Consider the following 72,089-nt stretch of genomic DNA (forward strand, 5'->3'; position numbering starts at 1 on the left):
CACTGACTTAAGATTATGAAAACATTTTACCTGCTACCTTTAAGTGCATGTGAACATAAGTGAAGTTATTAGAGACATAAATCTGTATTTTCTCCAATTTATTAAAAGGATAAATCATTCACAAGTTTTTGCACCTTATTTATAAAAGGCATCTCTTGTTGACACATCTCATAACTAATCTTTCCAATATATTGTGCTGCAAACAAAGGCCACCCTTATGACCTGGGGTGATGGACAGGCTGTTTTATCTGTTCGGGACATGGTTTCAGGGTTTAGAGCCTGTACTTTTCAAAGAACCTAAGAGTGGTATGGGGCACCTGAGTGGTGCAGTTGGTTAAACATCTGACTTTTGATTTTGGCTCATGTCACGATCTCATGGTTTTGTGAGTTCGAACCCTACACTGGGCTCTGTACTGACTGTGTGGGGCCTGGTTGGAATTCTCTCTCTGTCCTTGTCTCTGTTCCTCTCCTGCTTGTACATGCTCTCTTTCTCTCTCTCTCCCCCCCAAAATAAATAAATAAACTTAAAAAGAATAATAAAAGAACCTAAGAGTAGTGAAAAACACTTGAGATCTGAAGCACAAAGAAAATGGCAAAATAAAATTACTACTTGTTTTAATAAATATCTACATAGTATAACTAGGCCAAAAAGTAACTGACTCACTCCTATATGGTTATCTAACAATTATACCTGATGTGGTTTGTGAGTGTATTTTAATATGTTGTTCTGATGTTAGGAGATTCTTCCAACGTTAAGACTGCATGAAGACATACTAAGCTTTTATATAACTCCATAAAGAGACAATGGGGATTACCAAAAAAATAGAGTTGGTTGGGACTTTCAGGAAGAAAAGGACACTAGCAGGAAAAAGAGACAGTAAAGTCTGCTCAGGGGGATGTGAGAAAGAAGTGGCTCCATTTCTCTGTAGCCTGGACTGAATCTTCCCCCTGATGCTCACTCCTGGCTCTCTTTGATTTTAGAGCTGAAGCTCTGACTCCTATCATTCCACCCTGGGATTCTATAAATGTTGGAGACAGTCTCTGTTCCTGCTGAGACGGATGGGTGTTTTTCAAAGCCTGCCAGAGAAGCCTGCCAGGTAGTTGTGACCTAAGCTAAGTTCATCAGTGATGGGCCTGCCTGGTGCGTCACCCAGCCCTCAGGTCTTGATTCTGAGACACCAGGTCCATTTGAAAGATCTATTCTCAGGCTGTTTTTCTCTCTTTTGGCACTTTTCTCATCCCATTGTACTCTTCCTTGGGAAAGGAATTTACTTTGGTCATATTTGGATGAAGAATAAGACTTCAATGTTGCTGAATATTCGTTAAGGTGTTTTGCCACTTGAGAAAAACAATGGGACCCTGGCCAGAGAGGCTTATAACTAATAATAACAAGAATAATAACCTAAGATTACCACCTTAGTAGAGGTGGTAGGTAGGGTTCATCTGTGAACCTGTGAACCCTTAGTGCCCTCACCTAATGCACCTGTTCCCTTCCACTTAGTATGGGTCCTTGTGCCTTCTCCACTGTTCTGGATCTTCTCTCTCATCTAGATATTCTCATAGGGTTCAGGGAGGTACTTTCTGTGAGATTTTGGATGTCCCTCTTTGTGCCTGTGACTTTCCTCTCTTCTTATCCCTCTTCCTAAATGAGCCTAGAACCCTCCTGCTGAGAATACTCAGCAGGGTTGAGATGAGGCCCTCAGAAGCCTTTGAATGAAATGAAAGTCTTTCATCACACAGACAATAACCTTCTTTCTGGAACCTCAATAACAGCCATCCAGGCCTCTCTGCCTTTCTCCCCCCTTGCCTTTGCTGGCTCACTATTGGGTTTTAAAGAATCATTAGAATTATAGCAGAGAGCTGGAGTTGTTTTTATAAGGACTTATATCAGGTATCTTTTATTGAGAAGGGATGCATTAATAACTAATGGGGTTCAGAAAAGTGAGGAAGAATTTCAGTAAGTTTTCTTCTAAAGAAAATGAATTTGTTTTCTGGTGGGGCTTTTGTTTATGTAATTTGGGGCCAATGCTTTAGAATAGAGGCAGAGCAATGCTACCAGTGGCTCTTCTTCTCTGTGCTTATCGCCAGCAAAGGTCAGTTTTTCATCTAAATAGAAGTTGAATGAATATTTAAAATATCCTGGCTTGAAAGATGTCATTGTTACTAGCTCACCTGGGGACAACACTTCCCTAAATCTGACCCTGTTCCCATTTCTGTCCCCACCTATATAGTCCCATTAATTCCTCCCCACAGCTCATCATGCACTGAAGAAGTGCATCTGCACAGAGGTAGGGGGATAACCTCATAAACTGGGCCTTTCATTCCTTTCGATGCCTTACTCCCTGGGGCCCTTTGAACCATTGTCAGTAGATCCATCTAGTATTTATTTGGAAACTTTATACTTCTTATTCTCTCTTATAGTCGCTTTTCTCCATGTTCCCTTCCAGAGTTTTAATCATCCTTCTCTATACTTTATAGCTGACAGGTGGTCTAGACCTTCAGGAGGAAACAAATCTTACCTGAATGGTGGGAAAAGCTAAGGCAAGAAGGACTTTACACTTACCCCTTCTTACAGAAGGGAAACCTGGATGTTTTTGAGGATAAAAACAAGTAGGGTAGGAGGAGGGCTATCTTAATGGAGCCACAGGAGGAGTGTATTGGTTCTCTGTACTCAGAGTATTTTTCCCGGGGGGCTTTTAAGGATAAGGAGATCTAGCCTAGAGAAACCTTTATGGAACCATTTGGGGAGGAGCATGAGAAGCAAGGAGTAAGTGATGAATATGGCCTCTCTCGGTTGCTCCATTCCTTGCTGCCTTTTGGGAAGATTTGAATTTGAGTCAGTGTGGAGAAATATATACCTTAGGCTCCTTCTGGATATCCATTTGGTACTCCATTTTCATGCACAGGAAGCCATAAGTGCCAAGATATTAGGCTAGTCTCATGTGAAATGTTCAAAGTAATAGCCAGATAAATTTAATGTGATTAAATATAATCAAATTAGAGAATAGCTTAGCTAATAGATCTTCAGGAAGGAGATACATTGTTATGAACATAGGCCATTACAACGTGGTGAATTTAAGGAAGTATTTTAAGGTTAAAATTTGAGTAAGTACAAGTGGAAGGGAAGGGAAATTCAGGTAAATAAAGAAGGAGCAAAATCTTGGGGACAGGGAAAAGTATAACACAGGTAAGGGCACAAATACCACTTGTATGGAAATGGTAGAATGATGTCTGAAAGGTATGGTGGAGCCTAACTTTTGGAGTAGGGTGATGGAGGCAGGGTGAAGCCTCTATTGGTTCTTCTTCTTCTTTTTTTTTTTAATGTTTATTTATTTATCTTGAGAGAGAGAAGGAGAGACAGACAGACAGACAGACACAGAGTCAGAGAGACAGGGAGACCAAGAATCCCAAGTAGGCTCTGCACTGTCAGCACAGATTCCGACAAGGGGCTCGAACTCACGAACTGTGAGATCATGACCTGAACTGAAACTAAGAGTGAAATGCTTAATCGACTGAGCCACCCAGGTGCCCCTGCCTCTATTGGTTCCGGAAGTATGACTGACACAGAAGGTCTACATGCTAATAAGCCATACACTCAAATGAGCATTCTCTGGGAGAACTTGCCTCTGGAGAGTCCCATGGTTTAGAACTTAATGCTATCTTGTATGATCTCTGTACACACTCAGAGATCCTTTCTGTTCCTGTCAATTTCAGCAGACTCATCAGCTTCTGAGTCATTATAGAGAGGACTCTAAAGTGCATCATGACTCATGCCAACTTTACCATCTTCCACCCTGCAGTTTTTGTTCTACTGGGCATCCCTGGATGGGAGGCTTACCACATTTGGCTGTCAATACCCCTCTGCCTCATGTATATCACTGCCATCCTGGGGAACAGCATCCTGATAGTAGTCATCATCACAGAACGTAATCTTCATGAGCCCATGTACTTCTTCCTCTCCATGCTGGCCATCACGGACATCCTGCTATCTACCACTACTGTACCCAAGGCTCTAGCCATCTTTTGGCTCCATGCCCATGACATTGCCTTTGATGCCTGTGTCACTCAAGTTTTCTTTGTCCATGTGATGTTTGTGGGGGAGTCAGCCATCCTGTTAGCCATGGCCTTTGACCGCTTTGTGGCCATCTGTGCCCCCCTGCATTATACAGCCGTGCTAACATGGCGTGTTGTGGGAAGGATTGGTCTGGCCATTGTCACCCGAAGCTTCTGCATCATCTTCCCAGTGATCTTCTTACTGAAGCGGCTGCCCTTCTGCCGGACCAACATTGTCCCCCATTCCTACTGTGAGCATATCGGAGTGGCCCGCTTGGCCTGTGCTGACATCACCATTAACATCTGGTATGGCTTCTCAGTGCCTATTGTCATGGTCATCATGGATGTGATCCTAATTGCTGTGTCTTACTCACTGATCCTCCGAGCTGTGTTTCGTTTGCCTTCTCAGGATGCCCGGCACAAGGCCCTTAGCACTTGTGGCTCCCACCTCTGTGTTATTCTCATGTTTTATGTTCCATCTTTCTTTACATTATTGACCCACCGCTTTGGACATAACATTCCTCGACATGTCCATATCCTGCTGGCCAATCTTTATGTGGTGGTGCCACCAATGCTCAACCCCATTGTCTATGGTGTGAAGACTAAGCAGATCCGGGAGGGTGTAGCCCACCGGTTCTTTGACATCAAGACTTGGTGTTGTGCTTCCCCTCTGGGCTGATGGCTCCCCAGGAATCTGCACTCCAAGCTTTATCAAGGAAATTAAGTGTGAAATACAGAGGTTTCCTGGACTAAGAGGGCTTTTACTTCTCTTCCTCTTTTTCTTCCTTCTTCGTGGTCCTTTTCCAGCTTTTCTTTTTTTCTCTTCTGGCTCTTCATCTTTGCCTTCTTCTCCTGTTTTTGTTTTTGTTTGTTTTTTTCTTGTATTTTTTATCTTATTCTCTTCTCACACCCCTCCTCCACAACCCAGGAATAATAACTAAGCATACATGCCTCTGATATGAACATTTGGTATTTTCAGTAGACCAGACATATTACAGAAACACAGAGAACTGAACATAACATGAAGTGAGTTATGAGCACATGGATAAATATAATTTTATATTGAATATCTGAAGGGATTCCTGTTTTGTTTTTTTTTAAATCTCCAAATGTGCATTGATTCTTTGTACAGGCTCAAGTAGCTCTTCACTCACTTTTATAATGGCAGCTGTTTTTGTAAAACAGTCATACCTGCCCTTCAGCCATCTGGAAAACTGTTCATTTTTCAAATTTCAGATCAAGAACTACTTTCCCTGAAAACTCTTTCCTGACTTTTCCAGGCACTCCAAGACTCCTATCTTTATACGTTGATTGCATCTTGTACAAATCTCAAAATGTATGTAGTGATTTGTAATGGGTTGTTTATTTATTTGTACCCCTAATTGATTGTAAATTCTTTGAAATCAGAAGAGTTTGTGTCATTCATATTTGTACTCTCAGTGCATTATAAAATGCCTGGGACATAATAAATGTTTGAAAAATGAATGGTATCACCATTATGCACTTACCTCCTGATGTTAGAACATGGATTTCTCTTAGGCATTCAGATGATCAGCTAAATTAGTTCACACACCAGGGATGAGTAAACCAGTTCCTCACAAAGGCAGTTTGGCATCAGGGAGGTAAACAAGCTGCAGATTGCACAGCGTCTTACTTCTCATGGCTTTCCTGTAACACAGAGATCAGGGAATAGACTAGAGTTAGAGAAAACAGGGCACGCTTGATTTTTCTCTTCTAACTTGGCTCCTGATAGGAATGTGCACATTGTTGCTGGACAGGTTAGCAAAATTGGAGTAGTCTCTTGGAGTTCACAGTCTTGACCCTCATTCTTTTATGCTTTTTCAGAAAAGGTCATACACACTCATATCCTTAACCACCACTAACACAAATGAGTCCAACATCTCTTTCTCCATCCTGGAACTCTTTTTTGGGCATTAGATGCATAAATCTATGTATCAACTAGACATCTCCTCCAGGATGTAGAACTAAATCATTTAGGCTGCTTTTCTTCGTGTTCCATTCTTTTTCTTAGGAACTAGATTATGATGATTCCATCAACTACATTGAGTTGGAAACCCTGGGAAGTTTCTCAACTTCCTCTCTGTCCTGTTTTTCAAGAAGTGAAGGATTGTTACAAATATTGGTTGTATCACTAAATAGCTATGTGGATAATATTTGGAGTCCTGTCAGGATTAAAGCATTGTCCTTATTGTTTTCTAGTTGTGTGAATATGTGAAAAATAGTTAATGATTTTAGTCCTCATTTTTTTCATCTGGAAAATGGGGATATCAATAATATCTCATAGGGTTGTAGAGAGGAAATAAACCATATATGTAGTAACACAATCTTTATCTCATCGTAAGTATCTGAGAAATATTTCTTTTTTTAAATTTCTTTTTTCAATTTACATCCAAGTTAGCATATGTCTTACTCATCATTATAGTTCCAGCATCTAGCATAGGGTTCCCTATGTATATTTATAGATTAACTAATTTGAAATGTTGGTGAGGTATTTGACCTCTGGACCCGTCACTGTTAAATATTATCTAATTTTATGACTGAAAATCATTTGGACACACACACACACACACACACACACACACACACACTACTTAATTCCTTCTGATCTAGTATTGCTTCTACATCTCCACAGGTGAAACCCTAAAGTCCCATCTGGGCACTTTGCCCAGTTCCAAGTGTAGGATCTTCAGGTGATATACAAGAACTTCTCCATCAGGGACACATGGGTGACTCAGTAGCTTAGGTGTCTGACTCTTGGTTTTGGCTCAGGTCATGATCTCATGGTTCCTGGGTTTGAGCTCTGCACTGGAGCTCTGTGTTGGCAGTGAGGAGCCTGCTTGGGATTCTCTTTCCCCGCCCCCACCCCCCCGTCCCCCACTCCCACCACTCACTTGCTCTTTCTCTCTCAAAATAAATAAATAAACTTAGAAAAAAAGTCTTCTCCATCAGATTTGGTTGGGGTTTTTCTTGACCTAGAGACCTATAATTTAAAAGGAAATTTATCTTCTCACTTCTCATCCCCTTATTAAATATATGATAGTGTAACAGGGATATTTAACAATAGCTTCTCCCATTTGGAAAGATGATGAATGTAAGACATACAGTAATCATTAATTCATAGTAATTTTGAATTCCCCATTGGGGAGACACTGGGAAAGCTCTATATGGGTTTGGGAGAAGTTTCTTTTCTATTTTTGGGGGGAAGTGGTGGAGAAGTTTCTACTCTCTTGTCCATTCCTCTCTGTGACCCATGGAAGCATCTCTGGAAGCTTCTTTTCTATTATGTTCTTAAGCCATATCTAAAATAGTAATTGGGTAATATATTCTTCTTGGGGACAGCGCAGCTTTCTTTGCCCACTTTCTGGTGCTGAAATGCTGGGTCCCAAGAGTCTGGTTAATTCTTAAATAGTGAAGGGATTTTTTTAGATGAGCTTTTTTAGTTAGTTAGTTTTTGTTTTTTGAGTTTTTTTGTGTGGGGTTTTTGGGCAATATATGTTGATTTAAAACCTGGTATGTTTCTTTTCTGTTTGGTTCCACTTAGGTGCCAGGAAACATACCCCAAATCTTTTAAAGACTTAATTCTCAAATTTTCTCTATTTTTCCCTTTATCACTTCTATGTATATCTCTGAACTAAATGGAGGCCAATTTGGGACTATGATGCCTTAGTGGGAAGCTACTACCTTTAATTTGACCTTTGCCCTCAGTTGCTTTATCCATCTGAGATGTTTATTGGAGAGCACACTCATAACATGGTCTTTATCTTTAAGCAGTTTAATTTACTAAGAAATTTGCTTGAAGCTTTAAAAAACCATTTCTTACTGTTTAGAAGTGGTTATATTAGGAATGTGGCAAAGGGGGATTAAGGTTGCTAATCGACAGATATTATTCTGAATTTTGTGGATGGGGCCAATGTAATCATAAAGGCCCTTATAAGTGGAAGAGGCAGGCAGAAGGGTGAAGTGTCACTGACATGTCGGACAGAGAAAGACAAATACTGTATTACATCATTTATATGTGGAATCTAAAAAATCAAAACTCATAGAAACAGTAAAATAGTGGTTACCAGGCATGGAAGGTGGTTAATGGGGAGATGTTGGTCAAAGGATACAAACTTCTAGTTATAAGAAAATAAGTTCTGGGGATCTAATGCACAATGTGGCAACTATAGCTAATAATATTTTATTATATACTTGAAAACTGCTAATAGAGTAAATCTTGAATGTTCTTACCACTTAAAAATGATAATTTTGTGATATGATGGCTATGTTAGCTACCACTATGATGGTAATTATTTTGCAATATATAAGTATATCAAATCAACAAGTTGTACTCCTTAAACTTACAGAATTTTGTATGTTATATCTTAATAAAGCTGGAGAAAATACCACTTGGAAGAGAGCCATTCATAGTTTCATTCAATCTGCAATATCATTTTTTCTTTTCTGTATGAATAGCACATAATGTTTTATTGTATTAAAGTATCCAAAAGGTTGAAATTGTATTACTATTAATACAGTCACTGAATTAGTCTCATTCTCAGGATTTTTTAATGTTGAGAAACATATCTAACTAACAGAATTTTATGACGATTAAATGATACTGTGTTTGGGACAATTTTTAAGTTGCCAAATACTATGTATAGGGCATTACTATTATTCTTTTGCTTCTGCTAGGTGGACACAAGAAAGATATTGGGATAATCTAGAGGCTTCTTCAGTGATTACCTGTCTTCTCTCCCTGTTCTCTGGAGTCTAAAATTTCTGGTCATTGGTGGAAGAATAACCCTAATCTTTTGGAAAAGGATGCAGCTTCTCTCCTTATAGATGCCTCTAAACATAGCTTTCTTGTTCACCATCCCAGTTTAAGAGCTGATTACTTGTGGCTCTGATGTGGGTTTTCAGCCTCTGTGTCCTGCCCTGCATTAAACCACTCTGGCTGATTATCTCATGGTTCCTACCACTGCTCCACATCCATCCAGATTCTGTCTTCCAAGGGGCTGATGCCCAACTGTGGATTTATCTATAAACTTCCTGAAGGCTCTCCTTGGTGAGTGGTCCAGAAGAGTTTTTTTTCTGATTCACTAGGAAAAGCTACATTTGCTACTATCCTGTAACACACAGACTTTGTTAGTTAGTTGTGTGGTACAGAGTCCTTTGCTAGATATACTGTTTTGTTTACAGTTTCACTAGAGGGGTAAAAGCAGTAAACAATCATCTCGTTTCCACTAAAAGTGTACATGGAATCATTTGTCCAGATTTTGAGTTTTATTGCAAAATAATTTTAAATACCTCTATGTGGATTGCACATTCAAGGCACAGTGTCTTCCATTATCTTTTAATGTTATCAATATCTTAGTTGCATAGGGAAATAGGGCTATTCCCAATGTACAAATGGGAAAAAAAACAGGGAAGTTAAGTAAGTGGCAAAGGACACTGTTCTGCCTTTTGGATTGCAGTTGATCAAAATAAAACACAGGCTGTAAGCAAAATTGGAATCTATCAGCTTGAAGGAAAGATTTAAAAACTAGACTGTTGGAGGAGCAAGGGTATGAAACCATAGGAAGGACTGGAATTAGTCCTGTTTATCTGTCATCTCTAAATCATCTCTATATATAGCAGTAATTCTATATCATGCTACAGATTGGTTTTCTCTAGCCTGGAAACAGTTTCTGAGCTTTACATTTACAAATTTTGTCCACTGCAGAGTGACTGCCTAAAAATTTTGGAGAAGGATCTCTTTGGCTCAGTTGAAGTCACATGCCTACTCCTAGTACAAAATGTTGTGAGGAAGGAGTGGTGCCTCCTTGTCAACTGAGTAGGGAGGACATTTTTCTGAAAAGCAAATACTGGAAGCTACCTGTCAGCTACAGTTATATGACAGATCAGAGGCAGAAAGGCAAAGGATCTGTATTTTTTTATTCCTAGAGACTTATATATTTAAGTCTATTTGTGTGTATACTATCTATATTCCTTTTCAGACTGTAAGCAGTATGAGGGCAAGGTCATGTCTTCCTTATTTACTACTTCATTTCCAGCATCTCACACTCAATCAAAAAAGCTTTGTCATTTTTTTTTTAAATACTTTTTTCCCAGTAAAATCTACACCCAACAGGGAGCTTGAACTCACAACCTCAAGATCAAGAGTCAGTGTCCCTGAATGTTCATTCAGTAGAGCATCTGAATCTTGATTTCAGCTCAGGTCATGATCTCATAGTTTGTAGGATCAAGCCCTGTGCTTGGGACTCTCTCTATCCTCTCTCTCTCTGCCCCTTCCCCACTTACACTTTCTTTCTCCTTCTCAAAATAAATAAATAAATAAATGTTAAAAGAAAAAGATCAAGAGCACATAGTCTACTGACTGAGCCAGCCAGGCACACCAAACGCTCTATTATTCTTTCACCAAAGCATATCAAATAGTAAAAGAGAGAGAGAGAGAGAGAGAGAGAGAGAAATATGTATAGAGAGATATCTTATAGAAGATAGTTTATAGTTTTCTTTTTAAATTAGTATTATTTCATGAGAATTTCCCTGTATAATTATATAGTCTTATAGATATGCTTTTTATGGACTTCATTTTATTTTTCTAGTAATGATGCAATGAATATTTTTCTAAATATAATTCAGGTATCTTTATTTTACAAATAATTTCCTGTAAATATTTAGAATGGGTTACTGGTTTTATTTATTTTCTTTTTTCTTTTTATATAGTCCATTTCATTGATTCCTATTCTGTTTTTATTATTTCATCTACTTGCTTTGATTTTAATTCTTCTCCTAATTCCTTAAAATAGAAGCTTAGATTACAGATTTGAGATTTTTCTTATTTTTATTTATTTTTAAAAATTTTTAATGTTTATTTATTTTTGAGAGAGACACAGAGTGTGAGCAGAGGAGGGGCAGAGAAAAAGGGAGACAGAATATGAAGTAGGCTCCAGGCTCTGAGCTGTCAGCACAGAGCCCAACATAGGGCTTGAACTCAAAAGCCATGAGATCATGACCTGAGCTGAAGTCGGACACTTAACTGAATGAGCCACCTAGGCACTCTGAGATTTTTCTTCTTTTTAAATATATGTATTTAAAGCTATATTTACAAAAATAAAGCTACCGTTGTCAATCTATGTGTGCTGTGGCTGCATTCCATACATTTTGATATGTTGCATTTTAATTTTCATTTAATTAAAATTATAATTTCCCTTATAATTGTTTTCTACCCATGGTTAATTTAGGAGTGTGTTATTTTATTTCATTTTTTTGTCTTGAATTTCTAATTTAATTCTGTTGGGATTAGAAATCATGTTGTATGATTTGAGTCTTTTAACTTTTTCTCAATATTTGTTGAGACTCGTTTTTTCATGTAGTATGTGGTCTATTCTGGAGAAATATTTTCAAGTGTACTTGAAAAGAAATGTATTCTTTTGTCATTGGGTGGAGTATTATATAAATATCAATTACAATCACATTGATTGATAATGTTGTTCAAGTCTTCTATATTCTTTCTGATATTCTGTCTAGTTATTCTATCAATTACTGAGGGTGGCATATTAAAATCCCTAACTATTGAAACAGGCACCCTCCTACACTGTTGGTGGGAATGTAAACTGGTGCAGCCCCTCTGGAAAACAGTGTGGAGGTTCCTCAAAAAATTAACAATAGAACACCCCTGTGACCCAGCAATAACACTGCTAGGAATTTACCCAAGGGATACAGGAGTGCTGAGGCACAGGGGCACATGTACCCCAATGTTCATAGCAGCATTCTCAACAATAGCCAAAACATGGGGGCGCCTGGGTGGCTTAGTTGGTTGAGCATCCGACTTTCACTTAGGTCATGATCTCGTGGTTCGTGGGTTCGAGCCCCAGGTCGGGCTCTGTGCTGACTGCCAGCTCAGAGCCTGGAGCCTGTTTCAGTCTGTGACTCCCTCTCTCTCTGACCCTCCCCTGCTCATGCTGTCTCTCTTTCTCTCTTCTAGAAATAAATAAAACATTAAAAAAAAAAAACAATAGCCAAAACATGGAAAGAGCCTAAGTGTCCATCAACTGACAAATGGATTAAGATGATGTGGTTTATCCAAACAATGGAATACTACATGGCAACGAGAAAGAATGAAATCTGGCCATTTGTAGCAACATGGATGGAACTTGAGGGTGTTATACTGAGCAAAATAAGTCAGGCAGAGAAGGACAGAAACCATATGTTTGCACGTATAGGTGGATTAGGAGGAACTTAACAGAGGACCATGGGGGAGAAGAAGGGGAAAAATAGTTGGGGAGAGGGAGGGAGGCAAACCATGAGAGACTCTTGAATGCTGAGAACAAACTGAGGGCTGATGGGGGTGGGGGAGAGGGGAAGGGGGCTGATGGGCATGGAGGAGGGCACTTGTGGGGATGAGCACTGGGTGTTATATGGAAACCAACGTGACAATAAACTATTAAAAAATACATTAACATTCCTTAACCTAAAATAAATAAAATCCCTAAGTATTGTTGTTGAGCTGTTTCTCCCTTTAATTTTGTAAGATTTTGCTTCATATATTTTGGGGGTGTATTGATAGGTACCAAACACTTAGAGTTGATATATATTTTTAAGGTATCGATCTTTTAACATTATTAAATAACTCTAGAAATATTTGTTTCAAAGTCTATTTTATCTGACATTAATACAGTCATTCCAGCACATACGATTTTTATTTGTATAGTTTATATATTTACTTTTTTTGTTTTAAACTGTTAGTACTTTCAGAGTACTTTGATTATAGTATTTAGTCCCTATTTAGATTATAGTATTTGATGTTATTATTTATATCTGCCATTTTGCTTTTTGTTTTCTATTTGTCTCAGGTTTGTCTGTTTTTGTTCCTCTGTTACTCTTTTATTACCATTTTACTTATTTTGCATGAGATAAATAATTTACCTACTTATTTTCCATTTTTAGTTTCTTCATTTCTTCTGATGGATTCAACATACTGTCTGATGTTATTTCCTTTCCTCCATAATTTTCTTTAGTATTTCCTCCATAATTTTCTCTGGCAATGCATTTTCTCAGCCTTTCCCCCCCAACACATCCAGTCTGTGATTGTTTTTATTTTGTCTTCATTTTTGAGAGATACTTTTGCTGGGTATAGAATTCTTGATTGACACCAAGAACTTTTAGAATTTGGACTATGTCATTCTGTTCCCTTTTGGCCTCCAGAAGTCATTATTAATTATAATGTGTGTTTGTGATGAGTTATTTTTCTCTTGCTGCCTTGAAGATTTTTCTCTTTCTTTAGTAGTCTTTGTCTTTAGTAGTTGACTCTTATGTGTGTAATTGTAGATCTCTTGGTTTTTATCATAGTTGGGGCTCTGATTGTCTTTGACATGTAGATTAATGTTTTTTCATAACATTTTTTATCAATATTTTTTTCAAAATATTTTTCTGCCCCATTCTTGTCCTCTCTTTTTCTAAGAATTGCATTACACCTATGCTGGTGTCTCAGGTCCCTGAGTCTCTGTTCACTTTTCTTTAATCATTTTTTCTTTTTGTACTTTAGATTGTATACGTTCTATTGATTTCTTTTCAAGTTCACTGGTTTTTTTCTTCTGCCATCTCAGATGTGCTGTTGTGCCTTTCAGGTGAGGACCCCCCCTGCCCCCTCCCCCAGTTATCATACTTTTCAACTCCAGAAATTCCGTATGATTAATATGTATAGTTTCTGTCTCTTTATCAAGATTATCTGCTTGTAGAGTCACTGTCTTCAGATTTTTCTTTAATTCTTTAAGTATGGTTTGCTTTAATTCTTTGAACATATTTATAATAACTGCTCTGAAGTCTGTCTTTGATAAACACAACATCTGGGTCCACCAAGTGTAAGTTTTAATGACTGCTTCCTCCCCCCAACCCCATACGTCATACTTTCTTTCTCTACATGTCTCCTACTTAAAAAAAAAATTTTTTAAACAAAGCATTTTAAATAACTTTTTTTCCCTGATTTTTTCCCCCATGCAAGTTTTGCTGGTTTGTTTGGAGTAACTTTTCCTGACATCTGTGGAAACTGTGTCTCCCATAGTGCTCATCCAACTTCTCTGCTCAGATATTTTTAAACTTGAAATTTTACTCCTAGCCCTGGAATTTTGTTGGTTTTCCTGTGTCTGCATAGCTTAGTTGGCTAATAGTGATATATCAGATGTTGTGTCTAAATACTATTAGCCAGTAATCCTCTGCTGTGGATCTGTGTTCACCTTGGGAAACACTTTCAAAGTTCAGGCGGTTTTTAGTTCTGCCTCAGCTTTTATTTTCCATCAGTCTCCTTGAATGTCATACGCATCTGTACTCAGCTTTGGACAGCTTAGAATGTATGGAGAGTTTGGGCTCTCTTTGTTCTCCCTTGAATGTTTGCACAACTCTCCAGTCAGCTGGGCATGTGGGAAGAATTTATCAAACCCTCTATGCTTCTCTCATTGCTAATATCTCCTGAAAACCTCTGGCCAGGCTCCCAGTCTGCTGTTAACCCCAAATATGGTGTCATCTTCTGGCTAGGATGACTGCAGGACTTTCCATTCAGTAGTGGATATGGCTTTTCCATGCTTCCTTGCAAATCAAGTCAGCCCCTTCTGACTAATAAACAATTAGTTTCTGGCAGTGAAGCTACTGATTTTACACCCAGTTTTTCCCTGGTGACACTGTCACATTGACCAAGCTTGGTTGGAGGAGGTTAGATGGGAGCCACCCCAAGCAAGAGCGACAGAGTCCCGTGCCTTCTACCGGACATTCAACAACTGTTTAGTAAATGTCTCTCAATTTGTGGTTTTCCCTCTGCTTGGTGTCCAGAATCATGATGCGAGGAACCTGTAGGCATTCCAGATAAAATATAGGTCACGAAGTTAAATTTGAATTTCAGATAAACAATGAATAATATTTTAAGTATGAGTAGTTACCAAACATTGCATGACACATACTTTACTAAAAAATTATTTGCTATTTGTCTGAAATTAAAATTTAACTGACATTCTGTATTTTTATTTGCTAAATCTGGCAATCCTCCCTTATGCATCTGGATTTTGACAGTGGTCTGTCAGTTCTACTTTATCTCAATACACACACACTCTCTCTCTTTCTCTCTCTTACACGCGCACACACACACACACACACACACATTTTTGTTCATGGTGAGATTTTCCCTTAAGAGATCTTCTATGGTCTTTTATGCAGATAGCTCTAAATTCTGTTGGGATCATCATCTACTTATTGGGAAAGTCATATTATATTAAAATCCAAAATAAAGAGATTATGACGGGCAGGTGGTCTCATTACTTTTCTACTAGAAAGCTTTCTTGGCCCCAATACAAATTAGCTTCATATGTAGTGAAAGAGGTCAGCCTTTGTCAAATCACAAAATAGTTTATGTTACATTCTTGCCATAAACAATTAGCTTTTACTGTACTGATCTCTAGAAGGAAGAAAATGTGCTGCCTTCAATGTTAGAAAAGCATCTGACAACATTAAAAAAAATAGAAACTTATTGTACATACTATCATTTTATCTTTTTGAAGTATACCATTCAACAGTTCTTAGTATATTCCAGAATTGTGCAACTATCACCATTATATAATTCCAGAACATTTTCTTCACCACATAAAGGAATGTTATCCATTAACGGTCATCACCATTTTCCCCACACCCAGCATCCTTAGCCCCTGACAAACACTAGTCTATTCTATCTCTATAGATTTGCTTATTACACATTTCACATAAATAAAATTATACAATATATGATCTGTTATGTCTGGCTTCTTTCAATTAACAATGTTTTATTTTATTTGTTTATTTTTTACTTAAAATATTTTTAATTGTATAATAATCGTCTTCTTTTCTTTTTTAGTGGTTCTTTTTTTTTTCTTAAATAGTTTATTGTCAAGTTGGTTTCCATATAACACCCAGTGCTCATCCCCACAAGTGCCCTCCTCCATGCCCATCAGCCCCCTCCCCCTCTCCCCCACCCCCATCAGCCCTCAGTTTGTTCTCAGCATTCAAGAGTCTCTCATGGTTTGCCTCCCTCCCTCTCCCCAACTATTTTTCCCCTTCTTCTCCCCCATGGTCCTCTGTTAAGTTCCTCCTAATCCACCTATACGTGCAAACATATGGTTTCTGTCCTTCTCTGCCTGACTTATTTTGCTCAGTATAACACCCTCAAGTTCCATCCATGTTGCTACAAATGGCCAGATTTCATTCTTTCTCGTTGCCATGTAGTATTCCATTGTTTGGATAAACCACATCATCTTAATCCATTTGTCAGTTGATGGACACTTAGGCTCTTTCCATGTTTTAGCTATTGTTGAGAGTGCTGCTATGAACATTGGGGTACATGTGCTCCTATGCATCAGCATTTCTGTATCCCTTGGGTAAATTCCTAGCAGTGCTACTGCTGGGTCATATAACATAATGTTTTAAAGGTTCGTCCACATTGTGGCATGTGTGAGTACTTCATTCCTTTTCATTTTTGCATAATATTCCAAAGTATGGATATACCTTATTTTGTTTATCTGTTCATCAGCTGATGCATGTTTGAGATATTTCCATGCCTGCAACATTAAATATAAATTGCTCCCATTAAAAATGATGTATATTGTTCCACTTAGGCAGGGACTGCCTCTCATATTTATTTCATTTACAATATTTTTATTTCTAGACAATGAATTTTTGTCCATGTGTTAGCTAACAAATTATATTTTCTAGTGAAAAAGGGAAATCTGACTCCAACCTGCATCTGTTGAGTTTCGAAACCTGTGCTCTTTGGTAGTGTGACATGCCACATTTTTTAAAATATATAATTTATTGTCAAGTTAGCTAACATACTTTGTATACAGTGTGCCCTTGGTTTTGAGGGTAGGTTCCTAGGATTCATCACTTACATACAACACCCCATGCTCATCCCAACAAGCACTCTTCTCAATGACCATCACCCATTTTTCCCTCTTCCCTGCCCCCCCCCCCATCAACCTCAGTTTGTTCTCTGTATTTATGGGTCTCTTATGGGTTTGCTTCCCTCTCTGTTTCAAATTATTTTTTCCCTGTCCCTTCCCCCATAGTCTTCTGTTAAGTGTCTCAAGTTCCACATATGAGTGAAAACATATATCTGTCTTTCTCTGACTGATTTATTTCACTTAGCATAATACCCTCCAGTTCCATTCATATTGTTGCAAATGGCAGGATTTCATTCTTTCACATTGCCAAGTAATATTCCATTGTATATATAAACCACACCTTCCTGTACCCCAATGTTTATAGCAGCGCTTTCAACAATAGCCAAATAATGGAAAGAGCCCAAATGTCTATCAACCGACAAATGGATAAAGAAGATGTGGTTTATGTATACAGTGGACATACCACATTCTTTAAGTTTGTGTCATTTCTGAGACATATTCTTATCTAACCAAAATACCCACTGGAAGCCTACTCTGAGCTCTTGGGCCCTAAGAGCATATACCAAGGTGTTGATGACTGGGGGGATGACAATGTTGAGCACATTTCGAAGAACAGAGAAGATGGGAACTGCTTTTCCTGCCAGGTGGGCTATCGACACTACCACAATGGTTGTGTAGAAGACAAAGATAAGGATCAGATGGGAACTGCAGGTGCTCAGGGCCTTGACTATTGCCTCAGCAAAGTTCAGCCTCAGCACAGAGTGAAAGATCAGAACATAGGAAATAAAGACTAGAATCATGTCATTTCCACGAAGGATCCATGCCAAAGCTAACTGATAAAACCTATTAATGGTAATGTCATCACAAGCCAAGCCAGTCACCCCTGGGTTGGAGCACATACAGTGGTCAATTTCATTCTTGGAGCAGTAGTGTCTCTGGAAAGCCAGTACAGGCACTGGGATGGTCAAGAGTACATTCCTAAGCATCATGAACACTGTGGCTTTTACTACAAAAGCTTCAGTAACTATGGAGGAGTACTGAAGTGAGTGGAAGATGGCTACATATCTATCCACATCCATGCAGAGGAAGATGCCTGACTCCATGTTAATAAAACAGTGAACAGCATAAATTTGAGTAAAGCACTCATGGAGGCTAATGGCTTTGGCATAAAACCAGAAGATGGCCAGAATGGTAGTAGCCAGGCCAATGTCCACTATAGCCAGGATACTAAGGAATTGAAACGTGGGCTGGTGTAGGTTATGCTCATGATGAACAGTGATCACAGTGAGGAAGTTGGCATCAAGAGCTAAGAAGTACATCAGGGCCAGGGGCAGGGAGAGCCAGTGCTGCCATTCGTGAATGCCTGGGAGCCCAATCAGGATGAACTTAGACACTTGAAATCTTGAGCTATTGGTTGCATTCTGGGAGATACTCATATCTTGAGGTGTGTGAATCTGTAATGTCTGTCTGTAGGAAAACAAGAAGGAAGCTTGGTTAAGTGTTCAGCTGAGATTCAGATTTAATTAATTAATTAATTACCTTATAAAAAGCAATATGTTACACTTACGTACAGGATTAACTAACAAAATGTAGAAAGGGAAAACAACATACAAAAAAACACCCCAGATAAAAGCCATCAGTCTTGACACTCACAATTCAGATGTAATATAAACCTTAACAAACTCATACTTAAATTCCCCACTGTTCTCCCTCCACTCCGTTTTATCATTAAGAATAAAATATAGTAAACCAGCAAGCCCCGTCTTTCTGTTCTTTAAAATAGGCCTGATTTTAGGCCACATTAAGCTTGGATAGAATTTTTAAAAAAATATTTTTAAACTTTTTAAATGTATTTCTGAGAGAGAGAGAGAGACAGTGTGAGCAAGGGAGGGTCAGAGAGAGAGAGATACAGAATCTGAAGCAGGCTCCAGTCTCTGAGCTAGCTGTTAGCACAGAGCCCGATGTGGGGCTCGAACTCATGAACTGTAAGATCATGACCTGAGCTGAAGTTGTACGCTTAACCGATTGAGCCACCCAGGCGCCCCAATCTTGGATAGATTTTAAACATGGGAGGGACAAACTGGAAAACAGTTTTATCTCCACTTGATACTAGTTACCAGGACACAAAGTTATAGATAGTTACATAGTTCTCAGTGCTTGTCAAGCAGTTACTCAGAAGCCTTTTTGGTTTTTTGTTGGTTTCAGGTGGAGTTCTTTAAAAGTTTCTTATCCTAAGGTACATTCCAATAGATTCTGCCATATTCTCTGATTCAAATGGCATTATTCCTATTGTAAACTTTCTCATGTGAGGTATAGGACTATGAATTTTAGTGGCTGTTGAAGGACTCGTGTCCACATGAAGGAGCTTCTGACTGCCTCCATTACTAATGTCAGTTTGATGCATTGTTGCCGTGTTATCAAGAAGAGCATCTTTAGAGTCTACCTGAGTAGACTCTTCCTTTTCCTTCTGACAAAGCAATGCAGGCTCAGAATCTGGGCTCAGAATGTTCAACATCTGATTTCTTTGTACAAGTGTCTGGTGTCATCAGGCACCTTTTCAGAGGTTTTTCCCTCTGGAACAGGGAATCCTAACTCATTTGGACAAAGTGGAGCGGCAAACGAATTTCTAGTTAAAGGTGTGTCAACAGGAATATCAAAATCACTGTTCACACTCTGGGCCTGTGCCAGGGCCACTCATATCCTACTCTGCTGTTGTTCAAATTCTTCCAGAGTTAGTGGGTCCTCATATGTAGCTTCAGATGCTGTTCTGGTCTGGAGTTAGTCACTGGGAGTCAGTGGAGGGGTGCCCTTGGGGAGCAGAGAGGTGAAGATGGGCAGAAGAGTTCCCCATGGTGGCAGAGGAGGAGTGTCAGTGGGCAATCGTGACTGAAACTGAAAAGGTTCACTGCTTGGAGAACTGTGCGGGACCTGTGCATCTGGGTTGACTTCCATGTCCATGTCCATGTTGAGGCTGTTGAGCTGCTTTACTTCTGCCTCTTTGGATGGCTAGGGCCAAACTGTGCTGCCAGACCTCATGCTTGGCACTTGGAAGTTAGAAGTAAGGTAATCAATTGGCAAACACGTCTTTCTGCTGACATGCCTCCATTGGTATGGACCCAACATCCTCCATTCATCTTGACTTCCTGGAAGTAGATATAGTAAAACCTGGATTGTTTACCTATTTCAAGAGATCCTAAGTGATGCTTTTATTCTGTGGTGCTTCTCTAACTCGTTTCCCCAGCAGGACCATCCTTTCCTTCATAGAGTGCAAGCCCTGGAATCTCCAGTCCCTTTGAGCCACCCTAGTGGGTATCCTAGCTGGTGCATTCTTTACATAAAAGGCAGAAGGCTCTTGTCTGTCAGACCCAGTGCATCCTTAAGTTCTTCACTAAAGACTCTGGCTTGATTCTTCCAAATCCTTGTTCCACCTCTTTTGCATGGTATCACTCCTGAAAATTCTGACAGTTCGCCTCACCACAGGCATCCATATACTCTTTTCTCTTTCCACAAATTAGAGAAGCATTATGAGGCATTGGGCAATCTTTCATCTGATGTTCTTCAGAATCACAATGCAAACAGTGAGGCTTTGGCCTTTTGGTCTTGTGTTTCTTGCCTTTCTAAAGAAACAATGTGGCTGATGACTTGCTGGTACCTTTGGTGAATTTTATTAAAGAATAGTTATCATCGTCTGCAAAATTGAGTACATTTTTTTAAAAGGTGAGCTTAATGGCAAGATGCATAAAAGATCTTTATTCACTGTGTAGGATACTTGGGTATTTCCCATTCTTTGGCAAGCTGATGGTTTTCATTTTAGTAGCTGTTGCCCCAGTTTATCAAGGCAAAATTACTAAAATACAGGACACTTCCTACAACATAAAACTTACTTGTTGTATTTAATGGCATAAGATTCTTCTACTTACTGTTCTCTTCTAGCATAACACCAGATGCCTGGGGCAAAAAATGAAAGGAAGACTTTTCCACATAATTTTTCTGCTCTTCCTTAAATCTTTTTTACTAAATTTGATACAAATTCATCTATTTATTGATAACATTGGCATTTTTATTAAATCTTTTAAAAAAACTTTTTTTTAATGTTTATTTTTGAGAGAGAGAGAGAGCACGCGTGAGCGAGCAGGGGCGGGGCAGAGAGAGAAGGAGACACAGAATCCAAAGCAGGCTCTGAGCTCTCAGCACAGAGCCTGATGTGGGGCTCGAACTCATGAACCACAAGATCATAACCTGAGCCGAAGCTGGATGCTTTACTGTCTGAGCCACCCAAGTGCCACTTGATGACATTGTTTTGAAATAAAATTGTTCATAAATAGAATCTGTAATAAAGGTCCATCTAATTTAGTATTGTTCACCAATATTCTACTTGGTTGATTCAGAACATTCAATCTTCTTTTAAGTTCCTTTTTATAAAATTAAAAACATTTTTAAATATTTATTCATTTTTTTAGAGACAGAGAGAAAAAGAGCATGAGCAGGGAAGGGGCAGAGAGAGAGGGACACAGAATCTAAAGCAGGGTCCAGGCTCTGAGCTTTCAGCACAGAGTCCTAGGTGGGGCTCACACTCACAAACTGTGAGATCAAGACCTGAGCTGAAGCCATTCACTTAACCCAGGAGCCTCTTCTTTTGAGTTCTTGATTCTTGAGGAGCTGCTCCAAGGTTTCCTGGTACTGTACTACTCAAGAGGCTCCCACAGCTCTGCACGGCCAGCCCCATTCTTGTCTTCCTCGCTGCTGCTGTTGCCTTTGAAGTGGGTGTCTCAGATTTAATTTAAAGATCTAAGATTCACTCATATTCTTTTTCATCATGCTATTACACCATGTCTCTTGTTTCTGGAAAATGTTCAGAAAAGAGCAACTGAGGTAGCGAATACAGCCCTGAAAGGAAGATTACAGAAGAAGCAAAGAAAGTCAGAGGGGAATCAGTTCATGGCTTCATGTCAGTTGTATTTTTTTACATGGAGCAAGACAATGTGGATAAAGCAGGAGATGTGAACATGAATATTCTGATTTTTCAGGAGGTAAACACTAAGGACAGAATATATATATGCCTTGTTGGAGGTCTTTCAAAGAAGAACAAGAAATTGAAACAAAAATTGTCATAATGGTTTTCTTTTGGATATGTTTTAGATGTTTTCACAAAAACACCTTTGAAAGGCCTTTTTCAAATTTGAGGAAATTGAGGTTCACAGAAGATAAATGATTTATTTGAGGTCAAAGTTTTAAATGATAAATGAGCTGGAGCTAAAAATCTTAGTATTCTGTATTTAGCTGTTATGCATATTTTGTTAAACTATTGATGATAGCTTAATAACAACAGGCCTTTCAAGTTATAACCTTCTTTCCCTTTTTGATTACAAGAGTTAAATTGAAACCATATTAAAACCTACATTTTTCAATTTATTGATTTTTTAATACAGAGATATGTAAGATAGTTAAATTAGCAATAATTTCCTACCACTTCCAGATTTTAGTAGGACTTTTCCAAGAGCATTATTTTATTTATTATTAATTAATCAGTTATTTATTTAATTTTAAACCTTTTCTCAATATTTTTATTAAATAGGATAATTTTTTCCATGTTAGACATTAAGATTTTAATTGACAAAACTGATGGATGCCATAGAAATGTTAATGAGAAAGATAATGAAGTTTTGCCAAAGTTCCCCCTTTTGTTAATTTTTAAAAAATGTTAATTCCAGTTAGTTAACATATAGTGAAATAATGATTTCAGAAATAAAATTTAGTGACCAACAGGGTTATTTTAAAAATATATAATACCAGATAGTTCCTTAAATGAATTTTTAACATATACTAGATTTAATTACCACAATTGCTGTAGATAGTTGACATTTAAACATCTAGGTATTTATATTTAAGTGAAATCAATGTTCACCATATATCTTTTTTATAACAGTATCTTCTCATTTGTGGGGTCTTTATTTTCATTCAAATTTTGCATGGCTATAGAACATTTTCAAGTTATTTTATCAGCAAGGGAAAATAGGCAGTTTACCTTGAATGAATTAGAAAGTCATCTTTAATTCAGAATTTTGATTGCTATTCTCATTTTTTAAAAAAAAAATTTTTAAAGTTTTTTTTAAAATATTTTTTATTTATTTCTAGGAGAGAGAGAGAGAGAGAGACAGCGTGAGCAGGGGAGAGTCAGAGAGAGAGGGAGTCACAGACTGAAACAGGCTCCAGGCTCTGAGCTGGCAGTCAGCACAGAGCCCGACGCGGGGCTCGAACCCACGAGCCGTGAGATCATGACCTAAGCGAAAGTCGGATGCTTAACCGACTAAGCCACCCAGGCGCCACTCGTTTTTAAAAAAATTTTAATGGTTCATTACAAAAGCTGTAACTCATTTATCTTGAATAGATTTTGGTCTATAGTGGGAGGAATATATTTGTATTGTTTTATTTTTCTCCAAGTAGTAAAACAATGGTTTTAATTTCTTTTCCCATTGACTACTGATGCCTCTTTCTATGTGCGGCAAGTTCTTATATACACTGGGTCTATTTATTCTGTTCTATTTTTTTCTACCTGTGCATTGTGATGAGATTACCATAGTGAGCAAAACTTCTCTACATTTGTAAGAGATTTGACATACAGTAGCTCTCCTTTCCACTAGTATTTTACATTTAAAAATTTTAAACTCTTATGTTTAGACTGCCAGCAACACCTAAATTCTTTTGTTAATTTCTAAAGTATCCAAATTTAATTGGGATCCTACAAGATATGAAAATTAATTTATAAAGATTAACACAGTCTATATCTTGGCTATTGTAAATAATGCTGAAATAAACATGGGAGTATGTCTATGTTTTGAATTAGTGTTTTCATTTTCTTGGATAAATACCCAAAGTGGAATTGATGGATCATATGGTAGTTCTATTTTTTTCAAATTTATTTATTTATTTTGAGAGAGGAAGAGAGAGCAGGGGAGGGGCAGAGAGAGAGGCAGAGAGAGAGAATACCAAACAGGCTCCACACTGCCAGCTCGGAGCTCAAACCCACAAACTATGAGATCATGACTTGAACTGAAATTGAGTCAGACACTTAACCAACTGAGCCGCTCAGGTGCCCCAATAGTTCTATTTTTAATTAAAAATTCCTTCCTTTTTATTCAGCTATTTGATTTGTTTCTTACTTTACTTAAATTTTGTTTTACATGTCACTAAAGGACATTATATGTCTCAACATTTCATATTTTAAAAAAACAACTATACTTGAAGTTTTTTTAATGGAATATTTTTCTAGAATTTATTTTCTACTTAATTGTTGCTAGTACAGAGGAAACTTGCTGATTTCTGTTATTTTGCTTTGGATTAACTTCACTATTTTATTGTCCACTATAAGTAATTTTCAGTTCACTTTTTTTCTTTTTGATTTTCCAGTAAGATGTCATTAGTGTTATAAAAATGATAATTTGGGCTCTATTTTCCAAATATACCTCTCTTTTATGGTTTTCTGCTATTTTAAGCAGAACAACTTTAAACAATAGTAGCAGTCAATGTCACTTACCCCCATTGGTTGATTTAATAAAATCTATTATATTTTATATTGAGAATGGTGTTGGCTTTTGTGTTTTACAAGTAAAACCAAGTAAGAACGTATCTTAGGGTGCTTCAGTTGGTTAAGTGTCTGACTCTTAGTTTTGGCTCAAGTCATTATCTCATAGTTTGTGAGACTAAGCCCCGCATTAGGCTCTGTGCTGATAGTGAGGGTCTTGCTTGGGATTCTTGCTCTTTCTCTCTCTCTCTCTGCCCCTCCCCTGCTCACACAACTGCATGCTTTCTCTCAAAATAAATAAACTTAAAAAAAAAAAGAATGTATTTTATATACTGCGAAAGTTCCAAATCATGAAAGAATTGAGACTCATGATTCATAAAATCTTCTAATTTTGGGAATATGTGTGCCATAAATTATTATTCAAGAATAACTTAGCTTGGTCATTTACTTACCACATTTTTACCGAGAGCCTCCTGCATGCCTGACACTGTGACATCCAAGGGATTTTCTTTGCACATGCCCCTGGCTGGAGAACCCCATGTTTGCAACATGGCCATGTCAGAGCTTAGCCCAACTTTTTGCCCTCGTTCCCAGATATAGTTCTTACCCTTGCCTAGGTGGAGAGACTGATGGAAGGTGAAGAAAAGCAAAATGAAAAATTCAGTGACAGCCAGATTCATAGGTTGGGACAGAACTCTGGAGACTGCCTCCATTGATCCCCCCCTGGGGTTGATGACAGTGGCTGGTTTACTTACTACTGCAGGAGGGGCCATGAAGATGCTCCCAGGCTGGTTCTTCCTTCTGGCCTGCTTCCCCTCTTCTGGCTGTTGCTGCCTGTGCTGGGACTTTTGTTGCTCAGGGCAGATCTGTCCCTCTCCTACCAGTCCTGGGATTTGGAATAGAAGTCACAGTTGTGAAATCACTTCGTCTTGGTCTGACTCCCTGGGTCCACCCCATGGCACTCTTCAGTGTCACCCAACTGCCCCCAGGGCAGGTTGTCTCACTCCAGCAGGAGGGACATCCCAGTGACTCTGGAGGCCTGTTTTGGACACTCTGGGAACAAACCTCATCCTAGGACATGGGGTCCACTGGTGGACAGCTCTGCTATGTTGAATTGTTAGAAGAAAAAGTGTTTGTTCTTCTTGTCTAGGCTTGGTTTCCTTCCCACTCATTCTAGCAAGTAGTCAGTTCTGTTGTAACGGGACACAGGAGTTCTGAAAAATCACCATGCTATGCAAAACTCCCACGAGAAAACACAGGATTTATGGAAAATGGAGTTAGGAGCATAGTACCCAAAAATGTTGTCAGTGACACATAAAAAAGATAGAAAACCAGGTAAACCATAGCAGACTTTACACATGTTAAGAGGTTAAGAGAAATACAAATGCTACAATGAACTCAACACTTTATGTTGAGAAGGACATAAAGTTTGCTTGTGGATGTGGACGGAAGGGCTGCAGCTTGTGATCATGGTGAAGTGATAAAAAGAACTTTGTCTGAAATCAGACAGACCATTGTAAAGTGAGGGAAGGTGGTTGGTGGTGTTAGCAGTGTGTGTGTGTGCGTGTGCGTGTGTGTGTGTGTGTGTGTAGTGTATCCTGTGATGCTCACTCTCAACTTGATGCAGTTCCTGTGTTTGTATTGCACAAAGGCAGATATGAAATTCAATTATTCTCGAATTGTTTCATAACAATGAAACAAATGTTGGCACGTGTTTGTACATTCAAACCGAGTGACATAGCAGAGCTGACTGTATCCCCCTTTTCCTGTGTCGACAGTCTCCTACTCTGTGGAATCTTCAACCTCAATATTTGAAGATTCCAAGGACTGAAGACTTCAAAAAAAGTCTCTGTTGCACACACTTCTGCATGTATCTTTCCATGGCACTTCCCAGTTGCACCTGTGTATCCTCAGAATCTGTCTTCATTGACTCAGCCTCTTATAAAAGTCATATTTGTATATTGCCTTCACTTCCTCATATTTTTAATCTGTAACTATGTAAAATCTGTCCTATGGCTGCATTGGAACTACTTTTGCTAATGACTTCCATATTGCCTAATTGAATGAGCACTGTAGTAGATAGAGTACTAATAGAGAACAGATGAGATGGCCCACTCAAATTAGAATTAAAAAAAATCTTTAACTGAGGTATAATTGACAAGAAACATTAATTAGCTTCAGGTGTAGAGCATAATGATTATTTTTGTATATATTGAGAAATGGTTACCAAAATAAATCCAGTTACCATCATTCCTCATTGTATGTAATTACATTTTTTTTTCTTGTGAAGAGTACTTTCAAGAGTTACTCTCTTAGGAACTTCCAAATATGCAGTATAATATTATTAACTATAGTCACCATACTGTACATCGCATTCCCATGACTTACTTATTTTATGACTGGAAGTTTGTAACTTTTGACTCCCTTCCCCATTTTGCCATGCCTCTGCAACCATGCTTCTGCTCCCTGTATCAGTGAGCTTTTTTTTTAATTCTACATATAAGTGAGATCATACAGTATTTGTCTTTCTCTGACTTAATTCCACTCAGCATAATGCCCTTTAGTCCATCATGTTGTAAATTGCAAGATTTCATTTTTTATGGCTAAATACTATTTCAGTGTGTGTGTGTGTGTGTGTGTGAGAGAGAGAGAGAGAGAGACAGAGAGACAGAGAGACAGAGAGAGACAGAGAGTATCTCACATCTTTATCCATTCATCCACATTTAAGTTGTTTCCATATCTTGGCTATTGCAAATAATGCTGAACGGAACATGGTGGTGTGTATGTTTTTGAATGAGTGTTTTCATTTTTTTGGTAAATAGCAAGAAATGAAATTGATGAGTTATATGGTAGTTCTATTTTTTTTTTTTTTTTTTTTTTTTTTTTTTTTTTTTTTTTTTTTTTTTTTTTTTTTTTTTTTTTTTTTTTTTTTTTTTTTTGAGGAACCTCCATACTGTTTTCCGTAGTGGCTGTACCAATTTACATTCCCACAGCAGTGCACAAGTGTTCCCTTTTCTTCACATTCTTGCCAACAGTAATTATTTCTCAAATTAGAATAATTTAAATAGGGGCGCCTGGGTGGCTCAGTCGGTTAAACGTCCGCCTTCGGCTCAGGTCATGATCTCACAGTTCGTGGGTTCAAGCCCCGCATCAGGCTCTGTGCTGACAGCTCAGGGCCTGGAGCCCGCTTTGGATTCTGTGTCTCCCTCTGTCTCTGACCCTCCCCTGCTCACACTGTCTCTCTCTCTCTCTCTCAGCAATAAATAAAACATTAAAAAAAAGAATAATTTAAGTGGAAAAATTCCAATTAATTGAATTATAATAATTTGAGAATGCTTTACTTACACAGGGACTATTATATGGATGCCATTAGTAATATTCTAAATAATAGTGTAGTTACCTAGGACTAGTGACAGCACTTGTTACCACCTCTACATGTGAAGGCATGGGTCCCTGAAATCCTGAAGTAGAGAGTTGACACAGAGAAGTTTACCTTGAGAGTAGTTTTCTTGGTTGATGATGTTGAATTTATCCTATCTCTTTAGGTATGAGTTTTGCTTACTGACTGTAATGTCACTCTTTCATGTTGATTTGGCTCAAATATCTGGTTGTATTTGGTGTTAAATAAAATTGCACTGGACAAGAAGAGCAAGCAGAGGTTGATTTTTTTCTTATACTATTGCCAGCAGTGGGGAAGAGAGCACAGATCAAGTCTGGATACCCATTTCCACTAATATAAAAGGCAGGGTTGAGCTGGGGCAAGATGGGATAGGTTTAAGCCCTGGGGTGAGCAAATGAAAAAGTATTGGAGGATTTCAGTGAGAAGTTATTCAATGGGATGTGTCAAGCACATTGAATTATTCCTGAGAGTTGCCAATGTTTTTGTCTCTGATTAGGCCATGTGTGTTTGCTAACTGGCACTCTTAGAAGTTAGGCTGGCGCCCTTTACAGGTACTGGGAGATGGGGTGCTATCTCTTTAATGTTTACATTTCAGGAGATCGTTCCCAAGTCATTGAGAAAGAGATTTCCAAGTTTGCAAAGCTTGCAAGAGGTTAGGAGAAGACTTACATACACTGCAAAGGGGCAAAGAAAGAAGTTACAAGGACAAATTTTCTTTTAAGTTTTATTTATTTTGAGAAAGAAGAGAGAGCATGAGCAGGGGAGGGCAGAGAGAGAGGGAGAGGGAGAATTTTCTCGAATTCAAAGGGCTCGAACCCACAAACCACAAGATCATGACCTGAGCTGAAACCAAGAGTTGGACGCTTAACTGACTGAGTCACCTAGGCACCTGTACAATAACTAGTTTTCTAAAGCGAATGCCTGAAGTAAAGGGAGACGAGGGGCTTACAGTCAGGAAGAAACCTGTGTAAAGTTTAGACCATGCCATTTCTATTTTTGGTTGGTTGTTTTTTCTAGTAAACAACCTTGGGATGTTGCTGTATTTGTTTGGTGGAAGCTGTTTTAAAAAGAGAGATATTAGGTATACTAATAGCTTGATTTATGCTTAAGCTTATTTCCCCTGCTTCATGGGGCATGGTTGTTTATAGCCATCTGGGTCATTGGCATGTTTTATGAGCAATCTCCAATGTCCTGGAACACTCACCACTGTTTCTTGACTTTTGGCCTATTTTCTTGGTTCAGGAGTGTTTATGTCACAGGAGACCTGCTCGGCTACTCTGACTGTACTACCCATTCATCACTAGATCAGTTTGCTCTTGGCTCTCTGCTTCTCTCAGACATTTCTTTGTCTGAATCTCTTACTATGCACATTTTGGGCTTTCATTTTTCCATAATTCCATCACAATTGCTTTTCTTCTTTGGAGTTTCCCCATATTTTTTTATGTTTCATCATTGGCTTTCTATTTATTTTGTGTTATTAGTTGATGTTATTAATTGATTTATTATTGTATATGTTCTTAGTGATTGCTAGGTTTTGGAGTGGGAGTAGGAAGCCGTAGTAAGTGTTGAGACTGTCATATTGATCCAGAAATCCTTAGAACTTATTTACTCTTTGGAATTTTTGAGGCTTTCTTCATGCCCCAATATTTTATCAATTTTTGAAAATATTGCATGAAAAGAATATGATGTGTATTATGTTCTTACTAGGAGTTAGTTTATTCAGCATCCATTCAAACCCACCTTTGCATAACTTTCTACTATCATAGTGGCTGAGAATCTTAAAGTTTGTCTTTTGAGTTTTCTTGCAACTTGAGATGAGCAGTGGACTTATTTTTGACCAATCAGATGTAAGTAAAAGTCTGTTGAGCTTTCCTTTTAAAAATTTTCTCCTCTGAAATATGGAGTTATATGTGGAGTACAGTAGTGTAGTTTAGAATGGCAGAGCAGAACATTGAAAGAGCCTGGTCACTTGATGGCACTGTAGAGCTGCCTTAATATCTCTGAATTGCCTGATTCTGAACGCGCGCGCACCTATGTGAGTGTGTGTGTGTGTGTGTGTGTGTGTGTGTGCGCGCGCGTGCGCGCATGTGTATATCATGAGATAAATAAACACCCAATTTGGTTAATCACTATATTCTACTGTCTCTTATAAACAACTAAACACAATCCTAATTGGCAGCTTTTTTCGTAACAGTAAAGAAGCATATGTTTTCCTTTTTTGATGTTTTGCGCCATTGTGCTGGCCAGTCCATTGTCATAACTCCTGGTTTCTGTTTACTTTTTACTCAGTCTCTGGAGTAGAGGAGTGCCTTAATCTGAGCAGTTAATGTGAAAAAGAAGAAAAAAAGATCTAGCAAGAAATATTAAATTAACATTTAGTATTTTAACTATAAAAATAACTAAATTAACATTTAGTTAATTGACAGAGCATACTGAGGAAGAGGGTATAAAAATCTATAACTTAGGTATCCAAAATACATGTTTTGGTGTTTAAATTTTTCCCCCTTTTCCTACTTATAGCTAATGCAGGCTTTTGAAAGAAGTCACTATGTACTTAAGAAGTGAGGAATTATGTTTCACCTACTTGAGGGTGGTGTAGTTAAATAAATTATTTGGAAAGTTTCTGCATGTGAGGTTTGTTTATTCTCCCTTATGTACTTGTTTATTGTATCACTTATTTATGTGAGCATGGATTCATGGATACTTATTTTATATTTTAGTTATAATCTACTATGAGAACTTATGACATGTGAAGAGCTTTGAATCATCACTCCTGTCCTTACACCAAAAAAAAAAAAGATGAAAGAAAGAAAATTTAAGGACTTTCCATAGAGTCATTAAAGAAGTGATATTGCAGGGCAACTGCCACCCCTAAATTTGGAGAGACAGGTGAATACGAAACCTGGCTAGTTGGAGCAGAGGTACTAGAGGCATAGATTGGTAGGTACTTCAAAGATAGTTTTGACAAATCCTGGAGTACGAGTGTAGTTTAGCATGATATGGAAGTATTTGGAGGCTACAGTCTTAGGGAGGCTCCATGCCTTATATCCAGCAATCCCAGCAGTTTCTCACAATAAAGATCCAAGAGGGGTCCCCTGGAAAGTTAACATTGTGAAATAATCCCAGAGCATTCTCCATGGTAAAGGCTTCATCTCCAGGGGAAGAAACATTATTGGAGCTCATGGGAGAGCATGGGGCAAGCTGAGGGCAAAATATAGGCTGGCACCCCCCCCCAACCCAACCCCCCCATCCCCACCCAGGTGGAATATGTGTGATATTCCTCAGACACTCCTGGCTACCCAAGAGCAAAGGAAAGGGATTTAAATGCTTGCCATGGTAATGTGGGAAACCAAGGCAAATGAAAAATTAAATCCCCTTACTGCCTGCAGCCCACTGACAAGTCCTTGAAACCAGCAAAGTGACCTCCCTCTAGGAACTCAACAGCCTCGATGATGACACTTTGCTGGCGCAAAAGAGAACCTTAGCTTAATATTATTCCAACCTTGAGGATTCTATAAGTCTACTTCCTTTATCTCAACTGCCCCAAGATATATACTGGCAATCATATTCCAAGCTTATGGCCACCAGATATTCGTCTGAAGGTCTAATGACTGAGGTTTTATTACATGATAATAAATGGTGTTTCCCTAGCAACAGCTAACCCCTCAAGGTCCTGGAAGCCTTGCTTCCAAAATTCCTTAGAGACTTACTCTATCTCTGACACCCTTCCAACATGAGGGTATGTAATGAGTTACCCATCACAACCCCAGTGCAGTTCTTCCTGCCCATGGGTCCTGTCCCCATGCTTTAATAAAATCACCTTTTTGCACCAAAGACATCCTTAAGAATTCTTTCTTGGCCATCGGTTCTGGACCCCCACCATTACCCCAAAACTTCATTACAGCCATTTCCCACATAGAGGAAGGGTATTTCTCTGGCTCCGGGAAGTCAGTTAACCCTATCAACCTCAGTTCTCTGATGGGTCCAAGAAAAGTGGTTGGTTTTCCAGCTTTAATGTAAGGATGGGAGTGACACTTCGAAAATTTCTCTGCAAGTTGGGGCTAAAAGGAAGTTTTTTATTAGCTTGTTAGTTTTCCAGTCGCTCTATATGCATTTAAAGATGTTTGTCCATCATTTCTACTTGTTCTCACTGGGAGACTTTGTCTGCATTATCCTATCAGCCATTAATGGAAGTGGAAATCCAATCTCTTGGATGGCCCGAATAGAGGAAATTCTAGTATCTTTCTTTTGAGACTTCTTTTTTCTCCCTGAAATGTCAGAAGGATCTCAGGGACTTAATCCAAACACTGTGTGGAAAGAGTAACAGGCAATTTGACCTATCCATTAGTGCACTGCTATTTATTAGCAATCAATGCTTCTGTTCTTGGCGTATGGGATTGTTGTGGGGTTGTTGAGTGCAAGGATCAAGAGAGAATTCTTGAGGCTTTGTATGGTGCAGCTTAGTAAGTTTATTTGAGTAGCATGGGGACAGGACCTGTGGACAGAAAGCTGAACTTTTTGCTGTGTGAAGCTGGCAGTTATATGCTTAGTGCTCAAGGGAGAGGGGATGTGCAGGGAGTATTAGATCATAAATATCTTCCTCAAACTTCTACTTGTAAAAACTACTTCCACAGATTTCTCTGGTGCTTATTGATGTGGAAAATGTTGGGGTTTGGGGCTGATGGCTAAGAAACAATTCTTGAGATGTCTTCAGTGCAAAAATATGGTTTTATTAAAGCACAGGGACAGGATTTGTGGGCAGAAAGATTCACACTGGGGTGATTGGTGATGGATTATATACCTTCAAGTTGGGAGGGGGTTAGGGATAGCCTAAGTCTCTAAGGAATTTTGGAAGTAAGGTTTGCAAGACCTTGTGGGGGCTAGCTAGTATTAGGAAAAGGTAATTTATTATTGTTTAGTAAAAACTCATGAGACCCTTCAGATATATATCAGTGGGCCATATGCTTGGAGTATGATTGTCAACATATATCTTGGGGTAGGGGGCAGATATAAAGGAAGCTTCTTAAAGGAATTTTTATATGTTAAAGTAGACTTGCAGGATCCTTGAGGGGTTGGGCTAGGATTGACGTCTGCCCTTAGCAAAGTGTGAACATTGAGACAGCTGTGCTTCTAGAGGAAGGTCTGCCTGTTTGAAGGACTTGTCAATGGGCGGTAGGCAGTAAAGATATTTAATTTTTCATTTGTCTTTTTTCCCACATCACTTATCATTCAGTTTGATATTAACTATCGATGAGATATATAGGCACTCATGAGACCCTTATTTAAGGATGTAGCACCTAGCACATATTTAATCCCAATCGAAACTATGCAGGCTGTAGTTCAGCATTCCGGGGTACAGGTGAACATTTTAATGTTTCTATCACTCATCAAGGTCAGTGTTAAAATCAGGTAAAAGCACATGGTTCAATTTTGCCTTATCTGTAGACATAATAAAGTCCTTGCTATCTAACTCTGTTAAAAGAAAAATGATTCAATTCCTTGAGTTTATTAAAACTAAGTTTCTCAGTCTTGGGCTTTGTGATTTGTAAGGACTATATACTTGGTCATTCAGATGACCAAAATATATTTTTCCTTTGTATTTGGTCTTATCCATGGTTTCTGGCTCACGATTTCTAAAATCCTTGGAGTTTCTTTGTGATAAGGGAGATAAAGATGTCTTTTATTATGTTAATGACGTTACTTTTGGAAAGCCCTTAGGTAATCTAGAGATGGGGGCAATTTGCCTGGAGAACCAACCATGTGATGAGAGAGTTGGAACCTTCAGTCTCACCCCTAATTCCTAAACTCTGGGGAGGGGAGAGGAACTGTGTGATCCCCATGAAAAAAGAGTGAGTTCAGATCTCTTCAGCTGGTAAACATGTGGAAACACCTGGAGAGGGCAAGGAAACTCTATGCCCTTAACACATACCTTGCCTTCTGCATCTCATCCATCTGGCTATTTCTTACTTCTATCTTTTTATAATAAAGTGGTGATCTACTAAGTAAAATGTTTCTCTGAGTTTTGTGAGCTGCTCTAGCAAATTAATGGAACCCAGGGAAGAGATCCTGGAAACCTATGATGTAGAGCCAATCTTCAGAAGTATGGGTAACAACTTGGACTTGTGACTGATGTCTGAAACTCAAGTAGGGGTCATTGGAAACTCCAGTCTATCCGGTTGGTCAGGACTTGCAACTGGGCATCTGAAGCAAGGTGTGGTGGGTACTCTGATGTTATTTCCTAGTAGATAGTGTTAGAATTGAGTTGAGTTTTCAGACATACTGCTGTGTGTTGCTAGGTGGTGTGTGTGCACGCATGTGAGAAACCCCTCCCTTCCAGGCCTATGTTGGAATTGGGTCTGGGAACTCTAGAAGAGACTTAGAAGTTTATTGGCACAAGTTAGGGTTTTCTTTCCAAAGCCTACCATGATGCCATATGATTAGGTCAGGGGACTTTCCCAAACTTATTCACATGTCATTTTGGGGCCAAAATTTCACACTTACTGTCTATATTCTGGCATTAAAATCAATAAAAAAATAATTTTACCAACTTTCTTTCTCTCTGTCCACAAACTTTTATCCCTTTCTCTTATGGAGGCAGTTCTGTTTTAGAGAACTTTGCTGACCTGTATATGCCAATGAACTGAAGCACCTCACTGGGATTTTCTTAATTCATTAGAGAAGTTCAAGTAATGTTGAATGTTAAAAAAAAAAAAAAAAAAGCGGTTGGGATATTCCTCTTAGTTTTTAATGCAAATTAACTCAAGAGTTGTTAAATAATGGGGCGCCTGGGTGGCTCACTTGGTTAAGCATCTGACTCTTGCTTTTGGCTCAGGTCATGATCTCATGGCTTGTGGGTTTGAGCACCATGTCCACCTGTGCTGAGAGCACAGGGTCTGCTTGGATTCTCTCTCACCCTCTCTCTCTCCCCCTGCCTCTGTCACACATACTTTCTCTCTCAAAATAAATAAATAAACTTAAACAACAATAAAAGAGTTGTCAAAGAGTTTATAAAGTGACAAAATAATTCCTGTCAAATTCTTGACATAGCTAATGGGGTTCTCTAGAGTGACACTTTCTAGAGTGACTCTTTCTAGAGCATTTAAAATGTGCTGTATTTTCTATTAGGAAAACTGCTGCCAATTTTATATATTTTTAAATATTTATTTTTGAGAGAGAGAGAGACAGAACGTGAATGGGGGAGGATCAGAGATAGAGGGAGACACAGCACCAAAGCAGGCTCCAGGCTCTGAGCTATCAGCACAGAGCCCAACATGGGGCTCAAACCCACAAACACGAGATCATGATCTCAGCTGAAGTTGAATGCTTAACTGACTGAGCCACCCAAGCTCCCCTGCTGTCAACTTTTAAATGGAATTTTCTTTTATTAAAAGGCAAGAGATTTATAGTTTCACTTGGATATCATCCTTTTTATTGTCATCTTAATTTATGTTTCTAAAAGATAGTAGCAAGCTTGAATAGAGAGAAAAGGGTAAGGATTAAGGACAGAGACTCCAGAACCTGAATGCTTGGGTTCGAGCCTGACTCTGCAACTTCCTTCCTATTTGACCTTGGCCAAGTTTCTTAACTTTCTTACCTCACCTGAAGAATGTGTAAATAACAATTGTATGTGCTTCATAGGGTTGTTAGGCAATTCTGTGAGTTAATATTTGAGAAATGCTTAGAACAGTGCCTGGCACATAGTATATGCTGTAAAAAAGAGGTGAATTAATTTGAATCAATGTTCCTAGCAATTGGGAGACATGGAAATTTAACTAGGGCTGTTGTGCTCCAAAGCCTGTGATCTTTCTGTAATACCAATTGTAAAATTCTGCCATCGAAAGTTGGTTCACTTCCTGGACACATTCTCACCCAAACCAAGTACCTTCTGGAAGCCCACTCTCAGCTCCTGGGTCCGGAGGGCATACACCATGGGGTTAAAGGCTGGGGGCATAACATTATGCAGCACATTGAAGAGAACAGGGATGATGGGGACCTTTCTTCCCGCCAGGTGAGTGACAGACAGCACAATAACGGCTGTGTAGAAAAAGACAATGAGGATGAGATGGGAGCTGCAGGTACTCATTGCTTTTGATGTTGCTTCAGCAGAGTTCAGCCTCAGCACTGAGCGAACAATCAAAGCATAGGAAGCAAAGACCAGACCCATGTCACCCCCAATAATAACCCATGCGAAGGCCAACTGGTAAAATCTGTTAATAGTGATGTCATCACAGGCCAGACTAGTGACTCCCAAATTAGAGCACAGACAGTGGTCAATTTCATTTCTGGAACAGTAGTGTCGCCGGGCAGCCAGTATGGGTACTGGGATAGTCAGCAGGCCATTCCTGAGCACCATGGACAGGCTAGCTTTGATCACAAAAGCTTCATTGACTATGGAGGGGTACTGAAGGGGGTGGCAAATGGCTACATATCTATCCACAGCCATGCAGAGGAAGATGCCTGACTCCATGGCCATGAAAGTGTGGATGGCATAGATCTGAGCAAAACATTCAGGGAGGCTGATGGCCTTGGCATCAAACCAGAGAATGGCCAGGATCTTGGGCATGATGGTGGTAGCCAGGCCAATGTCCACAAGAGCCAAGATGCCAAGGAATTGATACATGGGCTGGTGCAGGGAAGGCTCATGTTGGATGGTGGTCAAGATGAGGATGTTGGCGCCAAGAGCTAAGATGTAGAGCAGAGCCAGGGGCAGGGAGAGCCAGTGCTGCCACTCATGGATGCCTGGAAGCCCCATCAGGATGAACTCAGACACTTGCAACCTTGAGCTATTGGTTATACTCAGGGTGGTATCCATATATTGGTATGTCTTCTCAGCATCTGCCAACAGATTAAGGGAAAATAAGAATAGGCTGTGGTAAGCACAGCTGAGGCTCAAAGTTTATGTAGAGGTAGAAGATTCAGCGATAATAACTCTATAAGTCCTATTTAACATAATGTATCCTCAAGCCACTTGGACCCTTGGAAAAAGTTCAAATAAGAACAGCAGAAGAGGGGTGCCTGAGTGGCTCAGTCAGTTAAGTATCCTACTTCTGATCAGGTCATGATCTCATGGTTTGTGAGTTCAAGCCCTGCATCCATCTCTGTGCTGACAGCTCAGAGCTTGGAGGCAGCTTCAGATTCTGTGTCTCCCTCTCTGTCTGCCCCTCTCCCACTCACACTCTGTCTCTCTCTTCAAAAATAAATAAACATTAAATATATACATAAAGAAGAGCAGAAGAGCCAAAATAGATTCTAAGATAATTTTAGCAGAATTAAAAGTGAAGATTTACTGGCTTTGTTTTCTGGAAATTCTGGGTAGATATTTTCATGCATGAGGAATACAGACACAAAGCAGAAGAGTAGTACATAAGAACCCAAAGTTAGAGGGCAAAGGTTTTTCTCCATTGTTGGGGATCTTCTGGAGGAGACCAGGCAGCCACAGGGAGAATGCTGACATGGTTTTATTTTAAGCAGTGCCTATAGTTGACAAGTAAGTTTTTACAAAATCATGTCATTTGATCTTCCCCAATCAGGGGTTGTTATTTACATATAGGGATATAGAGGTTGAATGATTTGTGTAGCTAAGAGTCACATATTGAAAACACTAATAAGTGAAAAAACTTCAGCAAAATTTTAATCTCTGGCATCAAATCATAGCTAAAAGGTCAGTACTATGTAGGAATATCACTTATTTCCTCCTTTGATTATGAAAGTGATGTTCAAGACATATATAAATCATCAATTTTATTGACAGATCTAAGGAGACAAAATTACCACCAGACTTCCCTCCACTTCCAGATTGTTGTGTAGTATGAGTTTAAAGCAGCAGGCATTTATGGCACATTTTCGACTGTTTGATTTAAGTAATTTCACAGCTCATTTTTGGTCCCTTTAATACTCAGTCCTCCTCATTCTCCCATTCTCAATTTTGTTCACTCTTGAATTGTTATGGATTATTTCTCAGAGTTTGTATAAAAATGTGTAAAGGCATTATGGTTTCAGAAACCTTCAATACCTGAGAATTCTTTTTTTTACCTTTATTTATGAATAATACCTTGCCTTGTCAAATATTTAGGCATTAATATTTCCTTTCCAAATCTCTTTGATTTGCTTGATGGCATTAAATATAAAATCAAAGCTCCATCCCTTACCACCTGTGTGAAGAATGAATGACTATGCCATTTATAATTATAATAAACATATAGTACCCATGAAATTGATAAAGACAAATAAGAAAAAATGAAACAGTAGCACTTTTAGAAAACAAACCAAAAGAAGTTGAGAAAAATAACCATAAATCACAATCCCAACAAGCAAAGGTAATGGTTTTTAACATTTTAGAATATATAATTTTCAGCATTTTTCTTTGTTGAATGAAAATCTTTTAAAAACATTTTTAGTTTAGGAGCACCTGGATGGCTTAGTCGGTTAAGCGTCCAACTTTCGCTTAGGTCATGATCTCACAGTTCATGGGTTCAAGCCCCGCACTGGGCTCTGTGCTGACTGCCAGCTCAGAGCCTGGAGCCTATTTCAGAGTCTGTATCTCCCTCTCTCTCTGACCCTACCTTGCTCACGTTGTCTCTCTCTCTCTCCTAGAAATAAATAAAAATATTAAAAAAAAAACATTTTTAGTTTATTTTAGAGAGAAAGAGAGCATGAGCAGGGGAAAGGAGCAGAGGGAGAGAGAATATTAAGCAGGCTCTATGCTCAGCACAGAGCCCAGTGTGGGGCTGGATCCTACAATCCCAGGAGTCAGACACTCAACAGACTGAGGCACCCAGGTCACCCTCAACTCTTGATTTCAGCTCATGATCCCAAGGTCATGGCATCCAGCCCTGCTGCTGGCTTGGTGCTGAGTGTGGAGCCTGCATAAGTTTCTCCCTCTCTTTTTCTCTCTCTCTCTCAACAAACAAACAAACAAAACCCAACCAAACAAAACCTCTTTAACCAAGAATTTGCAGGTGATCTCCATGGAAATCTGAGAATTTCTTCAATTTATATGAAAAAACTGGGGAGAAGATTTATTTGGCTTTTATCAAATTCTCAAAGCATTCTGTTATTCAACCAAAAACAGTTTCAGAAAACCATTCTTTACTCAAAATTTTGACCAAGATTCACTCCTTATGACTTAGTTTTTAATGGTTGACCTTCTGGTTTTGTGATGCTACTTAATTACATGGAATTAATTTTGCTGTTAATAAGAGGTATGTAAATAAAGTGATTTTGCTTAATTAAACAATGGCTTCTACATCTCTTGCCAAGTGATTATTATGCCTCTTTTGTTTCATAGTAAGTTTTTATATGTGTAAATTCTATCTGGGCACTCAGATGTTTTTATTTTTCTCTGACTAATTTTGTGCCAATAAGAATAAGAGTTAAGAATTTTAGTTTTGTAATAACTTTAATACAGAAGAGAAATATATTCCTTTAGTACTTATTCTCTTAAAATTTGAAGTCCTTTTCATGTGTTTATTTTCCAGATTAAACTTAGAATTCCTGTATTGGTTTCTAAAATAACAATTTGATTGGGATCCTGTTACATTTGTAGCTTAATTTTGAAAAGCAAAAAGTTGACATACTATCAAGTCCTTACATTCAACAAATGTGGATTCTCTCTGCCTTTGTTTAAATCTTTAAAATCTTTAAATCTTTAGAACATTGTTATTAAAATTTTTTACTTCTGCACTGTTATTATTATGATTATTAGTACTTTGAGGTATTTTGAACAAGTGTGAGTTTTTTATTATATATTCCAATGTGTATTAATGATATATGGAAATCCATTGTATTTATCTTAGTGTTATTATATTGGTTTTTGTCATTTCCTTTTTCACTTACTCACTTTCCTAAACTTGTACTACTTTTACTCATTTTGTGAATTTTTTTCCTATTACTTCAACCAATTAATGGTTGCTGGTAAACTAAACATTTTGGGTTTATTATTTTATAAGTTGAAATTTTATTTGTTTTGTCATTTCTGTTTTGTGTGTCATAATTTTGCTAGACTATGATAAATTTTACCACTGATTCTCCTTTTCTGATTTTCTAAGTAGAACAAAAAGTTGCTTGCATGGATATCTGGCTGGCTTTGTTGGTAAAGCATGCAACTCTTGATATCGGGTTTGTAAATTCAAGCCACAGGTTGAGTGCAGAAATTACTTAAAAATAAAATCTTGAAGGGGTGCTTGGGTGGCTCAGTCAGTTAAGCACCCATCTTGATTTCAGCTCAGGCCATGATCTCATGGTTCATGAGTTTGAGTCCCATACTGGGCTCCGTATTGAAAGTGCTGAGCCTGCTTGGGATTTTCTCTCTCTCTCTCTCTCTCTCTCTCTCTCTCCTCCTCCTCCTCCTCTCTGATCATACTGTTTGTCTCTCTTTCAAAATAAATAAGTAAACTTTAAATAATTTTAAAGAAAAAAGCACAACAAATAACTTAAAAAATTGCTTGCAAACAGTGTTATTTTCCTTCTTTACAAATGTTAATACATATTAATCTTTGTTTCATATCTAATAAAATGGTTGGAAATTCATGATCAATGTAAAATAAATATAATGGCAAACATCTTCAGATTTTTTGGTTGATTTAATGGGAATTCAGCTTCAATTTATACCAAATATGATGTCTTTTAAAAACAGTCATATGTCTTTTTATTGAGTGTAATAAAGTAGTGTCTTGTTTAAAGTTGTTTGTTGTTCTAGGAATCTTAGATAGAGAATTTACTATTGTAGACCCCTTCGTTGATCATTGACTTTCTAACAATCTTGGAACTCAGCCTCATTTCTCTCCTGTTTCCTAATCAGAGTATTTGGTTTCTACAAAAGTGAGGAGCTTGAGAGAAGGGAGGTAGTAGAGATGAAGAATCAAATATGGGAAGCCATGTAAGACAAGAATAAGGCATATATTAATCAAATCCAGAGAGGATAGAATTTCAGGAAGGTGGGAAACATCTATCCCCTCACCTCTTAGGATGCAGGTGATTGATTGGTTTATGTACTACTTCAGGAAGCTCTTTGAAGAGGCTCTCAGGCTTCAATGCCTTCAGTAGCTGCTTCTGCTCTCCTAGCTTCAGCTGCCTGTGTTCAGCCTTTTGTTCAGAGCAGATTCCTGTCCTTGCTTGCCACGCCTGGAGTCTGGGATTTTAGTATAAATTAGATTCGTGAGCTGCCTGATCTGGGTGCGGTATTCTCTAGGCCCTCCCTACTTTATAATAAGCATCCTCCAGGGTCTTTTTTTTTTTTTTTTTATTGCAATGGCGATACAACCCAAGTGCTTTTAGTGGTTGGTCACATAATATTTGGGTCCATTCAACTCTAATTTCAGGGCAGCCCACCACATGGACAGCTTTTCACTCCAGGATCCTCACGGATTAATTCACTCTTGTCTGATGAATAGTGCCTCTCATTATAAAAAGGTTTTGAAGTCTCCCTATTTCAAAATATATCTTTAGTCCCTATCCTTTCCAGAGATTGCCTTTATTTCCTGCATCACAAATATTGGAAGTAACCTCTTTATGTTGCTTTCTTATCCTTGACTCTTCTAGATTTCTTGTCTCACTGCAATTTAACCTTTGTTTCAACATCACTAGACATTGCTCTTTTTAATGACCTCAATTGCCAAACATATTGGATATTTGTTAGAAAGTAATCTCGGCTGCTATTTGGGGTGCCTGGGTGGCTCAGTTGGTTAAGTATCTGAATCTTGATATTGGCTCAGGTCGTGATCTCATGGTTTATGGGATCAAGCCCTGTGTTGGGCTTTGCACTGACAGTGCGGAGACAGGTTGGGATTCTCCCCCCACCACCCCTCCCTTGCTCATGCTCTCTCTTTATCCTACAGAAATAAACAAACTTAAAATATACATATTTTAAAAAGGATGTAATCTTACCTGAACCCTCCCTGGTATTTGTCTGTATTGATCAGTTCCTTTTCCTAGGACCACCTGCCTCTCTTGTCTTTCTTTCTTTCTTTCTTTCTTTCTTTCTTTCTTTCTTTCTTTCTTTCTTTCTTTTTAATTTTTTTTAAGTATTTTATTTATTTTTGAGAGAGAGATAGAAATAGCATGAGCAGGGGAGAGTCAGAGAGAGGGAGACACAGAATCCGAAGCAGGCTCCAGGCTCTGAGCTAGCTGTCAGCACAGAGCCCGATGCGGGGCTTGAACCCACGAACCGTGAGATCATGACCTGAGCTGAAGTCGGATGCTTAACCAACTGAGCCACCCAGGAGCCCCTCTCTTGTCTTTCTTGATATCATAAGTTTAGTGTTAATTAAATTGGAATAAAAGAGGGGCGCCTGGGTGGCTTAGTCGGCTAAGCATCCGACTTTCGCTTGGGTCATGATCTCGCGGTTCGTGGGTTCGAGCCCCGCGTCGGGCTCTGTGCTGACTGCCAGCTCAGAGCCTGGAGCCTGTTTCAGTCTGTGACTCCCTCTCTCTCGGACCCTCCCCTGCTCACGCTGTCTCTCTCTCTCTGTCTCCTAGAAATAAATTTAAAAAAAAAATAAATTGGAATAAAAGAATGGTATTGTATTTGTATTCAGATCAAATGTTCCTTAATGAGAGATGCATTCTCTGATCATCTTATCTAAAATAGTAATCCATGACCCTATAATTCTCTATTTTATCGATTGGTAAGGCCCATATTACAGCATGTCATATTATGAAGTCATTTGTTTTTCTTTTCTTTTTCACATTAAAATGTAAGCTCTCCAAAAACATGCTTTTCATTGCTCTATCCCCAGCACCTAGACCAGTTCCTGGCACATAGTAGGTATTTTATGAATATTTGTCAAATAGATGAATGAATATTGAGAAGAGTGAGTAAAGAAGCAGTATAGAGGAATTTCAAAGTGTGATGCTTTTCATATGCAGTGACATTTTACTCTTTTCTGTTTAATTTTACTCTTTTCTGTATTCTATCTATATATACTGTCATTAAATAAAACTTAAATTTTTATCCTAACTTTCCCAAATTAGCTTAAAAACACCCATTTACCTCTTTGTTGCTTAAAGACTGTTGTCATATTCTAATAGTCAAAAATTACTAGAAATACAGTAACACTGTGATGGATCGGAATCAGTATATATTTTTTAGATATTTACTTTAATTCCAGTTAGTTAACATGCAGTGTTATATTAATTTCAGGTGTGCAATATAGTAATTCAACAATTCCATACATCGCCCTGTGCTCATCAAGATAAGTAGACTCCTTAATCTTCATTCCGTATTTAACCCATCCCCTGCTCCCTTCCCCTCTGGTAATTATCAGTTTAGTCTCAATAACTAAGAGTCTGTTTCTTGATTTCTCTTTCTCCCTTCTCTCCCTATCATATTTTTCCCCTTTGTTGTTCATTTTGTTTCTTAAATTCCACATATTAGTGAAATCCTATGGTATTTATCTTTCTCGACTGACTTTGCTTAGTATTATACTTTCTAGCTCCATCCATGTCATTGCAAATAGCAAGGTTTCAATGCTTTTTTGTATGGCTGAATAATATTCCATATTATATATATACACCACATCTTCTATATCCATTCATCAGTGGATGGACATTTGGGTTCTTTCCATAATTTGGCTATTGTCAATAATGCTGCTATAAGCATAGCATGTATCCCTTTGAATTAGTGTTCTTGTAGTCTTTGAATAAATAGCTAATAGTGAAATTGCTGGATTGTATGGTAGTTCTATTTTTAACTTTTTGAGGCACCTACATACTATTTTCCAGAGTGGTTGCACCAGTTTGCATTCCCACCAACAGTGGAAGAGTGTTCCCGTCTCTGCATCCTCACCAACACCTGTTGTTTCTTGTGTTTTGATTTTAACCATTCTGACCGAAGTGAGGTGTTATTTCATTGTAGTTTTGATTTATATTTCCCTGATGATGACTGATGTTGAGCATCTTTTCATGTGTCTGTTGGCCATCTGTATGTCTTCTTGGAGAAATGTCTGTTCATGTCATCTGCCCATTTTTTAATTGGATTATTTGTTTTTTGGGTGTTGAGTTTTATAAGTTCTTTATATATTTTGGATACTCATCCTTTATTGAATATTTCATTTGTAAATATCTTCTTCCATTCTGTTGGTTGCCTTTTAGTTTTTTGATAGTTTCCTTTGTTGTGCAGAAAGCTTCTTTTGAGTAGTCCCAATAGTTTATTTTTGCTTTTGTTTCTTTCCTTTGCCTAAAGAGATATATCTAGAAAGAAGTTGCTATGGTCTGTGTCAAAGAAATTACTGCCTGTATTCTCTTCTAGGATTTTTTATGGTTTCAGGTATCTCATTTAGGTTTTTAATCCATTTTGACTTTATTTTTGTGTATGGTGCAAAAAGGTGGTTCAGATTCGTTCTTTTGCATGTTGCTGCCTAATTTTGGAATGGAACCAATATTTTGATCAAGGTATGAAATTCTTTTTTTTTCTTGCTACAACCAAAAATACCTAATATTTCTGCAATTTTGTTTAATAGAATATTACTGTGGTAATATGTTGCAAAGTGAGGTATAGCTTGCTAAAATTAAGATATACTGATTCACAAATTATTATTGTCAAATTGTAGCTAAAGAAAGTCACAGATTTATCAGAACATTAAGGAAATTTGCTTCTTTGCTTCTTGACTATAAAAAAGCAAGAGATATAATAGTTCTGGAAAAGAGCAATTATTTATATTCTTAATTTTGGTAGCAATGAATTTATATATTGATAAAAATTTGATGTCACAACGAAGAAGGTCTTGGGAATAACAATGTGTTTTTCAGGACCCTGTGGAAAATTCTGCGGAGAGCACTGGTATAGATTTTCAAAGGAAGAACATTGATAAGCATTTCATAGCCTTAAATCTCTATACTGAGATCAAAAGATATTTCAGAAAATCTACAAATATCTAAAAAACCATCGCTAATAGAATGTCAGTTGCTCTGGGAAAGATGTTGTCTGATAATTTTCAGCAATGAACATGCCTAAAGGAAAGGTAAATCTGCTCAGTGGGTTTCTTCACAGTATCAGAGGAACTAAATAATAATGACAATATATGGGATGGAATTGTGCTTATTTTCCATCATAGACAATGAATGGGCAATGTGACCTGAGCTGGACCTTTGATGGCAGAGTAGTAAGAGGAATCTCATATGATATGCAAAATTATGGAACACTATGAACTTGGAAAAAGAGAATGCAACAAGGGCATATTGAAACTCATTAGCAAAACCTTTTTGTGAACTTAGAAGTGGCCTAGCATCAACAAGTAGGTGTTTTTGGTTTTATTTTTTTATTTTAGAGAGCGAGAGAGAGAAAGAAAGAGAGTAGGGGAGAGGGACAGAGAGAGACAGAGAGAATCTTAAGCAGACTCCACATGGGGCTTGATCCCCCGATCCTGGGATCATGACCTGAGCCAAAATCAAGAGTTGGATGCTCAACTGACTGAGCCACTCAAGTGCCCCAACAAGTATGTGTTTTAATTACACTTCTTGGAGGAGTCTTCTTGGGTACCTGAGATGAGTGGTCATGAGATTATTCTAGTGATGCTATAATGGCCAATAAACAAACAAACAAATAAAGGAGTCCATTGACTCATTCTGAAGCTCAAAATTGTTCTGTTTGTCAATAGGGACAACCAGAGACTCAAGAACGCTGGGGGCCACTATCCAGACTGACATGTAGCTAACAAGTGGAGGGTATTGATGACTCCTGAGTGGGATAGGTACATATTCTGGATTTCAATTTGCATATCTGGTCATGGAAACAAATGCTTCAAATATCATCAGAAGATTAGAACAGAAACTATTTTAATTTGGACCTTCTGTTTATATATCCTCTTATCAAGGGATCCATCTTCCAACAGACACATGAAAAGATGCTCAACATCACTGGTCATCAAGGAAATGCAAATCAAAAGTATAATGAGATATCATCTCACACCTGTCAGAATGGCTAAAATTAACAGCACAGGAAATAACATGTGTTGCTAAGGATCCAGAGAAAAAGGAACGCTTTTACTTACACTGTTGGTGGGAATGCAAACTGGTGCAACCACTCTGGAAAACAGTATGGAGTTGTCCTAGACTCTGGGTCTGGGGTTCTCTCTTGTCCAGCAAGAGAGTGGGACGCAGGATTAAAATGCAAGAGAGGCTAATGTCCAGGAAGAAACAAGACCCCTGAGTAAGGGTCCCTGCTTCATTTTTATTAGGATCAATAATAAAGGTTTACAAGCATGATGGGCATGCCCAAAAAGACAATGAAACCATGAACATTAACTTATAGGTGTGGGGTATAGGGGTTTTTGAAGATATGCGATGTTAGGGGTTTGGGTCAATACAAAGCAAAATTCTGGTGCTGGGTGTGGAAGATTGTTTATAGCAGGCATGAGGTGCCACCTCTGTTTACCTAAACTGGCCTTGAGGACAAGGAAGACAGAGCATGCTACCTCAGGGTCAACAAGGCACCCTTCTTTTGCTAATTATCTCTGCTCTGGACAACTTCACCCTGCTGCAGCCTATAGCCCTGTTTACCTGTTTTTGTCCTTCCTTTCAGTAAAACCAGCTTTCTGATAATGTACTAAATTGGAGGGTGCTTCTGCCCTAAATACCTAATCTTGTTTACCTCATTTTTGATGCTTTCATCATGAGGCTTTTCTATTCCTATATCTTTGTCTGGGGGCCTTTGCCCTGTTTACCTAATCTTGTATACCCAAACTTGAGTGTTTTCATCTTTTGGCTTTCTAATTCTTTATTCTTTGTTAACCATCAGCACAAGATGAAGGAATTCCTAAGCTTATTCCCCACATGCAGTTTCCTCAGAAAGTTAAAAACAGAACTGTCCTATCATCCAGCAATTGTACTATTAGGTATTTACTGAAAGAATATAAAAATATTGATATGAAGGAATGCATGCACCCTGATATCTATAGCAGTATTATTGACAATAGCCAAATATGGAAAGAGCCCAAATGTCCATCGACTGATGAATGGGTAAAGTAGAGGTAAACTACCCCCCCATATACCATATGTGTATATATATATATGTGTATATATACATATATATATATTTATATATGTGTATATATACACACACATATATATATATATATGTATATAAATAGTGGAATATTACTCAGCTATCAAAAAGAATGAAATTTTGCCATTTGCAATGACATGGATAGAGCTAGAGAGTATTATGCTAAGTGAAAGAAGTCAGTCAGAGAAATACATATACCATATGATTTCACTTATATGTGGAATTTAAGAAACAAAACAAATGATCAAAGGGAAAAAAAAGAGAGGCAAACCAAGAAACAGACTGTTAACCATAGAGAACAAATTGATGGCTACCATAGGGGAGATAGGTGGGGGGATGAGTGAAATAGGTGATGGGGATTAAGGAGTGAACCTGTGATGAGTCCAGATGCTAAATGGAAGTGTTAAATTACTATATTGTACACCTGAAAGTAATAATTAATATTACACTGTATGTTAACTAACTAGAATTTAAATTAAAAACTAAAAAAGAGAGACTAATCTTACTGCCTTACACCATAGAACTAGAGTAGAAAAAGAGAATAATCCATATTCTCTTTTGATTTACCTACTTACCAAGGGGAAATTAGGTTGCTTCTTCTTTTTTTTTTTTTTTTTTTTTGAAATTAAGTTGCTTCTATGCAGCAGGGACATGTAGAGTATGCTGGGAACCCACGATATCCCCTGAGGTGACTCTTAGTAGCTACCATGCCTGCTAGTAAGGGTTAATGGAAAAATATACCAAGAAAGGGCAGGATGGCTGAGAATTTGTACCCTTTAGGAATGAAGGTTTTGGTTACTCTGCCAAATTTTGACAAAGTTGGGATAAATGTGGTAGATATCAATTATGACCCCATTAACAATTATGGAAATTAGAACTGTAGTAGCTTTGAATATTTTCTATTTGCTTTTCATATGCAAATTTCTATTTTTACATGTGAACCTTTCCTTTCCATTTTTATTTTATGCACAAGTTATTGGAAATTAACTTTACAGTTTAGTGTCTAGGTAACAGAATATTTGATTGAACTCTGACTGAATTTGAAGAATAGGGTATTATATCCAGCAAAGTATACAGTGACTGTCGGGATTGTGCATCTTGTTATTTTGTGGAAAAAGTAAGAACTTCTTTATATGCAGAATAGTTGTATCTTTTAAAATAGAAGTATTGAGTTGTTTTCTTGTTGTATGGGAGTTCAAAGGTGTGTAAAATGGTGCATGTGGAAGATGAGTAGTCAAAGGTGTGAACTCTGCTGTTAATCAGTTTATTGTGACTAAGTTACAAACCATTCTTTTTGGCCAGCTTTGTGAAAATGGATCAGAGTTCTTTAAATATGTCTTTGTCCACTGTAATGATGCCAAACTTTGACAGTTGAGGGCACTGGAGAGATATTGAAAGAATAAAGTTTTTTCTGTTTGTCTTTAGGTGAGGTAAAATTCAAATAACATAAGATGCAGCACTTAAATCATTTAAAGTGTATGATTCAGTGGCTTCCAGTTCATTCACAATATTATTGTATTGCAACTAATACTTCTAATTACAGAATTTTTCACCATCCTCAAAAGAAACCCTTTTGTAAACAGTTGTTTCCCATTTTCCTGTTCCTTTAGTCCATGGTAAATACTTATCTGCTTTCTGTCCTTATTTGCCTATTTTAGATATTTCATATAAAAGAAATCACATAATATGTGTCTTTTTCTGTCTGACTTTCTTTCATTTAGCCTAATGTTTTCAAGATTCCCCCATGTTGTAGCATGTATCTGTACTTTTCTTTTTCTGGCTGGATAATTTTCCATTGTATGGGTAAATAACTTTTTTTTTTTTTTTTTTACTGCATTCATCAGTTCATGTACATTTGTGTTGTTTTTATTTTTGGCTATTATGAATAATGTTGCTATAAACGTTCAGGTACAAATTTTTGTGCAGACATACATGTTTTCAGTTCAATTGGGTATTTACCTAAGAGTGGAATTGCTGAGTCATGTGGTTACTGTTGTTTAATAATTTGAAGAACTGCCATACTGTTTTCTAAAATGGCTGCACCAGTTTATAACCCCACCAGCTGTTTTTTATTTTCTCCATAACTTCCCCTACACTTACTATCTATATTTTTAATTATAACCATCCTAGTGGGTATGTAGTGACATCTCATCATGATTTTGATTCATATAGTAATGAAGACACAACTAATGCTATTTTGAATTTTTTTAATGTTTTATTTATTTCTGAGAGAGAGAGAGACAGCGTGAGCAGGGGAGGGTCAGAGAGAGAGAGGGAGACACAGAATCCGAAATAGTCTCCAGGCTCTGAGCTAGCTGTCAGCACAGAGCCCAATGCGGGGCTCGAAACTATGAACTGTGAGATCATGACCTGAACCGAAGTTGGACGCTTAACCGACTGAGCCACCCAGGCGCCCCACAACTAATGCTATTTTGAAAAGACAGGTCCAAATTAAATTATCAACTGGATGTGAAAGTAAATGTTCTAGAAAAAAAACAATAGGCAATTAAAAATAAAATAGTATTACAGTATTAAAATCATATAAGGCAAAACAAATGGGTAAATATAAAACACATGGCAGAGAGGAAGAATTTATAAAGATAAAACAGAATTCACATCCCTTTTTATATTCATGGCACATAGAGTGAAGAGAATAATTAACTGCTTTTATCCTTCTGTTGTGTCAGAATTTTTGCTGAAACTCCAGGTTGGATGTTAGATGTTTACATATTTTCAAAAGGACTGAGGGACATATTCCCACAGAGCTGTTGAGAGTGGTGTACACTTTGGCCTCCTACACATATACTTATGCTGTGTGTTTTTTAATGAATGAATACATGAAAAAAATATGTGTGAATGAAAGTTTAGAGACAGCTTTTAGGATGGCTCAATATTGCTGTTTACCAGTTGGTGAACTTGTATAATCATTCAACCTGAGCACCTATTTCTTCATAAAGAAGCATTAATAGTAATGCTTCCTAACTGCAAAGGCTGTCATGAAGACTACATGAAATTAGTTGATCCACTGTGAGAAAGTGTTCTGCAAACTGTAAAGAATTCTTAAAGGTTAGATGTTGTTATTACCCTGCTCCTTTGGGCTGAAATACTGGAGATTGGGTTAAGTTTAAGCCCTTTTCTGTAACTGTCTTCTCCCAGACCTTTTCTTATTGAAGGATTGTTTCAATCTGAATCGGTGGCCATTGCCTGTCAAGGGTGAAGTAATAGTTCCTTCTGGAGAAAGTTTATAGTCCTTTTCTTGGGTGAGTTTCGAAGCATTACTCTTAGGATTGTCCCACATTATGGACTAACTTCCTGCAGGTCTTTTATGCTGCCTAGCTCTCACTTCCCTGGTGAGATGAGCTCATGGTGTTGCTTCAGTCCTGGGCTGTCTTCTAAGAGGTTCTTCTCCAAGGTGGACTCATGCAAACTTTCTGAGGTCATTCTTCATACCATGGTCTCATATATTTGGTACACAGGTCGACAGACCAAGTTATACTCCTGATCAACCACATTGTGAATCAAGTATTAAGCATACATCATGTGTAAAATTCTGTACTAGGCTCAGAGAAGGTACAAAGTGAACATGGATTAGCATTCTTGTACTCAAAAGTATGCATCATTGTTAGATGTGCAAACGGTAAAATTTCACTTTGATTTAATTAGTTGGTTATTTGGAGCTACTTTGCTATGGCATTTTCTAGGATCATTTTCTTCCTTTCCTAGAAGAAAGCTTCACCACATAATTAGATCAGTTTTTATATGTTCATATTATATCTCAAAGCCTGTTTTCTTTATTATCTCCTTTGCTTGGCATGGTATGCTGTGACTTAGTTCAGCAAAATGCTATGATGATCACTACTTTTAACTTGAAGAATTGAAGCAGAGGGAGATTTCATAAGTTGCTCAAGATCATATAGAAATTCACAAACAGAGCAAGAGTAAGAGAGAGAATAGTGCAAATGTACAATCATGCTTGCAAGGAGTAGAATCCAAGCTCCCCGACTTGAAAATTGTGCTGACTACTTGTTGGGAGGAGCACTGGGTGTTATATGGAAACCAACTTGACAAGAAACTATGAAAGAGAAAAAAAAAAGAAAATTGTGCTGATGGGGCATGTTCTATAACCCCCAGGATCCTAGATCCCTTAGCTATACATTAGGAATAATACTTTATGTGCCTCACAGAGTAATTGTATTAAATCAGATTATGTGTGTGTTTCCTGGCCTATGAGAGAGGTACTTAGCACTTGTTAACCATTAATTATTTGATTATTATCATTTTTTATATTCTCTGGTACACAAATGAAACTTTTCTTTGTCTTTTTAGAATAAATATTTATTTTCTTTTTCTTTTTTCCCCCCTTAGTTTATTGTTAAGTTGGTTTCCATATAACACCCAGTGCTCATCCCCACAAGTGCCCTCTTCCATGCCCATCACCCCCCTTCCCCTCTCCCCCACCCCCATCAGCTCTCAGTTTGTTCTCAGCATTCAAGAGTCTCTCATGGTTTGCCTCCCTCCCTCTCCCCAATTATTTTTCCCCTTCTCTTCCCCCATGGTCCTCCGTTAAGTTCCTCCTAATTATTTTCTTTTTCTTATCATGAAAATGACATGAAAAACAAATATGTGCAAGTTAGAGTCAATTCATGTAACAATTTTAAAGTCTTCATTTTCTGTTATTATTTTTTAATGTTTTTTATTTATTTTTGAGAGTCAAAGTGAGGGCGAGCAGGGGAGGGTCAGAGAGAGAGGGAGATACAGAATTCAAAGACAGGCTCCAGACTCTGAGCTAGCTGTCAGCACAGAGCCTGATGTGGGACTCGAACCCACAAACCATGAGATCGTGACCTGAGCTGAAGTCAGACACTTAACTGACTGAGCCACCCAAGCACCCCCATTTTCTATTATTAACAATGAAATTTTTTATGAGTAAATTTTTGCTTACATTTAGACTATTTTTTAATTTATTTTAGAGAGAGAGAATGAGAGAACATGAGATGGGGAGAGGGCAGAAGGAGACAGAGAAAGAATCTCAAGCAGGCTCCATGCTCAGTGCAGAGCCTGATGCGAGGCTGGATCCCATGACCCAGGGATCATGACCTGAGATGAAATGAAGAGTGGGAGGCTCAAATGACTGAGGCACCCAGGTTCCCCCATTTAGACTATTTCCTTTGGATATTTTTCTAAAAATAGAATTACTGAATGAAAGAATATAAACATTTATAAACATTCCAGTAAATTTTGTCAAGTTGTTTTTCAGTAACTTTGGGCCAATTTACAGTCCTATCAGCTGTGTAAGAGTATCATTCTCAGAATTGCATTAGTGGTCAGTGACATTTCATTTTTCTATTCTTACTTATTTTATAGTAAAAGGAAATTTTATTGTGATTTTCATATGTATATTTTGATCAGTTAGACTGACAGTTTTCACAATTTTATTGGCTATTTCCTAGTGAGGGATAAAGGCAAATTACAACCCAAGTCTATCAATAGCTAAAACCTCTATCCTTTAGTCACACCTTAATGGCCTTCTAAAGCTGGAGTTACTTAGTGGATGTATCTTCACTTACTTAGTGGACATATCTTCACTCAGCCCAAGTAGTCTTTGGAAGCCCAGCCTGAGCTCTTGCATCCTGAGTGCATAGACCATGGGATTGAGTGCAGGGGGTATGACATTGTGTAGCACATTAAGGAGTACAGGGATTAGGGGGATCTTTTTCTCTGCAAAGTGTGTCACAGACAACACAATGATACCTGTGTAGAAGAAGAGGATGAGAATGAGGTGGGAGCTACAGGTCCCCAGAGCCTTTGACATTGCTTCTGGTGAGTTCAACCTCAGCACAGAGCGAAGGATTAACACATAGGAAGAAAAAACCAGAGCCATATCACTCCCAATAAGGATCCATGCTAAGATCATCTGGTAAAATTTGTTCACAGTGATGTCATCACAGGCTAGACTGGTGACCCCCAAATTAGAACAGAGGCAGTGGTCAATTTCATTCTTGGAGCAATAGTGTCTCTGGGCAGCCAGTACTGGAACTGGAATAGTAAACAGGCCATTCCTGAGCACCATGAATCCTGTGGCTTTGACCACAAAAGCATCAGTGACTATAGAGGGGTATCGAAGGGGGTGACAGATGGCTATATATCTGTCCACTGCCATGCAGAGGAAGACACCAGATTCCATGCATAAGAAGCAGTGGATGGAATAGATCTGAACAAAACACTCAGGGAGGCTGATGGCCTTGGCATCAAACCAGAAGATAGCCAGGATCTTGGGCATGATGGTGGTGGCCAGGCCCATGTCCACAACTGCCAATACGCCCAGAAAATGGTACACAGGCACATGCAGCATGGCCTCATTTTGGATCGTGGTCAAGATGAGGATGTTGGCACAAAGAGCTAAGAAGTAGAGCAGAGCCAGGGGCAGGGAGAGCCAGTGCTGCCACTCATGGATGCCTGGAAGCCCCATCAGGATGAAGTGGGAAATCTGGAGGCTGGAACTGTTGGTAACACTGGTAGGAGTGTCCATGGCACAGGTGCCCCGTTAGCAGTGTCTGTCCATAAAACTGAAATGGCAAGAAGATTGCATTTTAAAGTTTAGCTTAGGGTCCTGATAATAGAGGCTCCCACCAAATGACCCAGTTCCTTTTATGTGTGCACAACCTTTAACTTATTTTGGCTCCTGGAAATATTCTACAAAGAACCAATAAAACAAGTCAAAATTTATTCTGAACTTAAAGTTTGAAATAGCCGTTTATCATTGCCACTCATGTTTCTAATAAGTATGTTCAAACACATATGTATCGAGAATAATCTTATTACTAACAGATAACAAGTATTAATATTTGATTTCTTTCCATTATTTCCATTTTATAATTATATTTGTATTTCCAATTTACATCATTATACAGAGATAATGTTGTATCTTGCCTTTGTATTTATTTTAGTAGTGTGTTCTAGGACATAAAATAGGAGCTCAGTAAAAATTTATGACATGGATGAAAAAATAAACCACAACTTTCCAGATCATTAAAACCAATGTGGAATCTTAATTTTGATGATGGCTTTATATTTCCATATTTGGCTGTTCCATAATTTACTCACCACTATTTCCTTTGAGTAGGATTTTTAAAATGATACAAAAGTGATACCTACAAAGAACATCTTAAAATTTTTCTAGTAATATTTTGATTTTAACTGTCATACATGTACATGGTTAAAAGTCAAATAAAATAAAAAATATAAACAATGGATACTAAGACTTCTGTGCTTGGAGACTCCCAAATTTCTTCCTTTTCACCAGAGGCAGCCAGTAACCCAGTTTCTTAGGAATCTTTCCAGAGATAGTTTTTTCATGAACAAGAATATTCGTATATGTTATCTCATAAAAGACAAAAGCAAATGTTAGCATACTAATCATACCCTTTATCCTTTGTTTTCTTTCCTTTTCTTTCTTAACTTAATTATCTTGGAGACTGCTCCCTATCAAAGCTAAATATGCCACATTGCTAAGTGAATAATTTTCTACCACATGGATATCTGATAATTTAATAAGAACTTCTGACATTCAATTTGTTTCTGGTATTTTGCTTCTGTAAAAAAACAATGTACTAAATGTACTTGTTCATGTATCTTTATGCATATGTATAAGTTTATTTATAGGATAGTTTCTAAGAATGAATTTCAGGGTGAAATGGAAAAAGAAAGATTTTGATTAATATTGCCAAATTGTCTTTCAAGAAGTTATTCTGCCCCTGTATGAGAAAATGGATATTTTAAATAATCTTAATATATACTGAAATGTTGCTTCATGGAGACATTGTAGTACTTTACACACCCAGAGTTTGTTCAGGACTGTGTTACTTCATCACATCCGTCCATTTCATCACATTCCAAATTAGGAAATTTAACTTAAAAATCTTTATTAATAGAGTGAGTAAAAATTGATATTTCAGTTTGGTTCAGTTTTCACTTCACCGTTGAATGAGCTTTGACATTCTCAAAGATTTATTTTCCATTTATGGGCTTCCTCATTAATTTTCTTTTCTGTCTTTATGTGTAACTTACCTCGTAGTATTAAATGCAGTAATGTTTTTCAAGTGTTCAGTGTGGAATACAGCTTATTAATTTGTATGGATTTCATTATGCCTTTTTAAAAAACTTTCATTATATCTTAAGGGTATTACCTCTGTTGAATTGTCTGGAAATATTTCCCCCAATTCATTTTCCATTAAATTCTATCTATCTTGGGGCACCTGGGTGGCTCAGTCAGTTAAGCATCTGACTTCGGCTCAGGTCATGATCTCACGGTTTGTGGGTTCGAGTCCCACAGCAGACTCTATGCTGATAGCTAGCTTAGAACCTGGAGCCTGCTTCAGATTGTGTTCCTCCCTCTCTCTCTGACCCTCCCCTGCTCACGTTGTCTTTCTCTCTCTCAGAAATAGATAAAACATTAAAAAAATTTTTAATTCTATCTTTTCTAAAAAATGATTTACACACATGCATACACAAACTTTTATGTGGTCATAACAATTGTACTTTTTAATATTATTTCATGACTTTTAAACTTTTAATAATGTAAAATCCAGTATTTTAATAAATAGTTATTAGCATGTTCTTTACAAAAATGTATTTTAATTTTTAAATGAATTTTAAATGAATTTTCACATGGAGTGAAAAAGTATCTACATTTATTTCACCCCACTAATAGTTAAACCATTGTTCCAGCACCATTCATAAATAAGCCTTTTTCCCCCATTATTCTGATGCCCTTATTTAGTCATATATTAAATTCCAACATGCATTCAAATGTCACTGTCCCCCAGGACAATCTTTTCTGTTTTTAGTGTCACTACCAATTGAATCATGTATTTACCACATGGTAAGGGAGATTCTTAGCAATAACTTAAAAAATGTTTTAAATTAATGTTAATTAATTTAAATGTTATTTTCTTGGAATATTACATGTATTTTTAAAGTTTATTTATTTCTTTTTGGAGAGAGAGAGAGAACAAGCAGGGGAGGGGCACAAAGAAAGGGAGAGAGAGAATCCCAAGCAGGCTCTGCATATTCAGGACAGAGCCTGATGCAGGATTGGAACTTATAAACCAGGAGATAACAACCTAAGATGAGGTCAGGCGCTTAACTGACTGAGCCACCCAGGTACCGCTGGAGTATTATATTTAAAAATACAAATTAATTATGGGAAAACTGATGTCCCTACCCATTGATTCTTTCTTTTCAGTAATCTATGTTTTGGACCTTTTTGTTACAGATATTTGGGGGATTTTTCTATTAATATTACTTTTGTCTCTCTTTGTATTTCCTAATTGGCTTCTATTACCTAAGAAACCTTCTGATAAATTTGTTTCTTAAGACATTTCCCAAAATACAGCTCTTTTGCTTTCCAAAGCAAATTGTTTTTTAGTAGTATTTTTCCACATTTTTTTGGTAGAAGAAGGTATTTCCTACCATTAGATAAGATTGACATTGTAAGTTTTTATTTTGAGTCTTAAATTAAAATATTTATAAGTTTCTAAACAATATAATTAAACAGTGATAGACAACATCTCTGTCTAGGTCTGGACTTGAAGGAGAATGTCTTTAGAACTTTCCCTTCAGTGTACTGCTGACTAATGCTTTTCTAATGAATGGTCTCTATTATTTACATGATTTGATGTCCATTTCTAGTTCCTGATTTTTAAAAAATCAGAAATGGGTAAATTCAATTGCTATCTCTTTTCAGGTCTTGGATCAATAATTTAAATGGGAGGATCTCCTGCTGGCACTGTTCTTTCAGCTTTGATAGCATACCTCTCCTGTGTCAGGCTCTCTGAGGCAGCCTTTGGTTGCTCTTTTGTAAGGCAGGGGTTTCTACCCTGCCAGAGGAGAGCTCAGCCAGCCTCCTTTTTCTCACTTGTTTTCCAGATCTCAGGCTTTTGTCTCTGTAGGGAAGATCTTAGGAAAGAGAGGTCCAAGGTCAGAAGGTTTAAATGAAGGAAGCAAAATGAAAAAGCCAAGGAGTGGGAGAAAGAGAGGCAGAGCAAATAGAACCCAGACTTAGGAACACAGAGCAAGAAAACAGCCCCCTGCCCTCCCGTCCACTTGGCCCCTGGTTACTCCCTGCTAGGAGGTCCTGGAGAGATCCTCTCCAAACAGAACTGCCTTCTGTAACTGCTTCTATTGTCTTGGCTACCCCTGTCTTTTACGTATTCTATTCTCTTGGCTATCCCTGTCTTTTATGCCTTTGTTGCTGAGAGTACAACCTCTCCTCTCCCGTGGGGCCTGGGCTGTTGAACAGATTGGAGCCCAGAGTTGCCCTTGTCCTTCTTGGCTACTCCTTAGGTCCTCCATGAGACTCTTTTTAATCTTTTCTCCTGTGTATATCAAGGCTTGGTGTCTTTTGTGATAGCCCTCAATGGCCCCCAATGATCTTAGAATGTCATGCTTGGCTTAGGGACTAGAAGTACTCGGTCTCCAGTCCCATGGAAAGCACCACTAGGTGGTCACTCTCTTTTTATAGGTTAACCATTTACTTTTTCTTTTTTCTTTTGTATTATTTTAAAAAAATTTTTAATGTTTTATTTATTTTTGAAAGAGAGATAGAGACAGCATGAGCAGGAGAGGGTCAGAGAGAGAGAGGGAGACATAGAATCCGAAGACACGCTCCAGGCTTTGAGCTGGCTGTCAGCACAGAGCCTGATGCAGGGCTCAAACTCACGAACCTTGAGATCATGACCTGAGCTGAAGTCGGATGCTTAACTGACTGAGCCACCCAGGCTCCCCTTACTTTTTCTTTTTTAAATTTAATTTTAAGTTTTAATTTTAATTCCAGTTAGTTAACATACAGTGTTATATATTAATTTCAGGTGTACAATATAGTAATTCAACATTTCCATACATCTCTCTCTGCTCATCATGACAATTGCACTCCTTAATCCCCATCATCTATTTAGCCCATCCCCCCCACTCTCTGCACTTTCCCTCTGGTAGCCATCAGTTTGTTCTCTATAATTAAGAGTCTGTTCTTGGTTTGTGTGTGTATCTCTTTTTCCCTTTTGCTTGTCTCTTTTGTTTCTTAAATTCCACATATGGGTGAAATCATATGGTATTTGTCTTTCTCTGACTGACTTATTTTGCTTAGCATAATACTGTCTAGCTCCATCCACACTGTTGCAAAGATTTTATTCTTTTTATGGCTGAATAATATGCATACCACATCTTCTTTATCCATTAATTAATCAAAAGACATTTGGACTGCTTCAATATCTTCATTATAGTAAGTAACACTGCTATAAGCATAAGGGTGTACATATCCTCTTGAATTAGTATTTTAGTATTCTTTAGGTAAATACCCAGGAATGTGATTGCTGGATTGTATGGTAGTTCTATTTTTAAATTTTGAGGAACCTCCATACTATTTTCCACAGTGGCTGCATCAGTTTGCATTCCTACCAAAAGTGCACTAGTATTCCTTTTTCTCTACATCCTCACCAACATTTGTTTCATTGTTTTGTTGATTTTAGCCATTCTGACAGGTGAGAGGTGATATCCATTGTAGTTTTGATTTGCAATTTGCTGAGATTAGTGATGCTGAGCATCTTTTCATGTGTCTGTTGGCCATCTGTATGTTTTCTTCATATAAATGACTGTTCATGACTTCTGCTTATTTTTAAATTGGATTATTTGTTTTCAGGATGTTGAATTTTGTAAGTTTTTTATATATTTTTGATACTCTTTATTGAATATGTCATATGTCATCTGGAAATTCATTTTGAATTTATTTTTATGGTTGGTGTAAGAAAGTGGCCCAGTTTCATTCTTTTGCATTTGGCTGTCCAGTTTTCCCAACACCATTTGTTGAAGAGAATGTCTTCATCCAATGTATTCACTGGATATTCTTTCCTGCTTTGTTGAAGATTAATTGACCATATAATTGTGATTTTATTTCTGTATTTTTCATTCTGCTCTATTGATCTATGTATCTATTTCTGTGTTATTACTATTTGTCTTGATCACTACAGCTTTGTAAATAACTTGAAATCAGAATTGTGATGCCTCCAGCTTTGCTTTTCTTTTACAGGGTTGCTTTGGCTATTCAGGATCTTCTGTGATCCATGAAACAAATTTCATGATTGTTAGTTCTATTTCTGTAAAAAAAATGCTGTTTGTGTTTTGATAGGATTTGCATTAAGTGTGCAGACTGCTTTGCGTAGTATAGACATTTAAATAATATTTGTTCTCCCAATCCATGAGCATCAAATATCTTTCCATTTCTTTTATGTCCTCTTCAATTTCTTTTGTCAGTGTTGCATAGATTTTAGAGGATAGGTCTTTCACTTCTTTGGTTAGGCTTTTTCCTGGATATCTTATTATTTTGGGTATAGTTGTAAATGATATTGTTTTCTTAATTTCTCTTTCTGATGCTTCATTATTGGTGTATGGAAATGTAACTGATTTCTGTACATTCATTTTGTATCCTGCAATTTTACTGAACTTGTTTATCAGCTCTAGCAGTTTTTTGGTGGAGTCTTTGGGTTTTCTTTGTATGGTATCATGTTATCTGCAAATAGTGTAAGTTTTACTGGTCACAGGTCCTTGCATATGCCTCTGCTTTGCCTTTGATCATGTTTCACCTTAATTTGATGTATATCTTCCATCTGACCCTGTTTAAAAGTTTTAAAGTTTAAGAGGACCTCAGGAAATATATTTTTTGATGTAAATTATTGATTCCAATCCCTTGACTATTTTTGGATCTTTGGCCAATTCCAGTCTCTTGATGTTTTGCACAAGATGAGTGTTCAGAGTTTCAGTCAGGCAGTCCATATTCACACTAATCTAGAGTTTCAGTTCTGAGACTTTTCTTTATTTTCTGGGCTGAAGTTCCTGTGTTTGTTACCAGTGCCTCTTAGACTGAACTTTGTATTGCTCTTGCTACTTGTCCTGCCTACTCACTCCTCCACTAGGGTTCTGTGCTGATATTTTCTGCTTCATAATACATCTCTTTACAGTTTCAGAGATGCCATCTGCTGTAAGCCCACTGTTATCCAACTTGACTTCTCTGTTAGAAAACTGAATGCTTCATGTTAAGGTTCATAATCTTGGCTGTACCTGAAACGACACCTGCTATGTCTTCTTTTCCCCTCTGGAACTGGATAGTACCCTTAGAGCATGGCTGTCAGAAATGGATGACCTGATTTTGGGTACCGACCCTTCCCAATAAACCTTGTGCTGTTCATTTCCAATATACCCTGTGTATACTTCTGTCTTTCTGATAAGGGATTATCATTCTGAAGACACAAAGGTTTTGTTAAGTTCTGAACTATAAATTTGCACATTGGTCTTATTTTTTTCCTTTGGTTTCATAAAACAAATAAGTTTTCCCTCACAGGGAATTTCTTCCTGGCCTTGAAGAACCCAATGAAATATCATGCATGCCACAAGTGTTCTGTTGTGTAAGCTGTGCACATTGAATTTTTCAAAGCTCTCTCAATCCAAGGCAATGTCCAGATCCTTCATACTCTTGAACATCCTCTATAGATTAATCTGGCATCATTTTCAGGAGTGATTTTGGTGGCTGAGATGAGAGTCAAATGTAGAGAGCAGGGACAGAGTTGTAGGTAATTTCACTTAAGGTGACATGACGTTTGGATGGCAACACCTATAAGTCTTGGTCTACCCTTGTACCTACTGTTTTGAGTTCAGACACTGGACATTTTCTTCATTCTTATTCCTAGGCCAGGTTCTTTTTTCTCACAAAAGCTTATAGCTATTAACCCATTCTTTCTCTCATGGTTCTACTATATCATGGAGGGGTCATCTAGGTAATGCTGTATGTTGGTCCTGGTGTTGCTTACCACAGCACCCCCCCCCTCCACCCGTCTTCTTCCTCACTCTCCCTAGATCAGATCTTGCTTGGTCATCAAACCAGGTGGTCCCATTCCCTATGAGAGGAAGCCACATCTAGCTTCTGGCTGCAGGGCCTTGGCCCTCTCTTGACATGGCACCCTGGGGTATGTGGTTCAAAATATTCCCTGCTGGGCCTGTTCCCTGGGGTCCCAATAAGAGGAAGGGACCTTGTTAAATCTTTGTTTGAAGAAGAGACAGAAGTACTAATTGGTATCTGGGTGGTGGGAGCTTCATTTTGGATCCCTACAGGCAATGCCTGAAAAGGTGCCCATTAAATACTCTGTTCTTAGGATTTGACTGGTAGCTTAACTTCTTCTCCTCCTTCTGTAGGTTAAACAGTGCAGCTCTTTGGTGAGTAATGGCCAAGGGTAGGCAAATACAGTCTTCATCCACAAATTAGCTTTCCCCCAACATTTCCAGATCTGGATAATCTGATAGGCTGCCTAGTATGGAAATGCTTGGTATCACTGGGGAAAATTGGAAATATCACCAATATTGATGATGTGTACATCATCAGAAGTCTATCTTGACCTTTTGTGTTATATGGTTATAGTCAAGAGAGGGGTCATGTACGTTAGAATTACTTCCTCCCAAGTAGGCAAACATCTTTCCCATCCTGGCTCAATAATAAGCTATTTATAAATCTGTTCCTCTTTGAGTGAGTCATAAGAAAACATTATGGAGGCATTTCAGTATGTGTCCTGGATTCTTCTGGTTCCAGAACCCCTTACCTCCCTTAACTGTCTTCCCTGATGGAAGTAAAGGAGCTGAGCTTACTGGATCAGATATAACCTTGAGGCACAAGGTTTTAATGAGGGACATTTGCCGGGTCCTCAGGAGACAGTTGGGAGATCAGAGGTAATTATTTCTTAAACTGTTCTGAAGATACTGTAATGTTCTACAGGTGGGCTAAGGCTTAAGAATGGGCAGCTTTGAGGATTATTTGAAGCAGATGCTCAGGAGGTCAAAACCACATTTCTTGATACCATCCAACCCATCCTCCCACCCCACACCCCCAACATACACTGCATCATTCCTTGTGGGTGTTGAGGGGAATAGCCTGTGGTTAGGAGGGAAGAAAGGAGCAGCGTTGGGGAGGATATGGTATTTTTGACTGTGTGCCTCTGGATTACTACTACACAACATCCACCCATGGGATGAACATATCATTCTTTGTCAAATCAAATGCATTGTCTCTGAATCACTGAAGTTTCTGTTGCTCTTAACCAGATTGCTACAAATGAATTATTTATTTCTTATAATTGAGTGAGAATAATATTACTATTTTCAGCTTTTGACAAAGGATTTTCACATATTATATCTCATTGGATTCCTACAATGTTTCTGTGAGGTAGGCTTTAATTTATTCATTTCACATGTGAGGAAACTAAGGCTTGAAAATGGTTAGCTTTGCTTACAGTCACAGAGCTGACATGGCATAAATAGTACCTCAAATCAGGACCTTGACTTTTGGTCCAAAGTTTATTCCATGACACTAGAACTATAGGTGTAATCTAATCTCCCATTTTCCCAGCCCTTATGCCTTCTCCTGAAGTTACATAGTCTCCTTGGTGGCTGTGGTAAAGGTATGGGCAATAATCATGTGATTTCTCTTGGAGAAAAAAACAAAATGTTCTTTGCCATTTTAATCAGTGCTGTTTCTTCTTTCTTGGATTATGCTCCTATGGTGACTTCTGCTCCTTTCCCTCATGCTTATAGACCACTTGTTGCTGTCACTGAAACTGAGATCAGCCCAGCTGCATCTTTTCTGCCTGGAATGTGAATCTTATGCTCCAAAGCCCTCTCAGACCCCAGATCCAGGCCTCTGTGTGTCCTTGTGTTTTTAGTTCACATGAGAGAGTCATGGCACTGGAGGTATTAAGGGGTGTTAGAGAGACACATACTCCCTAAATAATTCCTTATCTGCCTTGCTGTTTGATTCCTCTACTGCTCACCTGTGGCCACCCAGACCTGGATGTTCTTCCTTGGCCCTGGAACAGTCACTGCTGACACAGAGACAGGGTGATGATCTCCTTGCTCAGGGATCAGGGATTGGTGGATATGAGGCCTTGTCTGATTTTGTCACTAAATAGATCTGTGACCCTTGGCCATTTCCTTCTTTCTAGACTGCAGTTTTCTAACCTACAAAACAATAGTATTTGGCACAGGATATATTGCAGATCTGAATAATTTTGTACACTGTTTGAAATTCTGTGGTAAATAGAACTGGAGGGAATGTCTGCCCATTTTTTCTTCTGTTCTCAATAATTTGGTGCAATTTAGAATTCTTTGGCTTTCACATGACAGTTATTACCAAGATCTTCTGTTTTTTCCAGGTCACCACAACTCTGAACTTTGTGTCTACCTCTGTATACCACCACCTTAAAGGAAGGGAGCTACAGGAAGAGATGCTGGGGAGAGAAACAAAATATTCATTTGTGAAATGATTGGGGAATAATCCAAGGAAGAACCTAATCAATGATGGAGTCATCAGGGACCATTTATTCTGTAACCTGGGAATCAAGTGAAGTTTGGAGGAGTGGGATATCTCTAAATTAAGGGAATTCCCAGGTGTTAGGATTTTTGGCAGTTTCAGATGAAGCTTAGTGGTATAAGACTAAAGGACTGTATAAGGTCAGCCCTGATTAAATCCAATGCCAACATTCAGAACTTGGGAATGTGAGGATGATGGGAAGGGTTTTTATTTAACGTTAATTCCTGGGCATCTACTTAAACCTGGTTATGTCAGGTGCTCCAGGTTATAGAATATATTAGGGTATCAAATTCTGGAAACTGGTTTCTGAACTTCTTGTCCTGTGCATTTCCCTCTGGACCTAGCTGATTTGCCTCCTCTGTGTTTGAGGTTCTTGCAAAAATATTAACTAAACTGAAAATCATTTTTGACTGTTTACTGAGACTTATGGGGGAAAAGTGATGGTGATGGTGTTGTTAGTGAGATCATAGATCTTGAGCTCCCAATATCCACATCACTGACTTTAACCTGCTTCCTTTCTTTGTAGTAGCCCTTCACTCTTCTAAGTGAGATGATCACCACAATTCTTTCCAATAATTCTCATCACTTCCCACATACTTTCTTCCTGGCTGGCATCCCAGGACTGACTGCTGCCCACATTTGGATCTCACTTCCCTTTTGCTTCATGTTCTTCCTGGCAGTGACTGGGAATGGTGTCCTGCTTTTTCTGATCCAGACTGAGCGCAGCCTTCACCAGCCCATGTTTTTCTTTCTTGCTATGCTCTCCTTTGTTGACCTGGTTCTCTCCCTCTCTACTCTGCCCAAGATGCTGGCCATCTTCTGGTTTGGTGCTACAGCTATCAGCTCCCACTCCTGTCTTTTACAGATGTTCTTCATCCATGCATTCTCTGCTATGGAGTCAGGAGTACTGGTGGCCATGGCCGTGGACCGCTTTGTGGCCATTTGTAACCCACTACATTATGCAAGCATTCTTACCCCGGTTGTTGTTGCCAAGATTGGAGGCCTGGTAGTGCTGCGAGGTGTGGGATTGACCATCTCCTTTCCAAGCTTGGCCCGTCGGCTGCCCTACTGTGGCTCTCACATGATTGCCTATACCTACTGTGAGCATATGGCAGTAGTGAAGCTCGCCTGTGGGGCCACCACTGTGGATAACCTCTATGCCTTTGCTGTGGCGATCTTTCTTGCTGTGGGGGATGTTGCCTTTATTGCCTACTCCTATGGGCAGATTGTGAGGACTGTGATTCATTTTCCTTCACCTGAGGCACGTGCTAAAGCTGGCAGCACATGTACGGCTCACGTCTGTGTCATCCTCTTCTTCTATGGACCAGGCTTTCTTTCTGTGGTCATGCAGCGCTTTGGCCCACCCACAGCATCTGCTGCTAAGGTTATCCTTGCCAGTCTCTACTTACTCTTTCCCCCTGCACTGGACCCCATTGTCTATGGGGTCAAGACCAAGCAGATCCGGGAGCAGCTGCTTAAAATGATGAAGCCCAAGCAGATTGATCCCACCTGAGTGCAATTCTCATGAGCTGGACCTCAAGGTCAAGGGTGGTCTTTCCCTGTGGAATGGGAGCCCCACGGCCCAGATCATTTACCTGGTGGGACAGTCAAGAGAAAAATGAAGTTTTCTTGAGTGTTTGGAATCTCTTCTGAGGTCTATATAGTATTTAGATATTGGCTTGGAAGACGAGCTATCTCAAGAAAGTAATTTTTGGATGTCTTTATTCTAAGAGTTTGTGATTTACTTGTGTTGACAAGATAAATGAATCAAGGAATTAAGAAACAATTAAAAAATCTATGGACCTGGATCAAGCAACTTAAGAGATCAGGGAGAGATGAACTGGGTGCCTATTTGTACATATGAGAACATGGGCCACTTCCCATCATGATACTGACACAGACAGTCTGTGGAACTAGATAGGCCTTCAGTATAATTTTGGCATCACAGAAATAAGGGTGGCAAACTGGAGCTTCTTTAGAGTTTCAGGTTCTTGAGAGAAACTCTTTAAAATATTCATGTTCCATCTGATTCTGGAAGTGCTTTTAGTCCATGTGCTTTCATTCTGTTACTGAGATGGACGACCCTCTATGACTTCTATAGTATTATGTTTTTTTAATCTCTGAGAATAATGATAATTGTTGTTTCATTTCTTCATTTTTAGTCTTAGGTGCAGAGCCTTGAGTTAAAGTTTATTGCACACAATAATTATTGTTCTAATTCTTTATTTTCTGTCTTGATTCCTAATTCTTTGGGCCATTCTCTTCTAGTTCCTAGTATTGGCACTCACTGTTATATGTTTGTTGTATGTTCCTAAGTATTTATGTATCCTTGCAATATATGTAATGTTGGCTGTATGTTATATAATATACATAAGTCTCCTTTTTAGTTTCCCAAGTGTCTGTGCTTCCTCCATCCATGGGTAGTCTGGGCTCTTCCTAATGGGAATGTACTCCCTGTCTTTATCCTTGCTATTCCTACTCATCTTGAACTTCAGTCCAAACCTCACCTCTTTGAAGAAGGTTTTATACAATAGACCAGGTCACTTACTTTATGAACTCAAAATTCCATGTATATTTTTTTCATTATATATCACAATTGTATGTATATACATCATATATATATATCACATATATATATATATATGATCTCTGTCCCCCATCTTTACTAAATGGTGAATTGCTTTGTATCCTTAACATAGTACTGGCATATGATAGGCACTCAATAAATGTTTTCTCAATAAATGAATTTTATTATTTTAATGGATTGTATCATTATAGCATGTTTCTTCATTGATCATATTGACATATGTGTATTTTGGATTAAAAGAATACATAAATCTCAAAGTGTGATGTGGTAGGCACTCAGTAACTTTTTACTGAAGAAATTAAATATGTTGTCACAAAACTAGCATTGCAATCATAATTGCTTTTTTTGCAGTCATAATCACTATTAACACTAATGTCTTTACTGCTATCACTGTGATTAACACTACCTTAACTATCAAATGTTATTTCATTTTTTAAAAATTTAAACTTGTGATATTTTGAACACTGTGCAGATGCACTGGAGAATGTGATTATTCTTAATAAGGCAACCTCACTGCTGTGTATAAACATAGAACAAGCAGAAAAATAGAATTTGTCTTCTTCTTATCTTCATTTGCTCTTCTTTTCTTCATTATTGCTTTCCTCATGCTGAGTATTTACCAGGCTCTTGGGGTATGATGACAAAATAAACTTGAAAATATAGAAACTATGATAAAATGTGATAGTGCTGTGGTAGACGTTGGTTCCAAGTCACAGATTAATTCTCAATGGGAAATGAGGGAGGGGCAAGAAAAGGACATAGGTTGGGTCAGGTTAGAGGTGCTATGAATGACCAGGTATGGGCCTGAGTTGTCGAGTGGGTAGATGGAGGGTTAGGGTTAAACTTATGGTACCTAATGGGAGTCTGCTTCAGTCTTTCTCCTAAATGGCTTCTTCTCTATGCCATACTCAATGATCTCATGTTTCCTCAGTCAAATATTAATCTTCATTGCTAGTAAGAAGATAGCACAGAAGCATTAATTCACAGTAGCTTAAAGGTGAAAACAACCTATATGTTTATTGGCTAATGGCTGGATTAACAAAAATGTAGTATACAGGAGCGCCTGGGTAGCTCAGTTGGTTAAGCCTCTGACTTCGGCTCAGGTCATGATCTCATGGTTCATGGTTTTGAGCCCTGCATTGGGCTCTGTGCTGACAGCTAGCTCAGAGTCTGTAGCCTGCTTCAGATTTTGTGTCTCCTTCTCTTTCTGACCTTCCCCTACTCATGCTCTCTCTCTCTCTCTTTCTCTCTCTCTCTCTCTTTCTCTCTCTCTCTCTCTTTCTCAGAAATAAGTAAAGCATTTTAAAAAATGTAGTGTACGTACATCAGTGTTCAGCCTTAAAAGAAATGAAATTCTAAGACATGCTAACAACATTGATGAACCTTAAACATTATACTAAGTGAAATAAGCCAAACACAAAATAACAAATATTGTGTGACTCCTCTTATATTAAGTACCTAGAATAGGCAAATTCATAGAGACATAAGTAGCATAGAGGTTGCCAAGGGCTTAAAGGAGAGAGGGATGGAAATTGTTAAACAGGTACAGAGCTTTTGTTTAGATGATGTTAAAATTCTGGAATAGATACCGGTAATGGCTATACAATATTGTGGATGTACCTACTGGCACTGAGTGTGTAACTAAAAAATGGCTAAAATGATAAATATTATGTTAAATATATTTTATCACAATAAAAAATGCCAAAAACCTCCCACTAACCTCAAGAAGACAGCTCTTCAAAGAAAAAGAAAAAAGTGGAAGCCTCACTCTTCTCCTATCCCTGCTTCATGGAGATGCACAGTAGCTATAGGATTGCAGAGGAAGATTCCTTAGTGGGAAGATGAGTGACATTTATTACCAATGGGTATAGAGTTCTCTATGTGCTTTGACTAAACTCATTTTAAACAATATTCGTATGAATATGTTGTATCAGTATAAAATCTTGCTGATATGAGCAGGTCCTGTTGGTCAGCTCTTACTCCATGGTACCTTGAATCATTGAGAAAAAAAAAATTTCACATAAAGTCTCTCATTTGATGTTTACAAAATATATACGAAGCTGGAGCTCTAATTATATCCATTTTTTTTTCCTGACAAAAATTTTATACTTTCTACTAAGTGAGGACCATACATTTTCTAACACTTCTCCTACTCTGGTTTGGTGGTGTGTTCACTGCTCTTGTTCCCCAAGGGAATTTTTAGGACTTTTTTCCCCTGGAAAAACAGACTAGCAAACTAACAAGCATGGATTGGTGCTTCTGCTCTTCATGTCATTCATGTAGATCATTCTCCACCACTTCCAGTTGCTGGTATCTCTCCTTGTTGCTCTTCTTCATTAAATGATGACTAAATTAATGTTTTCCCTATTTTTTGACCTCCCATTACCCTGGTGTGAGACTCCAGCATTCATGTGAATGACCCATTGAACAGTCTACATTTTCATATTCTTGACTTCTTCTCCCAAAGATCCCTATCTCATTTACCCATTTTCACAACATATCCTTGAATCTTTCTGGAGATCACTGTGTCTCCAACACATGTGTGGAGCGTCTGTGCTTTACCTGTTCGTAGACATACTCCTAGCATGATATTGAGATTCTGATTGTGTCTTAATCTTGTGCTTGAAATCTTCATGATCTTCACTTTCCACTGTTCTTTAACGTGGCCTAAAACATGCTACTATTGTTCCTGCTTATTCACCAGGCTCGGTTCCTGGGTACTACATTCCCAATTTAATGATTCTTCCAAGTCTTTGACAAAATTAATCTCTATTCCCTCTTGCCTCAGAAGTTCTGTATCCTCAGTGTACTCTCACAACTACCTACAATTTTAACCCATTCTTCTGCTCACTAACTTGAGTTAGGAGGGCTTTTATGCACTTCCTAGAATGAGAAGTTCATATAATAAGAGTGTTACATAATTGTCATACTGTAGTTTTAATTTATAACCCTTATAATTTAATTTATAACTCTTAGGCTTCTGTGATCATATATATAATGTATACTCTGCCATGAGCCATGATGATAAGAATTGTTTATCATATTAATTGTTTTGTTTTGTTTAACATCTAGTAGAGCATATGGGTTTGGTAGATATTTAATACCTACAGGATGGCTGAATGAATAAATGAGGCTTTGAACCAGCTATGAATTAAATACTGTTGACTGGACGAATGGAAGGGCTGTACAATTGATGAAGCATTATTCCAAAGGAGAATTTGGTCACTGAGGTGGACTATAACTGCTTTATCAGAGATGGGCCAAGGGAAGGGTCTGCTTGATATTAGGAGATATGATAAAGGAACTCTTAGCCATCTGATTAGGAACTCTGAGAATCAATATTTTCCTCATACTTGCCATGATATTGGAGTTGATATTCATGGACCTGTCACAGTCTCTCAGAAGAAAGGCAGAATGCTTAAGTCACCTGAGACAGGTGGCATTTAACTTAGGTTGGATCCTCTAGAAACAGAAACTGAGGCAGAAATTTGCATACAGGAAACTTATTGTGAAGTATACTTGGGAGTGACATCAGTCGGGGAATGAAGGAAACAGGACAGAAAATAGGAAGAAGTTAAACTATGATCCTCTTACTCCAGTTGCCTGAGTTGATTCCATGGGGCCACTCTTGGGCTGAGATGGTCCTTCAATATTGTTTCAAAAAAGAGAGGTTCAGGTCTTTGTATTTGTACTTAGACTGGTCATTGGGTGAGAGCTGCTCTCAGAAAGGAAAAGTAATCTTGAATGAGTCAACTTTTTGTCCAAGGGAGAGTGATTCAATTGTGAGCTTTTAGGAGCCAACACTCTCAGCAGATGGGAAGAATGAACATGTTTCACTACCAAAGAATTTAGTGCTCTGAGTCTGACCTGTGAGAATGAGAAACCTGAGCTTATAGTGAAATGTGGGCTTTTCCTAGTTCAGTGAGAATGAAGCTGCCTATGGCAGACATCAAGGTAGTGATGTCCAACACTGGACAGATGGACCACCTGATCAGATGCATGGGCCACTCCCTGCTCTGCCTCTCTGCCCAACCAGCTATCCCTGGGGTAGATGAATTAGCTCTGTGTGTCCCCAGGCAATATGGATGCTAACTTTGGCTCTTTCCAGAGGTGTCTGTGTGTCTTCTGGGAGCTGACAATTGGTAATAACATCTTGCCTGCCCAATGTCTTATTCACAGTCACTGGCCCTACCTTGGGGAAGTATCAAGAATGGATGTGTTTCTCATGGTAAGATTACAGAACTGGGTATAAATTTGTGCATTACTCATAGAAAAACCCATATACCTGAACTTTATACATATCATTTAATAAATATTTCTAATAAACCAGTAAGATTTATGTTATTTGCTCTACCATCAGATGAAGCAATCTATACTCAGATAGTTTAAGTATCCTGCCATGGTTTCATTTGTAGAATATGAAAGGGGCAGAATTTAAACCTAGTTATCTGCCCACAAAGCTTGTGTTTATCCCACTGTACTGTGAAGCCTCTACCAGCTAGCTTATAATTATGAAGTTTAATGAGAAATTTTCCTTTACTTGAGACAAACCATGAAGAAACTGAAACGATTTCTATAATTAGGTAAAACAGAAAATTGTGGATGAAAATAAGAAGATCACAAAACAAAGTGCTCCTGACATGATTAGTGTGTTCCTAATACAGCTAATGAGTCCTTCTAAAAGACAGTAGCCAATAGACTCTGAATTTTGAAGGATAAGAAAGACCAATTCAGGTAAAAGAGGAGGAAAGAATACATAAATGGTACATTTATAATACATTGGGGCGGGGCGCCTGGGTGGCTTAGTCAGTTAAGTGTCCGACTTTCGCTTAGGTCATGATCTCACGGTTCGTGGGTTCGAGCCCCAGGTCGGGCTCTGTGCTGACTGCCAGCTCAGAGCCTGGAGCCTGTTTCAGAGTCTGTGTCTCCCTCTCTCTCTGACCCTCCCCTGCTCACGCTGTCTCTCCCTCTCTCTCTCTCTCCTAGAAATAAAAATTAAAAAAAATAATACATTGGGGTATTCATATAATTCCAATATTGGAATAGTTCAAGCAAAACATCTATATGGAAATGTGCTAAGTATAAGTCAAAGTAATACAAAATATAGCCTTTGAAAACATTGCTTGCCAGTCAGTTATGATATTATTCCATAGATTTAAATGGACTAAAGAATTTTAAACTCAAGTGATATGATGACTTTTGAATTTCAGATGTATTTTATAATCCCCTGCCTTGAGAATGAAGTGTGAAAGAAAGGGTTAATGGTAGGCCAGAGGATCTAAGGAAATAACCCAAGTGATAAAAGTTAGGACTATGCAGTAGGCAGTGACTCTAGGGGTTGAGAAGAATGAGTGGATCAAAAGGGGTTAAAATGTAGTCAACAGGAATGGTGACAAAATAAAAGGAGATATGAAAATAAATAAGAATCATTTAAAGTTTCTACACTGTGTGGGTAGATATAGTGATTATACAGAGAGAAGATAAAGGAGGTAGAGTGTATTTAGGAAGAAAAAACAAGTTAATTCAGTCTTGAATATATTGAGCATGTGCTATAGACTTTTAGGTATAGGTAAATGGAAAATGAATTTGTATTTCAGAAATGTATTTGAATTAGTAATCTAGATTTCAAAGAAATTAGACTATATAAGTAGTTTAAAATATTGTAAAAGGATGAACTCAGTCAGAGAAAATGTACAGAACTGGGATGGGAGGAAAGGATGAAGTCCTGAAATCAATGACGTATAATGGAGAGAGAGATGGAGAAGGTGGTGGGGTGCAGGACATAGGAGGAACACAGTAGAGTGCTGTGTCACGGAAACTGAGGGAAAATACTTAAAAAAAAATAACAGATGCATTTATCATGTCTAGTAATGACAAGAGGCGATACAGAGGATCCATTCAAGTGGACATTCCAAATTAGAAGTCATTGAATGGCAGTGTAAACATCTCTCTAAAAGCAGCATGATTACTCTTATCTGTAAATGAAACTAGATCTATCTTAATTCAGGCATGTGGATGTCTCACCTTAAAGACATTATCTCAAGAACAGGGAATTCTCTTCTTTGTATCTCACTTTATTCTTTTGTGTTTCACTTTCAGGTTCTTTCTTCTCATGAAGGTGGTTGCCAGAGGTAGACACTGTGATAACCCCCCAGCAATGGAAAAATAATTTTGGTTGCTTTTTTCTCTTCCTTCGCTAAGCTAT

The 72,089-nt window shown here is 38.1% G+C and overlaps 6 protein-coding genes and 1 pseudogene across 6 annotated transcripts in view; 3 read left to right on the forward strand and 4 right to left on the reverse strand.

Annotated features, from left to right (window-relative positions):
* The first annotated feature begins 3,763 nt into the window (after positions 1-3,763).
* LOC120221452 (olfactory receptor 52B2) lies at positions 3,764-4,732 on the forward strand. Its single transcript, XM_039218849.1, has one exon. The coding sequence runs from the start codon at positions 3,764-3,766 to the stop codon at positions 4,730-4,732; it is 969 nt and encodes a 322-aa protein (XP_039074780.1).
* Positions 4,733-17,455: 12,723 nt separating this feature from the next.
* LOC120221468 (olfactory receptor 688-like) lies at positions 17,456-18,409 on the reverse strand. Its single transcript, XM_039218865.1, has one exon. It carries the CDS (start codon positions 18,407-18,409, stop codon positions 17,456-17,458), a length of 954 nt encoding a protein of 317 aa, XP_039074796.1.
* Positions 18,410-19,141: 732 nt separating this feature from the next.
* LOC120221478 lies at positions 19,142-21,307 on the reverse strand (annotated as a pseudogene).
* A 14,434-nt stretch (positions 21,308-35,741) lies between these two features.
* On the reverse strand, positions 35,742-36,707 carry LOC120221472 (olfactory receptor 688-like). Its single transcript, XM_039218870.1, has one exon. It carries the CDS (start codon positions 36,705-36,707, stop codon positions 35,742-35,744), a length of 966 nt encoding a protein of 321 aa, XP_039074801.1.
* Positions 36,708-52,458: 15,751 nt separating this feature from the next.
* On the reverse strand, positions 52,459-53,424 carry LOC120221471 (olfactory receptor 56B4-like). Its single transcript, XM_039218869.1, has one exon. It carries the CDS (start codon positions 53,422-53,424, stop codon positions 52,459-52,461), a length of 966 nt encoding a protein of 321 aa, XP_039074800.1.
* A 10,423-nt stretch (positions 53,425-63,847) lies between these two features.
* Positions 63,848-64,810, forward strand: LOC120221436 (olfactory receptor 52K1-like). The gene has a single exon (XM_039218826.1). The coding sequence runs from the start codon at positions 63,848-63,850 to the stop codon at positions 64,808-64,810; it is 963 nt and encodes a 320-aa protein (XP_039074757.1).
* Positions 64,811-72,055: 7,245 nt separating this feature from the next.
* Positions 72,056-72,089, forward strand: part of LOC120221470 (olfactory receptor 52L1) — a 987-nt gene continuing 953 nt past the window's right edge. Inside the window, exon 1 of the mRNA XM_039218868.1 lies at positions 72,056-72,089. This exon is cut by the window's right edge and continues 953 nt beyond it. The gene's annotated coding sequence lies outside the window, so the exon portion shown is untranslated.

Source organism: Hyaena hyaena, unplaced genomic scaffold (genome assembly GCF_003009895.1).
Source record: "Hyaena hyaena isolate Hyena2069 unplaced genomic scaffold, ASM300989v1 scaffold_779, whole genome shotgun sequence".
In the NCBI taxonomy this organism is placed as follows: domain Eukaryota; kingdom Metazoa; phylum Chordata; class Mammalia; order Carnivora; family Hyaenidae; genus Hyaena; species Hyaena hyaena.

Coding starts and splice junctions, on each gene's coding strand:
- LOC120221468 (XM_039218865.1), bottom strand. CDS start 18,409: ATGAGTATCTCCCAGAATGCAACCAATAGCTCAAGATTTCAAGTGTCT.
- LOC120221436 (XM_039218826.1), top strand. CDS start 63,848: ATGATCACCACAATTCTTTCCAATAATTCTCATCACTTCCCACATACT.
- LOC120221452 (XM_039218849.1), top strand. CDS start 3,764: ATGACTCATGCCAACTTTACCATCTTCCACCCTGCAGTTTTTGTTCTA.
- LOC120221472 (XM_039218870.1), bottom strand. CDS start 36,707: ATGGATACCACCCTGAGTATAACCAATAGCTCAAGGTTGCAAGTGTCT.
- LOC120221471 (XM_039218869.1), bottom strand. CDS start 53,424: ATGGACACTCCTACCAGTGTTACCAACAGTTCCAGCCTCCAGATTTCC.